This window comes from Triturus cristatus, chromosome 4_2 (genome assembly GCF_964204655.1).
Source record: "Triturus cristatus chromosome 4_2, aTriCri1.1, whole genome shotgun sequence".
Lineage (NCBI taxonomy): Eukaryota > Metazoa > Chordata > Amphibia > Caudata > Salamandridae > Triturus > Triturus cristatus.
Window position 1 is genome coordinate 589,364,215 of NC_140586.1, and position 72,089 is coordinate 589,436,303.

Sequence of the window (72,089 nt, forward strand, 5' to 3'; positions counted from 1 at the left end):
CGGCCTGGGAAAACTCCTTTGGCTGTCGGACCGCACTGTGGACGGAAGGCACGGACTGGGCGCATCTGCCTGAACCGAGAGCTGATGTGAGGTGTCCCGGATTGCCAGTAAGCCGCATGAGCCTGGGGCGCCCTATTCAACACGTGGGGGCCGAACAACGTACACAGAGCATTGTTGCCCCGGCGGACGGATATCTGGGAGGAAGCTGAGCGTTGACCTCTACGATCCTGTGCCCCTGCCTGCTCTGGGAGATAGCGCGAAGGCCTGCGGATGCTTGGGGGGCAGCAAGGCCGATTCTACTGGTTCTGACTCTCTCCCCCCCTCCCTTGTCCTTTATCCGTTTGAAGATCTTCACCTTCAGGGAGTGGGGGGCACCATTTACAGACGGCGAAGGGTGACACCCTATGACCTCTCACGCCTACTGCTATCAGGGCGTTATTATCCCAGAGAGAAAAGTTCCGTGAGGCCCAGGCTGCGCCCAACATAACTCCCGCCGGCCGCCATTTTGAGGCGCGTGTGACCCATCGCCATAAAGGCAGGTGCCTAAGAACCGGCGGCCGGTCTGCAGCCATCACTACGTGTCTCCTGACAAGATTGACCCCTGCTGTTCCTTGCTTGGGGTGGAAGCGTGAGACACAATGGCCACATTGAGGGGACCCAAACCATCCACGCTTCAAAAATTATCAAAGTATGCCAACTCCAAGGCAGCGGACTCTGAGGTGCGACAACTGGATGATGAAACAACACGACAGTCTACTGATTGCGGCCTGACGCTAGCAGACATAATGGAGGCGGTACAGGGGGTCCTCACGGCGCTGGAGCTCAAAATTTACACTGTCTTCATTGACGTCAATTTGATCCGTGCTGACCTCCGGAATATGGGGGAACGAGTCAAGGCAAATGAAGAGTCCATCGCTACGCTCACGACCCCCAACACACGCCCGGAATCGGTGGTCAAGCACTTACAAGCCCAGACGTCTGACCTTGAGGCCCGGCTGGAGGACTATGAAGGGTGCACAAGAAGGAACAACATGCGTATTTTAGGTGTTCCTCAACGGGTGGAGGGGCCGGCTACGGATCTTTTTGTGGAGGACTTAATCAAAACCATCTACAACCTCGATCCCTCTCCAAATATTTCTCCGTCGAACGCGCCCACAGAATACCTGGAGGCCCTCCGAAGCCGGGCGCTCCCCCACGTCCTATCCTGGCGCGCATTTTCAACTTTTGGGATCGAGATGACTTCCTTCAGGCTGTGAGGAATGGACCACCCCTAAAATTTGAGAATTCCAGTATAACCTTTTTTCCAGACTTCACTCATAAGGTACAATTGAAACGTCGCTCCTTCCTGGAAGTCAAACGCGCTCTTAGGGGACACAATTTGAAACATGCCATGCGGCAAAGCTACGGGTGCAGGCAGATGGCAAGTCACTATTTTTCCACTCCCCAGAGGAGACCTGGGACTGGTTGGAGGGGTGAAGGTCGACTCCAGACTGGGACACTGCCTCCCGGGAACACGCACACGACTCCGAACGTCCTCCAGGGAGGCCTGGTTGAACTTATATGGTGCAGGTATCATAGCAACCAGTACATGCTGAGACCCATGTTTCTTGGATTTTGTGAGAGGTTGAGTCCCTGGGTCACACTCCTGAACTGTTATGAACAATAATCGTCTGTTATTCACATAGTGTCATAAGTACATATGTCTTTCAATATGTATGTTTTGCACAATTTTTGTTTATTTGACATTGATTTCTGGGAAGAATAGGAATGTTGGGACATGGTTCATTGTTGTACTCTGGGTTCTAGACTCCCACTTACAGTTGCCAGCTATTTTGATTAATATTCTGGGTAGATATTTTGTCCTTCGGGGGAAGAGGGTCGAATCTTGGAGTACGTTGGTTAGGTAGCGTTTCCCTCTTATTAGGTGTGAGAAAGTGCCATCTTTCTTGCATGGTATGCCCCCACTTTTTGCTGAATTGCTGAATGTACTTTGACTGAGTGTGCCCTGGGCTCCTGCCAATCAGGTGCACAGGGCCTATGTTCCTTACTTAAAACCTGTGCTGAAACCTAAACCCAAATTGGCCAACCCTGGCCACATGTCAGCCCCTGTTAAATGGTACACTAGGTACCCAGGGCCTTGTGACCAGGGAAGGCCCCTAAGGGCTGCAGCATTTATTGTGCCACCCTTAGAGGCCCTGTACCCTGACACAAACACACTGTCCTTGCACTCTGAGTGTCTGGGTACAGAACAAAACAGAGTCTCGACATGGCACACATCCCTGTGTGCCATGCCCACAACACACACTGCCCTGGCATTCATCAGCCACCCCTCTAGCTGTGTGCCCTATGCCAGTGGTGTGGGTACAGGTGCATGAGCCCTGTGCCCCTACAATACCCAGGTCCATTCCTGAGCACTGTAGGTGCAGTGCTGCCATTTAAGAGTATATGGTGCTGGGAGATCGTCAACACGAACTCCACAGCACCATGATGGCTCCACCGAACCTAACCTATAATCAATGTCTTGGCTGAGGGGCTGCCTAGGCTGCCACACAGCAGGCATGTTGCTGAACCCCTGGGTACAGAGCCATCCGCTCTCCTGGGCCTGCAACAATGCACATCCTGGGCGAGGTGCTAGGTCTCCTCCCCCAAGATGGGCAGGGGAAGGTTCAAAGGCATGTCGCCTTTGTGAGCTTCTCCAGGCCACTTGCTGTACTCAGCAACTGGCCCCTACTGGTTCTAAACCCCCACTCTGGCGGGAAGACTGGCCGGAAACTCCAAGGAAGGACAGGGGGTGAGCCAGCCTCTACCAACCCCACCCCTCAGGTGGGGGAGGCGAGGTGAAGCACATCTCCGGGCTCTCGCCATCTTGAAGATGGGGAGCCCTGCCCAATCAGGACTAGGCCACTGCCCCCTCCAACAGGAGAGAAGCAGGATAGGGGGTGTACCCACCCCAGGGCAGGGACCCAGTGGTCCCTGCCCTTTACCTACCTGTAACGCCCCTAAATTTAGTATTTAGGGGCACCCTGAACCTTCCTTCCTTCGATCCAGATTCCGAAACAGCAACTCTCACAAGAGAAAGACACCAAATGCTTTGGCCCCAGCCCTACCGGCCTGTCAACCCTCGAACCTGCTCTTGCTAAACTCCGGCATCTCCAGTGGCCAGCATCCTCACAAACCCCAGAGGACCTGGCTAACTTGTGACTCAAAGCAACTGGGACTCCCACGAGCAGTGGTACTGGTCAAAGCAAGTAACTGACCCCTGGCATCAGCCAGGAACCGCGAACCCTGCACACTCTGCACCCGCCTAGCCTGGCCTGTGCTGGAGTGAACAAAGACCACGAGGACGTCTTCCCGGTGACTCTGACCCCGAATCCAGCACCCAAAGACCCACCTCGACGCTCCTGACGACGCCTGCAGCCTCAGAACCAGGGACCCCTCCAACCGTGACCAGCCGTGGGTAAGATTTCCCGACATCAAAAGGCACCCCTGCACCCGGCGTCCTGCGGCCCCCTGTGCAAATCTCCTGGGTGCCTACCTATCCTCCAACCACCCTACTTACCTCTCAAAGTGGTGGTCACACCTGAAGTATCTTCGTCCCCGAGCTTGCAGCCTTTGTTCGTTTTTTAGCTTCTCGATTGCAATCCATTGAGCGCCCGGCGGCTCAAAAGCACCCTGCACCCAGCCGCCCAAGTGCCCCTGGCAGTGCAATCTCTACTCTACTATACTTCCCCATTTGCCCTGAGCAAGTGACCAGGAGCCCAGCACCCACAGCCGCGTGGCCTGCTAGCCAGCAGCCACCAACCATGGGCCCCCTGCCTCCCGTAGGATAACATTGGGCCTAACTCACTCTGCACCCGGCTGCCCCTGTGCCGCTGAGGGTGTAACAACTATACTGACCTGACCCTGGGAGACCACTGAGTCTATGCTCAGAACCTTAACTCTGCCATTCGAGTACTTACTCAAAAGCTGATAACTTTCTTTTCTTCCATAGGGTAACATTGACTGGTTTCACTTGGAAATTCTTCTAAGTGTGGCTTTCTTAAACTTTAAAATATTCACCTAAAATGAACCGAGTAACGAAAACGAAATTACTCACCTGCTATCAGGAGAGATCCCAGTGCTGGAACTTGGTGCCCAGCACTGACCCTGAAAAGTAATCACAACCATACTTACCGCTAACCCAATTTTCTTCCATAGGACACCATTGACTGTTTTTCTGTGAAATGTCTTCTGTCGATTTTTGCAAACTACAAATATTCTTTAAAAATCACACCAAATGTGAAAACGTAATTACTTACCTGTTTCAGATAAATGTCCCAGTGCTGAACCTATGAGTCCAGCACTAGATTACAAAAGTAACGAGAACATACTTTACCTGCAACTTGAATTTCCTTCCATAGGATAACATTGCCTGGTTTTTGCTGAAAAAGCTTCTAAGTGTCGATTTTGCAAACTTACAAATGTTCGTTAAAAATCACCTGTATAACCAAAACACATGCTTTCAACTGTTTACAGGTGGTGCCCCAGTGCGGGATCCAGGATCCAACACTGAGTTAGAAAAAGTAACAATAACCCCACTTACCTGCTAAGTGAAATTCCTCCCATAGGATAACATTGATGATTCTATGAGAAAAAGTTTTTAAGTGTCAACTTTTAAAATACCAAAATATTGCTTAAAAATCACTACTGTAACCAAAACGCTTTTACTCAACTGTTACAGGAATTGTCCCGGGACTGAATCCAGGATCCAGTCCTGTGGTTAGAAAAGTAATCCTCGAAGTAATTAATTGCTTTTAATTAGAAATTCCAATTGAGGTCAATGTAGTATTGTGTTTGAAATTGTGTTGCCTATTGCAACAACTGTGTCTATTGCATTCAAAAGCCTACTGCATATTGAAAGCATTTATATAAAGCCTCTCATTCAGAGAAAGTATATTTTGAAATCTATTGTTGGTTCTAAAATAAAACAACCATATATTTTTATACAAAACCATTGGCCTAGAGTTCAGTTCTTGAGTGTGTGAGACCATTTGCTGACTGAGTGTGTGCAACAAATGCTTTACACTGTCCTCTGATACTGCCTTACTGCTCGACCAAGCTACAACTTTAGAGAGTAAGGTTATATCTAACTTTAGCCTCTGCCAAACCTCTGGGGACTGTGGACTCTGTGCACACTGTACCTATTATATACAGAGCCACTTTCCTATATTAGGTTCTTAATGGGTATCCAAGCGCTCTGCAAATTGGGGTGGTGAGCAGTTCTGAGTCCACGTTGCAGGGAGGCAGGGTGGGGGGGGGGTTCTGGGTGTTTTACAATGGGGGTTGTTTGTTTCTTGTTTTATGCTTTAAGCAATCTGTCTAGGTCGATTATGCGCATTTATAGGATGGTAGCTGATGCCTATAGAGATTACACCTGTGTGTTTCTGCACTGTGTCTTATTGTGTAAACTAGCTTATAGGGCCGGATGGGAATTGGGGTCCTCGTTTCAAGATTCTAATGGGTGACACTCCTGTCTTCTCCACACCCCTGGGCTGACTTAAATTGAATACCTGGAATGTTAATGGACTGGGCGATCAGATTAAAAGGGGTTTGGTCTTGCAGTATCTGAAGAGACACTCCCCAGACCTTATACTTCTACAAGAGACACACATACCGGGCACAACATATAAGGCGCTGAACCGCTGGTGCTACAAATTACTTGCTCATGCAGAATACACCAGGGGATCCAGAGGGGTGGGAATCCTTGCAAGATCCTCCTTTCCCTTTCATGTAAAGAAAACCACACAAGGCCCTGATGGACATTTTGTTACTGTGTCCGGAGATTGGGAGGGCTGTTCCCTCAATGTGATCTCACTGTACATTCCCCCCAAACTTCACTCTTCCACACTGATCGCTTTGGGCTTGCACCTGCTGAATTTGCCTGAGGGAGACCTTTTATTGGGGGGTGATTGTAACTCCGCTATAGTTGGAGAGATAGACCGTTTGCCATCCCGACGTCCTGAGCCACAGGGGAAATTGCTGTTGGACTTTTTAGAGGCCCTTGGAATGATTGAGGCGTGGCGTACTCTTCACACTTTAGATCGACAATACACCTTCCTCTCCGGGGTCCATGGGAGTCTGTCCTGTATTGATTATCTTTTTTGCCAGGCCTCTCAACTTTCCATGTTTGGTGACATATCTTTCTTACCTAGGGGCATATCCAACCATTCCCCGATCTTAGCACATTACGGTGGGGTTTCGCCCCGCTCACATCGAGAGATGGCCCTTAAAGCATGGTATCTCCGAGTTCCGTACATACGAGATAAGTTGATAAAGGCCACGTCCGATTATTTTGCAGAAAATTATGGCTCTGTAGACTCCGATGTAACTTTGTGGGAGGCGTACAAAACGGTGATTCGTGGGTGTGGGGTGGCAGCTGTGGCAGGCCATCGAAAGGAACAACGTAAACGATTAGAAGATATTGAATTAGAGGTGGCTAACCTCAAACGTTATCTTATCGCCTCGGCCATTCCAGGCACCTCTCATAGGCTTGCAGTGAAGCAGAAGGAATACCATGACATTGCTAGTAAGGCAGCCCGGGCGCATTATCGCTCTACTCAATATAGGGTTTATGAAATAGGAGATAAAGCCAGTAAAATACTGGCATGGTTGGATAGACGAGAGGCGGCCAATCGATGGATTGCTGAGATGGTTGCTCCGGACTGGGAGAGGCGTAGTGACCGGGACGGAATTGCAGAGATTTTTGCTAATTACTTTGAACGTCTCTATGTCCCTAAATCCACTTCAACTCAGGAGGAGGCCGCTGACTTACTTTCCACCCTCCCCCTGCCGCGCTTGGACCCCCAAGACGCGACTGATCTTGATGCACCTCTTGATTCTGAGGAGGAGTCCAAAGCCATAGGGGCATTGCGCTCGGGAAAGGCCATGGGACCTAGTGGCCTCCCAATCGAATTATGCAAAGTTGCCTCGCAAGCCCTAGCTCCATATCTCCTGCAAATGTATAATGAAAGTGTAGATCATGGGGGCCTGCCCGAGACTCAACGCCTGGCTAATATTGTAGTTATACATAAAGAAGGAAAACCCCGTGACCAATGCGGCTCCTATTGACCGATCTCTCTTCTTGACCCGGAGGTCAAAATCCTAGCTAAGCTCTTGGCCCTTCGTCTATCGCCCCACCTACATAAGCTGATCCACCCGGACCAATCCGGTTTTATGGCGACAAAAAACACGGCACTCAATCTCCGTCGCCTCTACAGGGTGCTGAGCAGGGCCTCCACCATATGAGAAGACGCAATAATTGTGTCCTTAGACGCTAAAATGGCGTTCAATATGATGGAATGGCCCTTTCTGTTTGCCGCCTTGGAGAGATACGGATTTGGCTCACGCTTTCTGGCCTGGATACGTTTATTGTATACCAAGCCCTTGGCACGCGTTACATTTAACGGTGGCAGGTCGGTAGTTTTTGAATTGGGGAAAGGTACGAGGCAGGGCTGTCCACTGTCACCGCTGCTCTTCGCGTTAGCATTGGAACCCTTAGTGGTGTGGATTAGAGGGGATCCGTTATTTGTGGACTAAATTGGGCTCCGGATTGGTCAGATAGAATATCCCTATATGCCGATGACATTCTTTTGTATTTAGCCAAACCCTGGTCCTCATTGCATTCAGTGCTCCATAGCCTGGCCCTTTTTCAGAGATACTCTGGCTACATTATCAACTGGGACAAATCCTTGATATACGTCCTTAGTGGGAATCCTCCACGACTTCCCCGAAATTGTACAGCTGATGTAACCACCGAGGGCTTCCGTTACTTGGGTATATATACGTTACGAAGGATCAGGATGCCTTTCACAGGAGGAATCTTCTTCCACCCCTATACCGCCTCTGTGCGGAAGTGCAGCATTGGAAGGGGTTGCCTCTCACCTTACTCGGAAGGGTGGCCCTTTTTAAAATGATGGCACTCCCCAATTTTTTGTACGCCTTGCAAAACACACCCTACTCAGTCTCGCCACAATATTTCTCAACAATTGACTTTGAAGTCAGTTCCCTGTTATGGAATGGCGGCACTCCCCGGATCGCGTTGGACAAACTCCAGGGTAGTTGGTACGACGGCGGTATCGCACATCCTGCACTTAAAATGTATTATTGGGCCTCTCAACTGATGGTCCTCACTCACTGGGCCCATCGCCCTATTGCAGACCCAGCGTACAGAATGGACCACTTTAATATGACAGCGGCTAACTATTTGAGGGCACTTTACGGCGGGCCCAAGCATGTACCTTTGTTCCCACCCACCTCCACCACAGTTTCAATCTGGCATGCAGCTACAACCGCGCTTGGATGGGAGGGTAAAATCACACGTTACCCCATTGCAAGAATCCTGTCACTTGGGGATGTTGTCAAATCAGCCCGGTTTTGATAAATGGGACCTGATTGGTCTCTCTGAAGTCAGAGACATGTAGGTGAAGGGTACAGTGGTTCCATTCGCTGAGCTACAGGCCAAATTCTAGCTCCATGAGGGGGAAACATTTCGTTACCTGCAAGCATGTAGCGCTCTCACCAAGGCTATTCCTAAGGGCTCAAACCTCCCCGCCTCATAGCCTTTGGAAGACAAGCTCCTAGACGACTACCTGCCAGATAAAGCTATTTCCTTAACATATCGTAAGATACTTAACAACCTACCAGAACCACTCGATAAAATTCATATGAAATGGATGGACGATCTAGGGGACATACCGGATGAAGACTAGAGGGAGGCCCTGGCTTCTCCCAAGGAGGTGGCCATCAGGTCCCGGTTTAAACTTATCCAACTAAAATTACTCCACAGAGCTTACTATACTTCCACAACTCTGGTTAAGATTCCTAGGCACCCCACTTTTTCCCCGTGACTGTGGTGCCGTGGGTACTTTTCTGCATCAATGGTGGGACTGTCCGATCCTCCAACACTACTGTAACGAGATTGTATCCCTTATGTCCCAAATATCTCAGAAACCAATAGATCCCACCCCAAGGCTGAGTCTCTTAAACATTTGGGACGCCACAGATCTGAATCGTACCGAACAACTGTGGGTCTCACTGGGTTGTATTGTAGCAAAGAGGAATATTTCCAGAACATGGAAGGGAGGAGTCGTGCTCCGAAGTACAGACTGGGCTGCAGATATGGACTGGTGCATGCAAGCCAAGAGGTTGATATACGAAGGTAGAGGCTGCCCGGGCAAATGGACTACATTGTGGGGCCCATGGAACGAATATAGAGGACTTGTATGTACCCTCTTTGCAGATGATGCTCCCTATAATGTAGATGGAGAATCCCTTTAGAAATCGAAGACTGCAATCTGCCTGTATGTCATTGCTGCTGTCTATTTTATTTATTATTGATCACAAATATGAGGCATTTATTTTCAGTGATGTACCCTTTCTGACGATTGCTTTAATTTATGTTGTTGTTTTTCTTTTTTTAGTTCTAGAAGAAAAAAGATTTTATAAAAAAAAAAAAAGAGTATATGGATTGGCTGCATCACAAAAGAGCCCCCGGTTTTATAGTATTTTTTTTTTTTACATTTCCGTCTGTATTTATCTATCTTTATTTTTTTGTCATTTTATCTATATTTATCCGCATTTATTTTTGGTGCAAGCAAGATGAGACTCTGGAGCTAGTATTTTTCCACATTTATTTAAATAGACAGTGCACATGGTTGTTATAAGTTTAGCTATATTTATATATATACGCCAAATTAAGTGAATACAATACATTTGTGTGCAGATGCTGTGTTACAATATTGAAAACACTATGTCACTAGCCAAGATTATTAAATGTAAACACATTTAGAATTTAGACAAGTGCACCTGTGCACTGTCAGTGACCTGGCCAAAGAGGGCATGAAAGAGCTGACAGCTTTCATGATAATTTAGATATATTGGGTGCCTTGTTGCTCTTATTGCCAGTTCCATGCTCCTCTCTGCAGCATGCTCTGTGGTGCAAGTTGCTGTCCACAGCTGAGCGAGCAAACAACCTCCTTTTAAGCAGCGGGCTCTTATTTCTGACCACCAAGGATCATTAAAGTGTCATGCCAACACCTATGTCCCATCTCCGCCTTTCGCCATGATCTTCCATGTGGATATGGCAGTCTTGAGAGTAAATCATCCGCCTGGTGTGGGAATAAAGTTGCACTCCTCAGAAATTAAGGCCCTGCATTAGTCCTGCCGGGCTCTATTTACCTCACACTTCTGAAACCTGAAATAATGAACAGCACCCACATGAGCTGGCAGCTTTTGAATCACTTTTATTCAACTAATTCCTTCGCTAATGCAAAATACATTTTCCAGAAGGGAGACACAGTCTGCATTGAATAGTCTGTGCCTTAGACGTGTATCATTTGCCTTATTTTACTTTTTACTGCCTAGTAGCATTGAACCTTTTACTGAATTTAGAAGACAACATATTGTTTGTTGAAGACTTTTTCGGTGCATTAGTGCGCTATATCACACAGCGTAACTGAGGCCACGGTGGAAAAAACACAATTTAACTTTCAAAGTGTTTACAGATATGCCCTGGCTGTCACTGGCAAGATGCACCTCGCAGGAATGTTTACATTCTGCTATTGTTTTCTTGCTGTGTTTCTTCATGCCAACCAAAGTCAGGGTGGAAAGTTTCGTTTTATGGCCTGCAAGGATCCGAATGTTAATCCGACCGAATTTCCCTACTGTGTTTATGCTGCCGGTCTTTTAGCCCTTTTCGGGTCACATTCAAAACATTTTTGTTTTTGTTTCTCAAAGTGACTCAGTGACCATTTGGTTAATTACTTATTATTGCCACATGCTTCCAATAAGCAGTTTAAAAAAAAGAAAATAACCGAAGCCACATGTAGGAGAAAGGATTGAAAGGGTTTTTGAATGCTTTGTCACCCTGCCGACCTCACAATCTATCCTGCAATCAACTAATTTCTACTGGTCTTGCACTAGCTACTTAGCGCGTCCCCAGCCTCCATAAAGAACAAACAGTGAAACAAAAGAGCTATGGAGGGCAGGCCAGAGGTCAATAAAAGACCCTCATAGTAAGGAATTTCCCACGCATATCCAAAGATTAATTGGTGTTAATTGGGCAGAGACACACTGAAATCAGGAAGAGCGGCGTGGCGAGGCAACCATTTGGCTGCAGCACCGGTGTGGTCCTATTTTTCCATTTCTATTTATAAATACAGACGGGAAAAAAAATATTCCGTCTGTATTTATGTGTAAAAATCCGTTTAAACGGAAAAACGGGAGCCTTAATCACAAACAACCCCGGAATAAAGGTTCCCAAAGCTGCAGAGGGGCTCTGCTCAAGCATGGGCACCCTCTCACATGAAACCCAGCACCATGCCTTCAGGATTGTTAAGGCCTGCCATAGAGGTGACTGATAGGTTTACCTGTGCAGTGATATGGAGAGATATAGGTAACCTATATCTCAGTAAGGGGTGCATACACCACCTTACTTAGGCTGCAGTAGCAGACCTGTGTTGTCATTTTGGAAGGCTTCACAGGGGTGGCACAATACATGCTGCAACCCCTGGTAGGCCTCTGGGGTACCTATGCCCTGGGTACATAATATACCATATACTAGGGACTTATAACGGTACCCCAGAATCCAATCTGGAGTGTACCTAAAGTACTGATAATCAATTTAGAGAGGAAGCAGCTAGGATGGGGTCCTGGTTAGCAGGGGCCCAGCCAGTCTAAAGTCGAAAAACAGTGAAACATCAGAAAAAGTGGGTAACTGTAAGAAGCAGATCCTACTCTCCTACACAACCCCCCAAACGTAAGGACATTAAACTAACCATGACCAGTTGAGTCTTCATGTTCTAAGTGGAAATATCTGGAGAGTCCATCTGCATTGGCATGGTTACTCCCAGGTCTATGTTCCCCTGTATAGTACATCCCCTGTAAGGAAATGGACCACCTCAAAAGTTTGGGCTTTTCACCCTTCATCTATTTTAGCCATAAGAGGGGCTTATGGTCTGTCTGAACAATGAGGTTTGTGCCAAACAATTATGGCCTCAACTTCTTCAGAGCCCAAACCACAGCAAAGGCCTCCCTCTCGATAGCTGACCAATGTTTCTCTCTGGGGGTCAGCCTTCTGCTAATAAAAGCTACTGGCTGATCCTGACCTTCATCATTCATTTGTGATAACACAGCCCCAACCCCCAACCCAGAGGCATCTGTTTGAACAATTAATTATTTGGAGTAGTTAGGACTTTGCAGAATGGGAACAGTGCACATGGCCTGCTTTAGGTCATCAAATGCCTTTTGACAGCTGACTGTCCACTGAACTTTCTTGGGCATTTTCTTAGAAGTTAAGTCATTCAAAGGGGTCACTATGGATCCATAACCTTTGACAAATCTTCTATAGTACCCAGTCAGGCCCAAGAAAGCTCTGACCTGAGTCTGGGTGGTTGGAGCAACCCAGTCCATTATGGTCTGGATTTTGCTCTGCAATGGTTGAACCTGGCCTTCACCCACAAGGTGGCCCAGGTACGCAACCTGACTCTGCCCTATCTGACACTTAGTGGCCTTGATAGTTAGGCCTGCTTTTTGCAGGGCCTCCAAAACATTTCTCAGATGGACCAGGTGATCCTCCCAGATGGAGCTAAAGACAGCAATATTATCTAGATATGCTGCACTACAGGCTTCCAGGCCTGTAAGGACTTGATTCACCAGCCTTTGAAAAGTGGCAGGTGCATTTTACAGACCAAAGGGCTTCGCCACAAATTGGTAGTGCCCACTAGGGGTAGAAAATGCTGTTTTTGGCTTTGCATCAACAGCTAGTCTGATCTGCCAGTAGCCAGCTGTCAGGTCAAATGTGCTCAGAAACTTGGCTGACGCCAAAGTGTCTTTAAGCTCATCTGCCCTAGGGATTGGATGGGCATCAGTCCAAGTGACTGCATCGAGACCCCTGTAGTTTACACAAAACTTCATCTCTCTCTTGCTGTCAGGAATCAACACACAGCAGCAGCAGCAGGATTTCCAAATTGTATTGTGTGTTGGTCTGCACAGGATAAATACATAAATCATGTTCGCATTCCCCAAGATATTAACACGTTTTGAACCTGCATACTTGTTTTGTTTACTTTGTGCCATGTTTATTTGGCATTCTTTGTTTTCTTTTTGCCCTCTACAATGCGCTTTGACATTGTTGCTAAATTGTGCTTTGAGGTGCATGCATCGTTTCCTTTAAAATGGCATTGCTCCACCGTGAGGTCTTGTTGTTGCTGTTCAGACGCTTGCTAAACGTGCAACAGAATGCTTCCCAAGGTTGCTAGGTAACCATCCATCCGGCAGTGGACATGTGTCTTTACACTGTTGACACGCGCTTGGTAACGCGCTCGACAACGCCCTATCTCGACTATAAATAGCCGCAAGACAAGCATTCCTTGCCTGACTTCGTTTTTCCTGCAGCTGAGGACCGGATCAAGCCGTCGCTTAGCAACAAGGCTTCAGAACTTCAACAGCCGGCTCCAACGCGGGACAATGAACGTTAAGGAAGCTAAGTCCTGTGAATGCTTATGGGATTCTTCTGCTTTAACCAGACATTCTTGTATCTATTTTGAAAGACTCTCGTTTAACAAGACATTTTTTTACTTTATTTTGAAAGACTCTCGTTGCACATTTAATTGTCTTGTTTTAGCGCTTCACGTTGCAAATGATTATTCAGTATATTCCTGCTGACAGAAGATCGACGTCTGGTTAATCTTCAGATTCCTGTCTTGGGCACTTGTGAATGTGACCTGTATTTAAATTGCATATGCTTACTTGGTGCATACTGTGAATGTTTAAATATTAATTTGGGTAAATATGTTTAAAAGATCGTGCTGAATTAACCAGCAGTACTACAGAGCTCTACTATGGACATTTGTGTTATTAATACTGCATTACAAAGAAGTCATTTAGAGGAAAGCCAGAATAGGCACCACACAGGTAGCACTAAGGTGCGATATATTAATACATACATATATATTTGTCAGTAGAAACCTCAAAAGCAAACAAGCAGGTTCTATTTACATGTCACATTTGTTTGTCTTTTGACTCTCCTAGTTTGTACAAAGGTTCTGATTTTATGTTAACCTTTATTGGGACAAGAGACTCTAGAATACATAGCACCATGCATGTGTGACTCTCATACCTTAAAAAACATGTGATTAGCATTTTTAACACACTATACTAGTCAGATTCAATCACAGGTATAATTTGGTTTTCATTGATGGTTTGTCCTTAATTTTATAAAAGACAGATGTAGACGACTCTGTATTTAAGAACCTGGCTGGTCCAGGTAGCAGGGTTGTAGTGTCTCTTCTTTTTTCTGTGTTGTTTGTTTCTCTTCCCAAAACCCTTCCCTTTCAGAGAATTTGCCAGAACCACTGTTACAAATCAGTGAGGCTGGGAAATAGTCTGGACGGGCTAGGGCATAGTCATCGCCTCTGTCAACCTCCTGGATTTCAGGCGAGTGGTTAGACAATTCTAACACTTGCCATCTTTGGTGTGAGGTTTGGGCACTAAGACTACTGGACTAGCCCAAGGGCTATCTGTGTCAGGAATCAGGCATCACGCGCCTGCCTCGACTACAACTCCCAGAAACAACTGCGAGAGAGTGGGAGGAGCCGAGTGAATAAATAACCCTGACGCACACCCGACGTCGTGAGTAATTCGAAATTGACGATCCAGCGTTCCAGAACCCATTTCCTGAAGTTGATGAGAGCCGCGAGGTTAAGCGGTTTCACCGGCCTTGGAGAAGGCACTCTAGTTCCATGGAAATGAGGTTTTGAACCCATTCTTATTGTCAGGCGGCCGTGGGGGACTATTGAGCTTCTGTGCAGGAGGGCGTTTGACGACAGCGCTAGGAGTAGCGCGGACGCCGGAGGCAGGTTGTCTCCACAGATCCCGCAAGTATTCACAGAACGCTTCTTCCGGGTAGGAGTGAGCAATTGACTTTCATGCCTGAATATAACGAGCGCAAGACGCGTTCACACGGAGGGCGTTAGATTTGTCTCGTTATCCTCTGGTGCCTTTTTTTTGTTCAATTTCATAAGGCGGGGGGAACATTGATTACAAACCGAACTGTTTCTTATTCATGGTCCGAAAGCGGTGAGGCAACCGCGACGGACGCCTTAGGAATCTTGCCATTCGAGACTCTTGAAAAGCATTGAATGCCTTTTGAATAGGTATTAGGATCCTAGTTTCGAGCATGGTGCAGAAACCGTGCAGACTTCCTATTAACCCATATCAGGGACTAAAGAGAAAGATTTGCACAAACGACTGCTCCGGTTAGTCTAGAAGGAATTTCCTCTTTGTTACATATTCTCTGGGGGGGGAGAGCTTCTCTTCCTGGTCAAGCCAACCAGCACGAGAAAAACACATGTCTCAGAAATGAAAACCTGAAATAAGGGGAAACTTGTGGTCGCTAGTGTTTCCATTATAACAAAAGTATATCCCAGAAGTACTGGGATACTATATTGAAAATTCAGAATGCTTGTGAGTGGTATGGCTACGGTCCTGAGTTGATAGGGTGCTTGTTTATGGAGGAATAGGGAGGCTCACCCATCAGACCAGTTGGTATCATAGCGAGAATTACTGAGTGTAGCGTTTTTTGACATGCATTGTATTATGTTGTGTTTTGTGTATTAACATTTCTTTACAGGATCTACTTCCTGCTCTTCCCATCCTTCCCTTCCCTCGCTTGATTGCTCCAGCCTTCCGTGCCTTTAGTGCAGGAAGTTGGGGACGTTGAGAGGTGGACCCCCTATGGCATAGCCCGAATCCTGAGGAGTATCTGAACTGGGACCGCTTCGTAACAAGGGGTTCAATGACTCCCAAATCTAACATCTTCTGGACTTCAGTCCTGATACAGTCCCTGACATGGTCAGATTGCCCTTAAATCTTATTTTTAACAGGCAGACTGTTTCCAGTGTCCACTTCATGAGTGCACCAGGTGGTCTGACTTAGAGTCAGAGAAAATATATGTATAAACTTGCTGGGAACTTTTCTGCAGTCAGTATGTTGCTGGACAGTGAGGCTGCCTGCCAAGGCTACACCATCTACTGATCCATCACCAGGGTTCTGAGAGAGCAGGTCAGGGAGTGGATCACTCTCTTCCTCCTGTCCCTCATCAGTAGCCATGAGCAAGCCCATGTCAGCCCTGTCAACATATGGTGTTAGCCTGTTGACATGGAGCACCCTGTGGGGGTTCCTGGGAGTTACAAGGTCTACCAAGTAGGTAACCCCTCCCTTTTGTTCAATTATTATATGGGAGCCACTCCACTTATCTTAGAGAGCTGCTGGGGCCATAGGCTCCAACACCCGTACTTTCTGCCCTGGCTGGTAAACAGTCAGCACAGCCTTTTGGTCATGCCAGGCTTTTTGTAATTCCTGGCTAGCCTCAAGGTTTTTAGTTGCCTTCTTCATGTAGGATCGGAGGCGGACCACTCGCGGGATTCTCCCGATCTTGCACTTACTTTACTTTTAAAAACAAATCTTTTTTTAGAATTGTGCTTTTAAATACTGCTGATTTTACTGTTGTACATTGGGGGGAACAGAGCTGTGTTCAGTGCTCTGAAGCGCGCCTGCATCTTTCACACTTCTGCTCATGCTGAGCGCCAGGTCAGCATTCTAGTTGCTGTACCGAGGCGTTCTCCTCCTCCCTCCTTCGCTTCAAAGGCGCGTGATGACGCGACCACGCAGCGGACGAGCGCAGCGGGCATGCCGCTGGCGCAAATTCGCGCCTAAGGCAAGCCCGTCTGCACCCGTCTGCGCCCGACAGGGCCCTGGGGCCAGAACCCCTGCATCTTCCTCTCCCCGGCATTACCACTACTCATCCTACCAGCTTAGACAGTTTAATAGAACCCCTGACACCCCCTGTATACATTCCACCACACCCAAAAAGTTCCATGGACACTGTCCACATTGCCATCTCACTCTTACGACTGTCTGTTCTAAACCCTCCACTCTCTCTGACCACTTCAGATTTCTCTTATTAAACTGTAGATCCCTCCCTAAACACTCTACGGAGATCTGGATGCTCCTCAAAGACTTAGATCCAGACGTACTATTCCTGACGGAAACCTGGCTGAACACTAGCTCAGAACCTGATATCATTCAAACCCTCCCCCAAGGATTTGCCATTCAAAGAGCAGACCGCTTAATAGGCAGGGGTGGAGGGATAGCAGTTATTTATAAAGACAATTACACCTGCCGTCTGCTTGGTAACCCAGTCTCTGACTTCGAAAACACCCATTTTATCATAGAATTTTCCCCCCTCATTTTTTTCTGGTATCCTTGTCTATCGTCCCCTGGGCCCACTAGGTTCCTTTCACCAATCTATTTTGGAGGTTGCATCTAATCTAGCAAGCTCGGCACCCAATCTGACTGTACTCGGTGATTTCAATCTCCACTTTGATGTGAAATCAGCAGCTAATGCAACTGAGCTCACTAAGGACTTCGCAATGCTTCAACTAACCCCTAGAATCACACTTACCACCCACGTGAAAGGCCACCTTCAAGACCAAGTGTTCTCTAGTTTAGAAGACCTTCAAGGGTCGGATCCTTCTCCTCTTCCTTGGACAGACCATTCATTGATTGACCTCTCCTGGTCCCCGCAACATATCAAACCCCCCATACTATCCTCCTGGACGCTCGGTCGCCGCTGGTCTAAGCTTCCCTTAGAGGAATGGATCCAAGCTCTGGAACAAACTAAACCCAGACCCAATCCTTGCCCTATTACAGCATAACTGGATAGACCAATCATTGGATTTAGTCCTCCCCAAAACAAAACTCAAAAAGACAGAAGGACCCCACAATTCCCCCTGGTTTACCCCCAACCTCCGTGTCCTTAAACAACAATGTAAAATCAAGGAAAGACAATGGAGGAAAGACTTCCTCCCGTCAAAAAAAAACTGAATACAGATTGGCTATTCGCAAATACAAAGCAGAGACTAAAATAGCCCAATCATCTTATTACGATGAAAGGATTCTAGAAGCTCAGAACTCGCCCAGGGAAACCTTCATCATAATTAATAAACTACTCAAATTCCCTGCTCATCGTACAACACTTGACCCCATTGGGCAACGCTGCAATAAATTAGCGCAATTTTTCAATGACAAGGTCAAAGCGATCATCGAATCCCTTCCCCAGAGGAATATTGACCCAGAGTCTGCCCTACCTAACACTATGCCCATTCTTGAATCCTTCCCCCCCTGTCCCTGGAAACTCTTATGTCCCTGTTGGTCTCCATAAAGAGCGGATCTCCCAGGGACTCAGTCCCTCTGAATATTTTAAAACAGACACTCACTACCCTAGCTCCTAACCTACTTCACCTGATCAACACTTCGCTCAGTTCTGAAACGGTCCCCCCGAATTGGACAAAAGCTATGGTCAGGGCCCTTCTTAAAAAACCTAGCCTAGATCCTACCGAACTGGGCAACTACTGCCCAATATCCCTCCTCCCTGAAATTAGCAAAGTGACAGAAAAATGTGTTAATCACATTCTATCTGATTTTCTCGAATCACACAATCTCCTCCACCCTTCTCAAACTGGATTTCGCCCCCACCAGAGCACGGAATCCCCCTTATTAGCAGTCACAGAGGAATGTAAAAAAATCCTTGACTCAGGAGGGGGAACAACCTTTACAACGCAACTTTTACAACGCACTACACTTACAACGCATTTTTTACAACGCACAATCCATTACAACGCATGACATTACAACGCATGACACTACAACGCATTTTTAAAAACTACCTTTACAACGCATTCCATTACAACGCATACTACCATTACAACGCATACCATTACAACGCATAATATAGTAATTTTTACCCCTATACTATCCAACACTTACCCTACTATTGCACCCCCTGGAGTTAGAATAGTAATTTTTACCCCTATACTATCCAACACTTACCCTACTGTTGCACCCCCTGGAGTTAGAATAGTAATTTTTACCCCTATACTATCCAACACTTACCCTACTGTTGCACCCCCTGGAGTTAGAATAGTAATTTTTACCCCTATACTATCCAACACTTTCCCTACTGTTGCACCCCCTGGAGTTAGAATAGTAATTTTTACCCCTATACTATCCAACACTTACCCTACTGTTGCACCCCCTGGAGTTAGAATAGTAATTTTTACCCCTATACTATCCAACACTTACCCTACTGTTGCACCCCCTGGAGTTAGAATAGTAATTTTTACCCCTATACTATCCAACACTTACCCTACTGTTGCACCCCCTGGAGTTAGAATAGTAATTTTTACCCCTATACTATCCAACACTTTCCCTACTGTTGCACCCCCTGGAGTTAGAATAGTAATTTTTACCCCTATACTATCCAACACTTACCCTACTGTTGCACCCCCTGGAGTTAGAATAGTAATTATTACCCCTATACTATCCAACACTTACCCTACTGTTGCACCCCCTGGAGTTAGAATAGTAATTTTTACCCCTATACTATCCAACACTTACCCTACTGTTGCACCCCCTGGAGTTAGAATAGTAATTTTTACCCCTATACTATCTAATACTTACCTTAAATGCAATTTAATATTATGCATTGTAATGGTATGCGTTGTAAAGGTAGTATGCGTTGTAATGGAAATGCGTTGTAAAGGTAGTTTTTAAAAATGCGTTGTAGTGTCCTGCGTTGTAATGTCATGCGTTGTAATGGATTGTGCGTTGTAAAAAATGCGTTGTAAGTGCATGCGTTGTAAAAGTGTGCGTTGTAACGACATACATCCCTCAGGAGGCTTCACAGCCATTATTCTCCTCGACCTAAGCGCGGCATTCGACACCGTGAACCACTCAACCCTTATCCAGCGCCTGAGAAAAGTCGGTGTTACGGGCACCGCTCTTCAATGACCACGCTTCTTCCTAGAAGGAAGAACTTTCCAGGACTTCGAGGAGAATACTCTTTTCAAACCAGCTTTCTTAGCCAGCGGGGTCCCACAGGGCTCCTCGCTTAGCCCGACACTTTTCAATGTATATATGTCCCCCTTGGCTGCCATCGTAGCCCCCTCAGGAATCCGCATAGTGACCTATGCGGATGACACACAACTAGTGGTCGCCCTTAATCTCCTGGATCCCAACGCTAATAGGCTCCATTCTTGCTTAGAAGAAATTTCCAAATGGATGGACTTATCCCAGCTCAAACTAAACGGGGAAAAACTGAGATTATGGTATTAGGTAACCCACGCTGCTTTCAGTCCCACCTTATGTGGCCTCCCATTATGGGCCCTCCTCCCTCCCCCAAAACCGAGATCAAGTGTCTGGGTATTTGGCTGGACCAGGACCTGAGCTTTAGGACTCAGGCCAGGAAGACAGCAGCCACTTGCTTTAGGTTGCTCAGAATGGCTCGTAAAATTCTTCCGCTCCTGCCCTCCCCAGCAGAAAAGGTCATGATACAATCCCTCATTCTTTCAAGGCTGGACTATGGGAACGCTCTTTATCTGGGCTCCCCCGCATCTGTTATCTCCAAACTTCAATTAGTCCAGAACTGCGCAGCCAGATTACTTACAGGATCCTCTAATAGACAATCGGCCAAGCCCTCAATCCGCTCCCTCCACTGGCTCCCTGTTCTGGAACGCATCAAGTTCAAAACTCTGTGTATTGCGCATAAAACTCTGATAGGGACAGGCCCCCCCATTAACTCAACCCTTATCAGTTTCTACAAATCCAATAGGGAACTTAGATCGGACAATCTACATCTCGCAAAGGTCCCAAGAATAAAAAGGTCCAGAAGCGGTGGGCGGCTCTTCTCCTATAATGCCCCCAAACTCTGGAACTCCCTCCCACTCCAACTTCACACAAACTCCAATCACATAGCCTTCCGCAAACATCTAAAGACCCTGCTATTTCCAATGGTCCGTACCTGTCCCTGATCAATCTATAGCGCTGGGACACCCCCGGGTAGCCATGCGCTCTACAAATGTCCTTTCATTCATTCATTCATGTACTCAGCCATCCTGGAGCAGAGATTAAGTACATAGTCCACAATATCCTGTTTAGGGGGTTTGAGAGGTAACTCCCATCCCTCCTTCACTAGTCACAATGGACCCTAACTGGATGTCCAAACAGAAGCTCAAATGTAACCAACCCCCTTCTGTGGAACTTCTCTGTAGGCAAAGAAAAGGCAGGGCAAAAGTATGTCTCATCTGCGCCTAAGCTTTTCTGAGAGACCTTTGATCATGCCCTTTAGGGTTTTGTTGAACCTTTCAACTAACCCATTGCATTGTGGGTGATAAGTGGTGGTAAATTTGTAATTTACTCCACACTCCTTCCACATAGCAGTTAAGTAACTAGACATAAAGTCTGCATCTCTGTCTGATACTACCTCCTTATGGAAACCCACTATGGAAAAGATTTCAAGTAGAGCCCTTGCCACCACAGGAGCTGTAGTGGTCCTAAGGGGAATGGCTTCTGGGTACCTAGTAGCATGGTCCACCACCACCAGTATAAACCTGTGCCCAGATGCTGTCTGAGGATCCATGGGACCAACTATGTCAATCTCAACCCTGTCAAAGGAAACCCCCACCACGGGTAGTGGTATCAGGGGGGCCTTTGTTGTACCACCTGCCTTACCACTGGCTTGACAGGTGATACAGGAGCGACAAAACTCCTTGGTGTCTTCAGACATGTGTGGCCAATGAAAGTGAGGGGCAATTCTGTCCCAAGTCTGGTTTTGGCCTAGGTGTCCTGCTTAGGGAATATCATGGGCTAGTGTTACTAGGAAGCCCTTGAACTTCAGAGGTATAACCAACCTCCTGGAGGCACCAGGCTTTGGGTCTCTACAGTCTGAGTACAGGAGTCCATCATCCCAATATATTTTATGGGTTCCACTAGCATTGCCAGAAGCCTCATCAGCAGCTTGCTTTCTGAGGGGTTCAAGAGAAGGGCAGCTCAGCTGCTCCTGGCTCGGATCTGCCCTGGAAGGGCCCCCTGTCCCCAATAACTCAACCTGATCAGGTTCAAGCTCCTCTGGGACAGTTCCTTCTTCAGGACTGAGATCATCTCCCTCAAGAGACTGATCAGCTTCCTGAGTCAGGGGGGAAGACACTGCCTTACCCCTGCTGCTCCTTTTCTTGGGAGGCACCTGGTCAATTCTTCCAGGATCCAGGGCCTGTTTAGTTTTTGACATTTTTGACTGTGACCTGGTCACAATAAACACATGTGCAGAGATTCCCAACATTTCTGCATGAGTCCTGAGCTCCACTTCAGCCCAAGCTGACGTTTCCAAATCATTGCCAAGCAAGTATTCAACAGGGAGGTCTGCACTTACCACAACTTTCTTAAGGCCAGTTACCCCTCCCCAGGAGAAATTAACAACTGCCAAGGAATGGTCTGTCCTGACATTGCTAGCATTGGTCACTTGATATATCTCACCAAGTATGATCTGCTCAGGAGCCACAAGATCTTTTGTCACCATTGTGACACTTGCTCTTTTCCATTAATCAAGGGCTATTGTCTGTATTTGCCCAGATTACTGCGACTCACAAGGGAGAACATATCCATGCCTCCATCACAGATCAGTACAGCCTGAGTTGGAACTCTGACTAGGCCAGAGTCCACCACAGAACCCAGGGTTAACCCTACTACACCCTTATTCTGAGTACCACCACTTGGAGCTGAACTAGGGGGAACAGTTACCTTAGGGGCAATGGTGGCTGGAGTTGAGTCTTTGGACTTGGCACAATCACTTGTCCAATGGGTTTTCTGTTTACAGATTTTACACCAAGATTTCTTTTGGCCTTATCAGAGTTTTGGAATCCTGCTTCTTGGAGTCACCACCTTGGTTCTGAACCTTCTGCCTCACCCTGGTTCTGGCCCATTTGTCTGCCTTCTGACCAAATTCTTGGGGAGAGGTCAGATCAGAGTCCACCAGGTACTGATGCAACAGCTGATTTTGACAATTATTAAGGATCTGCTCCCTCATAATCAAATTGTACAATCTTTCAAAGTCACACACTTTACTGCCAAGTAACCAGTCCTCCAGAGCCTTAGTAGCACAATCTACAAAGTCAACCCAGTCTTCAGTCTGTGCCTTTTGGGTATCTCTGAACTTCAACATGTACTGTTCAGTGGTTAGGCCAAAACCATCTATCAGTGCACTCTTCGAGACTTTGTAATTGTCAGCATCCTCTTCTCTAACAGTGAGGAGCTAGTCTCTACCTTTGTCTGCAAAGGAGAGCCACAAGATTGCTGCCCACTGCTCCCGAGGGACCCTCTGTACTTTACGGGCCCTTACAAGTGCAGTTATCTATTTGTGGATTTCATCCCCACTCTGGTAGGGAGGGACAATCTTGTTCAGGTTCCTATGGTCATGAGTATGTTCTCTACCTCTAGGGACACTGTTGCTGCCACCATGGGGCTCTAGCCCCATTCTTTGTGAAGCTCTCTGGAGCTCCAGGGATTTCTTATCTAATGCCAACTGCTCTCTCTTGATCCTAAGCTTAGCTTTCTCAAACTCAAGCAGTCTGCATTTTCTCTCATAAGAGGACTCCCTTCTCTGAGAAGTGGAGGTCCTATGAGAGACAGAGGTCCCTACAGATGTACCAGAATGATTAGACTCCAGAGAAGGAGATCTTGATCTTCTTGGCACACCACCAACCCTTCCAGCTGGGGTATAGAGAGGCCACTGAGGCCTTCTCCCTCACCTCCAGGATGGATTGGATTTTCCAGGTTAGAATGATCTTGATCCTCCTGGTCAGCTTCAGATTCTAGGTCATAGGCGTTGTCACCTCTTGGCCTTTCCTCTTCTGCTTCCCCACCTGACCTGCATTCCTCATCAGACCCTGGGGTATTTCTGAGATCATCTAACAGCAGAGCCTCCATGAGGCATTGAGTGTTTGCAGTCCTCCCTATCTTCAACTTCCTAGCTGTATACATATTTCGCAATTCTACGAATGTGAGATGGTCATACTTGGATGACAAGGAGCCACTGGCTTCAGGTCTTGAAGACATACTAGTGTAGTGAGGTGTTGCACCTACCTAACCTAGTGGGAGCCACTAGACTCTCTTGTGTTGCAGAAAAAGGGTGTGCTGATCCCTTTGCTAACCCAACTCCAAGTTCGGTAGAACTTACTTTATTCTAGACTTGATTTATATGTACCTATGTACCTATAGTGGTTTTCAGTTAGTGACTCAAAGAGATTATTTGGTAAAGCAATAGCAAGCTTGAATCCAACCGCTGCACACCAATGTGAGAAGTTGGCCTGGTATATGCTATCCAGTAGTTATAGTGGGCACCTTGTACTAGTCCAAACAACCCTTATTGATGATAGGTTTAAAGACAACCTTTATTGAAAGATATCCTAGTGGTAGCTATGGAGAGCAGCCTTCAGGCTAAGTCTTGAAGGAGTGTAAAGCAGCTTGGTTTACCAGATTACAACCTCTTGAATCACTAAATGAAAGGAGAACCACACAAGGTATATATAAAATATATGTATTTTATTTCTAAACACTCACTACTATTTTCTTTATGAGATTAGAGTCCAAGATACACAATAATACAGTTCTAAAACGACAATAAATATCACAATATACAATGGGCCCCAGGGGGGACAGAACCATATACTAAGAAAGTGGTATAAGAACCACGACTTGACTAGACACAGTGCCTAGAGCACGTTAAATTGCTGTGACACCAAGGAACCACTCAAGGTAGTGACACAGGAGACCCAAGGGGGACGCGTGCAGTGTGAGAACACAGGCGCGAGTCCCATACTATTCTATGGGAAAGTTGCGGTTGGAATTTTAGAAGTTAAGGACACTTAGGAGAGGACTTTGAGCAAACCCCTTTAGACTTAGGGGGTTCTAGGGCCAACACCCACGGGAGCGCCGGAGTACTCGAGTTACCTCACCCAGGGAAGCCGGGTGAACAGGTGTCAAATGTTGTCGGGAATCGTCGTTGATTACTATGGCGATCTGCTGCAAAGTGCTGCTGTCGCGAAGAAGAAGAGTGTCTGGTGTGATCCAAGCCTGGATCGAAGATCAGAGGAACCTGAAAGCAGAGGGGAGAGAGTCTGGGTCACTTGCCAGTGACTAGGGGCACGATAGACGAATGCCCACCGATGTCGGGTGTTTCAGGTGCAAAGAGGTGAAGCTTGACTCTGCAGCTACGAGGACCAGGAGATGTTGACGACAATCAGGAGCTGGATTCAAGTTGACCCATGAAGGATGTCGAGTGCTGCAGTGTCGGTGCTCAGATTGAACCCAACAAGCCTTAGCAACAGCAACCCACGCAGGAAGAGAAAAGATGCTTTGGTGCGGACCAGCAAGGTCCTGAGGACTACCCAAGCAATGGAGAGTCAGGGCAAGTCTGGAGCAACCAGGTAAACCCAATTAAAGTTAGAGTTGCCTTCACAGGGACCTATCAGTCGACCGACCAGGGATCGCAAAGGGACCTCGATAGGAATCACACAATACCAGCCCACGGGACATTCGGTGAGTGTAGGCCAGTAATCGTTAGTGGAGACACTGCTCGGGGTGTGGACTACAAGTAACCCAAAGCACAGCCTCAAGGATCGACGAGAAGTATATGCACTTGCAAATGTGCACAGTGTCCAGGGGTTCTGGTTCCATGGTCCCCACGAATGCTACGGGACTCAGCTTTGCTGGGAGCTCGGGTCGGCCTCTGAGAAGATGCAAACCGGTCAGCTGCGTCTTAGGTGCCTGCCTTGCAGGGCAGTAACTCCTTTACTCCAAGGGAGATTCTTCAGTCATCTAGCGCCTTGTAAATCGTCGAAGTTCCAGGATTATGTATCAGAGTTTCATCCAGGTAAATCTAAAGTCCTGTAGCCAGGGGTTCCTATCTTATACCCAAGGAAGGGGTGGGAAAAACTCTAGGGACCCACCTATGGGAGGGTCAGTAAAGAGGGGTGGCTACACCTATTTTCTTTGTCCAGTTTCGTGCCAGAGCAGGGGCTGATAGCCCCTGCAACCGGTTTGAGCTGGACTATGCACAGGGACCCCAACTGTGCACCCAGTGCAGACATCAAAGCACTGTTGGAGTGCACCCACCCAGCCCCATTACACTAAAGCCTGTCTGGGAGTTGGTTACACCTCCCTGTGACAGGAAACCTATTGTCCAGGCCTCTCCTGCCAGAGGTTCGTCCAGCAGCAGGAGGGCAGACTCGTGTCTGTGGCTGGCAGCATCCATTTTGTGATGCCAGGGTCTGTTAAGCTGGTACCGGGTATACCGGTACTGTCATGTTTCTCCCTCTAGAAGGGTGAGATCATACTCCCACACCAGTTACTGGTGTGGGGGTATGATTCCAAGGTGTTTGACACCAAACACAACATGTTTCCATGCAGCCATTCCAAAGTTAGCATTTACCACCAGGTTAGAATGCACTTAAGAATATATGGTTTGGCTGCATCACAAACCAACCCGGAATAAAGGTTCCGAAAGCTGCAGAGAGGGTCTGCTCAAGCATGGGCACCCTCTCACATGAAACCCAGCACCCTGCCTTCAGGATTGTTAAGGCCTGCCATAGGGGTGACTGATAGGTTTACATGTGCAGTGATATGGAGAGATATAGGTAACCTATATCTCAGTAAGGGGTGCATACACCACCTTACCCAGGCTGCAGTAGCAGACCCGTGGTGTCATTTTGGAAGGCTTCCCAGGGGTGGCACAATACATGCTGCAGCCTCTGGTAGGCCTCAGGGATACCTATGCCCTGGGTACATAGTATACCATATACTAGGGACGTATAAGGGTACCCCAGAATCTAATCTGGAGTATACCTAAAATACTGGTAATCAATTTAGAGAGGAAGCAGCTAGGCTGGTGTCCTGGTTAGACCACCCCACTTACCTGGTCCCCAAACATAAGTTTGTTGTCCATAATCACCCCCAGGTTCTTGGCTTTCAGCGTGGAGGATGGGGGCTTGCCCATTTCTTTGGGCCACCAGTCTGGCGTCCAGAGGTTGGGGTTATTCCCAAATAGAATCACCTCTGTTTTGCCAGCATTAAGCTTCAGGCAGTTCGCTGTCATCCAGTCAGTTACAGCTTTCATACAGTCGTGACATCTTGCGGCTGTTTCGGCTTCTTTACCCCGCTGAAGGGACAACACAATTTGTGTGTCGTCCGCGTACGATGTTAATTGGAGCCTGAAAGATCTTATAAGGGCCGTCAGCGGGCTAACATATATATTAAAAAGCATGGGGCTAAGGGAGGAAGGCTTTGACCTATCCCTTCCCGGATCCACTGTTTGCATTCTGTCAGACAGAAACTATTTCAATAGATTCCAGGCCTAACCCTGGACCCCTGCCCTCGATAGTCGGTCCATCAGAAACTTCATGATGGACCGTATCGAAAGCTGCTGACAGATCCAACATAATCAGGATCGCCGAGCCTCCCTAGTCCACAGCTTCTCAAACCTCCTCCGTGGCTTTAATCAGCGCAAGTTCTGTACTATGTCCAGCGTCGAAACCATACTGTGATGGATCCAGCGCGTTGTTGTTCTTAAAAAACTTGCTCAGTTGTGCATTAATAGCCTTCTCCATTATTTTTGCCAGCAATGGAAGGCGGGAGATGGGTCTGTAATTATTCAGATCACTAGGATCCAAATTTGTTTTTTTAATCAGCGGAAGTATTGAGGCTGTTTTCCATGCTATAGGATAATGGCCTGACTCCATGATGAGATAAAAAAAAGCCGTCAAAATAGAGACAATGACCTCTGTGGTATTTTTGATTACCGATACCGGACAAGGGTCCAGAGGGGATCCGGATCGAGACCCCATCAGCAGGTTAGTTACCTCCTTGATTTGAAAATGTGTAAAACTCTCTAATATGGGTGCAGTATTGAAGGCCTCGAGCTTTGGCCCGACTGCCAACTCACCCATCAAGCCTTGTTGATTGCTAAAGGAAGAAAAAAATAACTTCCACCTTATTTAGAAAAAAGGAGGCTAATGCATCACAGAGTGCTGGGATACTGTGTGTATTAGGTTTAGCAGGGTTCGTGAGATTGGTTATAGTTCTGAAGAGTTCTCTAGAAGAGGATTTAGCCTCATTGATCTGTCCGCGAAATATGCTTTTTTAGCTTCTTGGAGTCGTTTTTTTATAGTTGGTAAGGCTTACTTTATACGCTTCCTTATTAGCGGTGCTTTTTCTCCAGACCCGCTCCAATCTCTTACAGTCCGTTTTATGCTTCTGCAAGCTGTCGGAGAACCATGGGGCTGAGGGAAGTGCTCGCTTGGGAGTGTGCAATTTTAACAGAGCCAGTTTGTTGCACATGGCCTCAATCCAACTCACATAGGCCGTCGTGGCCTTCTCCACATTAACGGGAAGACTCGGGGCAGTTTCTTTCAAGACCTTCCCTAAGTCATCGCTATCAATATTTTTCCAAGCCTGTATCACTATCTTCTCCTTGGGCTTTGATTGGGATAGGTTACGAGGAGTCCGAGAAATAGTAAAGATGATGGCTGCATGATCTGACCAGGGGAGAGGCAGAATCTCTGACATGGAGAGGCTAGCATAATTAGTAAACATTCCTTCTAAGGTATGCCCGGCCACATGTGTAAGGCCTTCTACCCGCTGCTCGAGATCCCCTCCCATCATAATTTGTGCCAGTCTTAAAGTATCCAGATCAGAAGGATCTTCAAGATGAAAATTGAAGTCCCTCAGAACTGTAAATGAATTGCCACACAGCCTCTCCTCTAAAAGAGAGCCAATTGAATCAAGAAATCCACCTCTGGGACCTGGGGGATGATATATGAGCATCGCTTTGAAAGTGTCCTGAGGGGATAACCGCAAACTAACTGACAAAGCTTCACATGCTAAGTTGGATGCGATTGTGAATGAGGGCTCTAGTTTCTTATGATAGATAACTGCCAGCCATCCACCCCTCCTTAGTGGTCTGTCTAACGTATGGCAGAGAAAATCCGGGGGTGAGGCTTTGACAATATCTGGACTTGAGGCGTTATCCGTCCAGGACTCTGTTATGAACGCCATCATAATGTTATGCTCCTCGATAAAAGGAGTGCATTCCAAGCTGTGTCTGATCAGTGGCCTGGCATTCAGAAGTAAACATTTAATATAAGCAACATTTCCCTGTTTGCCTAGACCCTTTGTCTGATCGGCAGCATAGGTACTAGGAAGCGCCAAAATTTGGGGAAGCGACCGATGGCAGTTCAATCAAAGGTCCGCCAAATCTTCTGGCTTAGAGCTAGGCAGAAATCTAGGGCATCGCGTCTTACCCCCTCCTGGGTCCAGCCTCTTGAGGGTGTTGCTGATATACATCAGAAGGTCTGGCTTGAAAGGTCCAGGGGGACTGGCCCTGAGTCCGGGCCGAGCGCGGTCGGACACAGACGGGCTTGTCGTAGGTGGTCGCGTTAGCCTTAGTGGAAGCGGCAAGAACTAGCCCGCTAACCTCCAGTGGCCACCGCTCTCCCTGCCCCCCATCCCAACAATAGCGCTGGGCAGCGTCAGCGGTCAACCGAGGTGCGGAGATCGGGCTGGCAAGTAGGTGCAAATAAGCACATTCCCTAGCCTGTTCCTGCACTCCCACCAGGACATTTACTCTGGGTACCCTCCCCCAACTGTTGAGACCTAGCTATTCTGACTGATGCCCGGTGGAGCTACCCCGATAGCTATTGGGGAGATGGGCTGTGGATTCCCTCCTCGGCAGTCTTCTACCCAGCCGGTCTTTGGGAAGACTCTCCTTCATCTCTCCTGACCTTATCTCCCCCTCATACTACTGCTGGAGCAGGATTTTCTAATAAAAATCTATAGGGTTTTTAAGCTCTGGTTTGTCTATTTGTCATAGTTAACAATATTAATTATTAATTACTAATTATTTGTTTTGTGTAAGTGTTTTTACTTATCAACATGTATGTTTTAACAAGAGAGAACTACACGTGGGAACGCGTATGTGTTGCCTATTAACAATGTGCATGTTTTATTAAATAAACGTTGCTGAGTGCTGTTTATTTTAAAGCACGAAACGCTTTTGAATTAATGCTTTTCTGTGTTGCAAAAGCTAGATAATTACATACACATAAGGGTATTAGTGGGGTTAACACTGTTTAATCATTATGCTGTGGTAACGTTGTTTTTGTCTCTTTTAATTAAGATGGTCCATTTTGGCCTAACCAAACATGTCCGCCGTTTGCAGCCTGGCCTCGAGTAAGAAATTTGTGATGAGAGGGCCTTGCTGAATATGATCACGAGACATTTGATCACAGTCCTTGCCTGGTTAAAACTTTCCGTGAGGACAGCAGCAGTTCTGGGCAGGTTTCCAGATGTATTGGACAGCCTTGGAGGACAAAGGAGCTGTTAAGAAAGAACTCTGAGCATTGTGTCATCGCTGAGGAAATGTGGTTGCTAAAGGATACTTTTTTATTTTTGGTTCCTGTTCTGTCTTTTTATTTTTTGTGATTTCCTGAGCGGAGATTTTCCAAATGTAGCGATGCTACATCCTTTCCTGCTCGCTCTGCTCAGCGGTTCGGCGGATGTGTAAAACATTTAATGTTTCTTTAATATTGCAAGTTTCATTATAAATATACTAGACTAGAGAGGGTCCGTGTCATTGCATTTGGGATTTTGAGGCCCAAACCTGCGTTGGTGAAGATCGATGCTGAGAGGACGGTGACTTGGGAGATTTCTACCTGATGACCCATTCTGACATTTAGCTAGAATAGGTAATTATGAGAAAATGATATATTCTGATTAATTTCTTTGACTAATTTTAGATAAAGAATCATAATTTTAAATACGGTGTTGGTGATTATTTCTTGTCAATTATTGAGTACTCTATTTGATTATTGATGTATGGATTGTTTAGATTATGACAATTGCAATAGCTAGGTCTTATCGACCTCGGTGTAGATGTGGGGTTTAGGAGTTTTCTTTCCACAGGTTCAGTGCTGGTGGAGTATTTGAGTGTATGTTAGTGAAATGAGCCCTAGTGTATGGTGAGTGTATGTGCGTGTAACTGTGAAATTACTCTATCCGTGGAAGTAGGGAAATTTTGTACACCCCAATCTGCATCACTACCCCCTACCCGTTTCCACTCTACTTATCTCCTTTCCTGTTCCTGACCTTTGCCCTCAACCACTTGGTTCTGAGTTACCATCCTTTTTCACATATGGACATTCCTCTGTGATTTCTCCCTCGTCTGCTGAGACCTAGCTACCTGACCGATGCCCAATGGAGCTACCTTGAGAGCTAAAGGAGAGACTGGCTGTGGATTCCCTCCTCGGCCGTCACCTACCCAGTCGATCATTGGGCAGACCTTCCCTTCTTCTCTCATACCGTCTTCCCCCTCTTCCTCTCCCTTCTTACTCCCCCTCTCCCCCTATCCGCTCTATTTGTCTCCCCTTCTCGCTCTTTAATGTGTATGTAACGTGTAATTATTATCATTGTTGTAACATTGTTGAACCTTATGTAAAGCGCTCTGATACCTACAGGTCTAGCCAGTGCTATATAAAACTCATTAAATAAACCCGATTCCAGGCAGACGGCGCTGCGCGGTCGCATCAGCATGCGTTTTTATAGTGGAACCGGCAAGAACTAGCCCGCTAACCTCCAATGGCTGCCGCTCTCCCTGCCCCCCATCCCAGCTATAGCGCTGGGCAGCGTCAGTGGTCAACCGAGGTGCGGAGATCGGGCTGGCAAGTAGGTGCAAATAAGCAAATTCAATAAAAACAAAAGTGATCTTTTAAAAAAACTCTACACAGTTAAAAGATGCAATCTAGCAGCGGTCCTGGTGGGTATTGAACACAACCCGATTCCAGGCAGGAAAGGAGTTTTCATACATTTGTGCAACCCTTTGGCTGCACAAGGGTGGGAAATCAGAGATGTGCGAAGCTTAACACTCCTGGAAATTGCTGGTTGTTATAAAGCCTGCACGCTTTGTTAAATAATCGCACGTAAAATGTAATTTAGCAAACAAACTCCGAACCCCATGGAGTTGAGTGCAATAAACAGAATATCAGTCTTTACTTCGGCAACAACAGTTACCCTTTCCGGTGAGTTGCACTCGCTGGTTGGAATTACGCTGTTTTCTCACAAACATCCCACGCTCAGACACCACCTTGCTGTAGTAGTGCCAACGCGTTTCGGCTTGGCGCCCTTCGTCATAGGCAAATCTCACCGAGAACGGCAAGCTGTGACCACAAGAATGTTCCCTTCTTTTATTCTCAAATTCCACACAAGTGATTAAAAATAGCAAAGTATCATGGGTCTTGTAGTCTAATTTTCATTACCCACGTGGGTCGCTGCCGTTCTGAGGAAAATAAAATAATCAAAGGCAAGTTGTAAAAATGTCCCGCACTGTTATGCTTGCAATTCACACAAAATCCATCCAGCTCTACTTGTGAACTGCCCCAATAAGCAGCTTGAGGACCCTCCAAAGTCTTCAGGCGGTGCAAGCTCGTGACCTGGGCAGGCCACTCTGATGTCATTTGAGATGTCATCAGTTTAGTCACTGACCATGTCATGAGTGATGTAATATGTGTCGTCATCAGCAATGCATTGCAGGGGCGTGCGTTATAGTTAGCCGAACTAACTATAACTGGGGAATTTCTCTGGTATTGTACGAGTGAAATGTCCAATTAACTATAACTTTCCCTAAAACCTATGGTTTTTTCAGTGAATTTCTAAGGTTTTTTAAATGCTAATTTCTAACTCTAATGTGCCTGAAACCTATGTTTTTTCCAGTGAATTTCAAAGGTTTTGTAAATGCTAATTTCTAACTATAACATGTCTGAAACCTATGGTTTTTTAAGTGAATTTCAAAGGTTTTTTAAATGCTAGTTTCTAACTATGCCTACAGAGGTAGGACATGTGAAGAAAGAAGAAAAAACGCACAGAAAGAAGCAAAAGAAATGCGGAACGGAGTGTTTCAGAGCCAGAGAGGTGCTGGGTGAGTGAGGGCTCAGACTGCTTTGGAGCCAGAGAGGTGCTGGGAGGGTGATGGCTCGGAGTGCTACAGAGCCAGAGAGGTGCTGGGTGGGTGAGGGCTCAGAGTGCTGCCGTGCTACTGTGCTGCTGAGAGGTGGTGAGGGCTTGGAGGGCTGCAGAGAGGTGCTGAGGGGTGAGGGCTCGGAGTGCTGCAGAGAGGTGCTGAGGGGTGAGGGCTCGGAGTGCTGCAGAGAGGTGCTGGTTGGGTGAGGGCTTGGAGTGCTGCTGAGCCAGAGAGGTGCTGGGTGGGTGAGGGCTCGGAGTGCTGCAGCGCCAGAGAGGTGCTGAGAGGTGAGGGCTCAGAGTGCTGCAGAGAGGTGCTGAGAGGTGAGGGCTCAGAGTGATGCAGAGCGGTGCTGAGTTGGTGAGAGCTCAGAGTGCTGCGATGCCAGAGAGGTGCTGGGTGGGTGAGGGCTCGGAGTGCTGCTGACCCAGAGAGGTGCTGGGGGGTGAGGGCTCAGAGTGCTTCGGAGCCAGAGAGGTGCTGGGTGGGTAAGGGCTCGGAGTGCTGCAGTGCCAGAGAGGTGCTGAGGGGTGAGGGCTCGGAGTGCTGCACAGAGTTGATGAGGGGTGAGGGCTCGGATTGCTGCAGAGAGGTGCTGAGGGGTGAGGGCTCAGAGTGTGCAAAGAGGTGCTGGGTGGGTGAGGGCTCGGAGTGCTGCAGAGAGGTGCTGGGTGGGTGAGGGCTCGGAGTGCTGCAGAGCTGGGGCCACTGTGCCTGTATTGAGGTCTGAGATGATGAATTCTTGGAGACTGGCACATATACTATTTGTCTAATGGCTGCGCAATTAAATCCCCTGTAAATGACCCACGCCTCATTTCTTCCTAATCTATGGAATTTTGATTAAATTCGTCAGCTCTAATTGAAAAATACTGCTCTTTAATGTCTGCATTGCAGTTCATTGCTGGAGTGCTTTTGATGAAACGGCCCCTGACCCGCAGAAGTCAGGCTGGCTTTAACTTTTAACGCACACGGTTTTCCCCAATTGACTCATAGAGAAGGGGTGAAAACGTAAACAATGCAGAACACAAGCTTCACATGACCTGAGCTGTCACAAACCAGGGCAGTCATTGTGTCCAAGATCACACAGAGTGCCTTAGTTCATGCCCTTTGTGTGCCGCGTTTGTGACACAAAACTGCAAGTGTCTACATATTTAGACAAGCCTTCTTTCCTAGTCACGTTTGAAATACAACATACATAGAGTGTACGATGCCCGCATGGGCTTGTAGTGTATGTGTGTGCACTGAATAAAATAATTTATATATTCGTTCCGTAGATGCCATTATTATGCACAGCATACTGAAGAGTAAGCGATATTTACATGCTATTCACGCTATAGATATAATCTAATGGTAACTGCGTGTGCTGAGAGGCGATTCAGGCTGTACGTTGTGGCAAAAATAAATGTATAGTTTATGCATATAAATGTAAAGACCATCAGCATCACCAGACCGTTTAATGTCACACAAATCAGGGCAGTCAGTGTGTCCAAGATCACTTAGAGTGCCTTAGATTACTCCCTTTGCGTGCCGTGTTTGTGGCACGAAACTGCAAGTGTCTACATATTTAAACAAGCCTTCTTTCCTAGTCAAGTTTGAAATGCAACATACATAGAGTGTGCGATGCCCGCATGTGCTTGTAGTGTATGTGTGTGCACTTAACAAAATAATTAATATATTCGTTCCATAGATGGCATCTTTATACACAACATACTAAAGAGTAAGCAATATTTACATGCTATTCACGCTATAGATATGATCTGATGGTAATTGCGTGTGCTGAGAGGCGATTCAGGCTGCACGTTGTGGCAAAAATGAACGTATAGTTTATGCGTATAAATGTAGACCATCTGCATCAGCAGACCGTGTAATGTCACTTGCTCGTCACACTTCGGTTGGCCGATGACCAGCACCTCACGGGCAAGGAGGGAGCACAGATATGAGACGGCCCCTGACCCGCAAAATTCATGCTGGCTTCGACTTTTAACGCACACGGTTTTCCCCGATTGACTCACAGAGAAGGGGTGAAAACGTAAACAATGCAGAACAAAAGCTTCACATGACCGGAGCTGTCACAAACCAGGGTAGTCATTGTGTCCAAGATCACACAGAGTGCCTTAGTTCACGCCCTTTGTGTGCCGTGCTTGTGACACGAAACTGCAAGTGTCTACATATTTAGACAAGTCTTCTTTCCTAGTCACATTTGACATGCAACATACATAGAGTGTGCGACGCTCGCATGTGCTTGTAGACTATGTGTGTGCACTGAACAAAATATTTATTATATTCGTTCCATAGATGGCATCTTTATACACAACATACTAAACAGTAAGCGATATTAAAATGCTATTCACACTATAGATATGATCTGATGGTAATTGCGTGTGCTGAGGGATGACTACAAACAAGCAAACGCTTTTCAGAGGGACGCCTTCCTCAGTACTGAGGAAGGCGTCCAGCTGAAACGAGTTTGTTTGTTTGTTAACTGTGCAATTGAATCCATACCAGGATTACCCTGTGAGTGGCAGTGATTTGTTCTGGGAGCGTGAAACGTTGTCTACGAGTCTGCCCATGTACACGGGGCAACCACTAGCGAGTGCAGGAGCACTGGCAGGCTTCGGAGCTGAGAATATATATATATATATATATTATCTACTGGCGGTCGCCAGTAGATAGTTATAGTTAGGACCGTGTTTCCATAGGAAATCCGCAACATTCCATTTGGAATAACTTTGGCGCCGGTTGACGAATCCTCGCAAAATTTTCAAAATAAGTGGGGCGCTCCGCTCTGCTCCTACCCTGAAGGTCTCAGGGGGATTCGTCAAGCGGGGGCTGAGAAAATAGGGGGGTCCCAAAACGCGTTTTCCCCATGCAATTTTCCATAGGGACCTTTAGTCCAAGGTACAGCCCGAACGGCTGAACAGAATTACTTGAAATTTGGCAGAGAGGTAGTCCTCAGCTCAGGGATGTGCCTTTTGCATATATGGAGTCAATCTGTTCAGTGGTTCCTGAGAAAATTGCAGTTAAAAGCACATACATATCTATAGCCGCGCACCGTGCGCGCACCGTGCGAGCACGGTGCGCGCACCGTGCGAGCACCCTAACGTGCGCGAGCGTAATTCTGATTGGTGGTTACATGTTAGTCAATGTTCGAATCGGTCGAAATCAGGAAGTGTCGGCTGCCATTTTGTTTGTTTTCAGTGCGAAAGTGAAAAAGGAAGGTGGCGAACGTGAAAAGGGGGCAGGGTAGAGAGTTCCTGACCCCTAGCCTTTGTCAGGGGGTCCCTGAAGGACCCCGAAGGCATTTTAATTTTTTTTTTTAAAAATCGCGGGGGTTTGCGCACCGTGCGCGCACGGTGAAAAACCCCCCCAAAAAAATACATAGTCTATTGTAAAATAAATATATAAAAAAAATAATAATACATACATAACTTAGCATTTAAAAAACCGTACAAATTTACTGAAAAAACCATAGGTTTCATACACGTTATAGTTAGGAATTAGCATTTAAAAAACCTTGCAAATTCACTTAAAAAACCATAGGTTTCACACATGTTATAGTTAGGTGGATATTTCACTCGAAAAAAACCAATGAAATTCCCCGGTTATAGTTAGTTCAGATAACTATAACTCGCGCGGCCGCCACTCTATCACAAGGATGATGTCATCAGTGATGTCATGAGTGATGCTACTGACCATGTAATGAGTGATGTAATATGTGACGTCATCAGCAGTGGACTGCGGTTGCGCGAGTTATAGTTATCTGAACTAACTATAACGGGGGAATTTCTATGGTTTTATACGAGTGAAATGTCCAACTAACAAACCTATGGTTTTTTGAAGTGAATATATATATATATATATATATATTCAGTTTCACAAGCACCCAAATGCACTGAAAAAAACATAGGTTTCAGGGTTGTTATAGTTAGTTGGACATTTCACTCATAGAAAACCATAGAAATTCCCCTGTTATAGTTAGTTGAGCTAACTATAACTCGCGTCCCCGCAATGCACTGCTGATGACGTCACATATTACATCCAGTGCTTAATTTGTGCTGGTGCTTTCCGGTGCTTAGCACCGGCACTTATTTATCAGGGCCGGGTTTACAATAACACCATTTGTCTGCAACTATGCAAGTCACTCATATGGCAATGTGAATATGGCGTAGACTTGGCTGTATATAAAATAAATTACCTCACTGGTTGGCACGCGCATCGCATATGATCATTACTGTCTCTGATCCAGACTGTCCGAGTCCGACTCATAATTTATTTGTTCCAATATGTCTGAACAGATCAGTCCACATCACATGATTCAGTCATGACGTGCATTTCGATTCGAATTGGCTTTAGGCGGCCCTTAGTTCAGTGTTGTTGCTGGAAGGTGGGAGTCCGGGACACTGATTGGGCAGGGGGCTGGATTTAGTTCTGCGGGGGTAGGGCTCTGCGTCAGGCAGCGTGTGCGTAGGTTTTTTTTCAAAATGCCACACCCGGCCCACCGCACGTACCTCGCGTCATCAGTGGTTCAGGCAGACGACTTTGATTGCAGGCAGCAGCAGGCCTAGGCCGTCCGGCCTATCGAATATAGGCAGACAGTACCAGTGCTGCCCCCTGCCGCCCATCACTACCACCAACCGTAAGTACTGTAGCAGCCATTACCAAATGCTGCTTTTTTTTTTATTGAGTGAAGTCCGGGGTTAAGTTAAAGGCCTTTACTGGCCCCTGCCTTTCTTGCAGCCTTTTCCTAGCCCGGGTCACGCAGCGGCTTTGTACTTACTTGCACGCAGTCAGGTGCCCCGTGCCCGCGTCGGAGGCATGATTGCTCATGGCAGGCCTTGGACTCGCATGAAGTAAACTGTGAAGTGAACCACGAGTGATGACTCCGAGTCCAAAGCCTGCCTTGAGCAATCATGCCTCTAGGTCTGCATGCACATTACGTTCTGAATATATCCTAAACCTCCCCAGCACGTAGATTGGTACTGTCTATGTTAACTACTCCCTACACCCAATAGCATGAGGAGCAAGGCAGCAAGGCGGCCATACATAGCTATACCCAGAAAGCCGAGCTCGCTTTTTGTCTGCATTTGGCCAGTGGGTTCTGTCACCCACGAGCTTTCCCCAGTCACCTAATGTGCAAGTACAAATTCAAATTCAAATTCAAATTTATTTATTATGATTTGGCTCTCAAGGAGGGCCACATAAGCATGTACAAACAAAACAACACAATCATCAGAAATACAAAAATTATAAAAAACATAGTATTCAAACCATAATAGGTACACTACAAACCAACAATCCCACATGGCCGAGCCGGCACAATTTTCCAGAGAATTTAATAAATAGCTAAAATTCCTTTAAAAAAGTTAAAAACATAAGCACAAAACATTTCATTTGGTGGGCAATAAAGTGCATGAAGAAAATCTTGTAAAGTGACAATGCTGAGGCGAAGACAAATTACTTTAAGCCATCGCTTGCGCAAGCTTCGTAACATAGGACAAATCAAAAGTACATGCATACAGTCCTGATTATTTAATTTACATAGATTGCACAACGGTGAAGTGCCATGCCATTTAGACAACAACACGTTAAGAGGGATTAAGTCATAACGTAATAAAAACCAAAACCTACGAATCCCATGTGGCAGGTTCCACTGGGCATATGGTTGGGGCTGTTTCAACCTATAGGAGGAGACCAGCAGCTCCACATTCCTTTTATCTCCAACTGTTTTTTTGTCGGATTGAAAACAATACTCCCACGAGGCCTCCCTGAGGACCTGCTTTAACTGCGTGGGAGAATAGGAGAAAAGAGCGCTTTCATCCAGTCTAAGGATTTTCACAGCCCTTCTAAAATTGGTAACAAGTTTAGAGAACTCCTTAAAATTGCCCAAAAGTTCATTTTTGAGTAAAACTCGCAGGGTTCCTTCTCTCGCTCTGGCTAAGTTGGCTACCCACCTTATCAAGGCGCACAGCCCCTGAACCCAGGCACTCCTGAGTCCGAAATCCAGCCTACAAGCAGCCAGTGAACAGGCGTTATTAAAATTCGAGAGGGATCTTAGGAGTTTTCCCTCAGTCTTATGGCAAAAGTCCCAATATTTTATCTCAATTATTTCTATACCGTACAAGATGGTTGCGGGGATTTTAGCTCTAAATACTTCTAGAAGACTAGAAAAATGTCTTTTCCCCGTTGCCAGGTATAGGGACTTTAACCCATTGCCTTGGGCAAGAGCTTTGCAGGAGCAATGCTCTATATGAGAATTCTCGCTCATATTGGCTGAGAATATTTTCCCTAAAAACGTATAACAAGTTACGACCTCCAATCTAAGCCCTCCGATGGCCCAACCAAAATTTGTAGAGCGACATTTCTTCCTACCAGCAATACACATCACTTTACTTTTATTAATATTGATCTTCATATGATGCTCCCCAGCAAAGTCCTGAAGAGCCTGAAGCCTATTAGCCAGACCCACGGGAGTTAAATCGAGCAATAACACATCATCGGCATACATCAGACAGGCTATTGGCACCCCTCCTATCAACGGTGCAATCCCCTCACTACGGGACACAGCTGCAGGGAGGTCAGTTGTGTATAGGGAAAACAACAGGGGCGCCAATAAGCAGCCCTGTTTAAGGCCATTCTGAGCTGGTATTTTAGCCGACAGCCCCCTTTCACCCCCCATTAAGACCCTGCACCAGGTCTCAGTGTGCAGAGCCCGTACCAATTCCAGTAGGGGAGTAGGGACACCCATCCTCATCAATTTTCTCCACAGCGTACCCCGATCCACTTTATCGAACGCTGTGGAGAAGTCAATGAAGGCGGCGTGTACAATGCCAATGTCAACTGTAGCGAGACGACCCATGGTAGGGGTCCCCATTGAACGAGGCCTCGCAACTATGTTTTACTGCTACAAAGCCCGGGGGTAGGGGCCCCAGCCTCGCAGCCATGACCGAACGCTGGGAGGCCTGTTTTTTTGTTTGCATATTTATTATAGCGCAAACTCGACCCGAAGGTATTGGAGCGCTTTACATGAGCACCGGTGACGTTACACATTCAGGCACGGGGAGATTAAGTGATTTGCCAAGAATCAAAGGATGTGGATGCCAGCTCGAGGCTGGAACTCTGGTTTCCAGCACCAAAGTCGGCAGTTTAGCACCTCGTCACCTACGTCTTCTAATAAGTTAGTGCTTTGAGCCTCACACAGCCAACTCGGCGACGTCCAGGGTAGGGATCCTCTCTAAGGCCTCACAGCCATTATCTAGCTCTGAAGCCCAAGGGAGCAGACTCTGGGGAAGTATGTCCTCTTCGCGGGACCCAGACCCGGTAGTTTTAACCCAGTGCTGCCAGGTCCAGGGAAGGGAGGGAATGTGAATGGAAGGAAAGGAGCCATGGTTGTGTGCTGCAAGGCTCAGGGGAGAGGGATTTCCTCCCTGCTCCTCTAAGTGGTGGTTTTGCGCTGTGAGGCACACGACCCCCTTACCCTGGGCCTCACAGCCATGGGTTAGCACTTCAATGCTCAGGGGATGAAAGCCCCTTCCCCGAGTCACCCTGCTATAACAAAGCATTGTCAAGCCTAGTTGAGCCCCCCTGTCTTGGTTTAGGATGTGGGTGGAGCCAATAGAGTAAGTGGGTGGAGCTAGTGGAGGAAGTGGGTGGAGCCGGGGTAAAGTAGGTGTGGCCTCTGACAATCATTTGAGCGCCTGGACTTCAAATTTTACAAATTAAGCACTGATTACATCATTCATGACATGGTCAGTGACATCACTGATGACATCTCAAATGAAATCACTGATGACATCATCCAGTGAATGTGTGTTTCTATAAAATGTAAATATGTTTTATATATATAATATTATAAGAGTCAGGATGGATGATTAAGTAGGTGTGTGACTGACTGTATAAGTGAGTAATTCATTGTGTCTTGCTTAATTCATGTGTTAGCGACTGATACAGACATTCACACAGTTTAGGTTGTCAGTTGGTGTGTAAGCAGTTCCATGGTTTGGTTAGCAACTAAATGAGGATCTATATGAGCTATTGATTGCTTGTCTGCGTACCTGTACAGGTGCCTGAGTGTCTGTGTAGGTGGGTGGATAATTCACTGGGTATATGTATTCAAGTCTGTATCTGTGAAGGGCTGTATGGCTTGGTGAGTGTGTGTATGAGTGTCTTGGTGAGTAAATGGATGCCTCAGTGGTATATGTGTGAGTAACTCCATTTGTGAAAGGCAGTATATATGAGTGTTGGACTGTATAAACGACTATATGTGAGAGTGAGTGATTGTGACAGTGCCTGAATGGATCAGTGTGTGCTTGTATTAGTTATTGTATTAGAGTATAAGTATGTGTTAGTATATGTTTAAATAAGTGACGTAGTATGTGTATAACTGTACAGGTGAGTAAATTAAAGTGTGATTGATTATTTCCATTACTGACTAGGTGTGTGAATAACTCTATGAATGAGAGGCGGTGTGTGAGTGTCTGTATAGATATGTGACTGGATATGATAATGCTGTATTGATGGCTGACTGTATGTATGGGTGAATGAATGGATGTGTGTAGACCTACAAATTAGAGTGTGGATATGAACTAACTGCTATTGGTGTGTTGATGGTTTCAAAAATTATAGTCTGTATTTTAGAGTGGGTGTATCAAGTGTTATATTAGAGTCTGATACGGTGCATCAGATTTTGATTTGGATCATATCATCAGTGATGTCATTTGAGATGTCATCAGTGATGTCACTGACCATGTCATGAATGATGTAATATGTGACGTCATCAGCAGTGCATTGCGGGGAGCGAGTTATCGTTAGCTCAACTAACTATAACAGGGGAATTTCTATGGTTTTCTATGAGTGAAATGTCCAACTAACTATAACATCCCTGAAACCTATGGCTTTTCAGTGAATTTCAAAGGTTTTTTAAATGCTAATTCCTAACTATAACGTGCCTGAAATCTATGGTTTTTTCTGTGAATTTCAAAGGTTTTTTAAATGCTAATTTCTGACTATAACGTACCTGAAACCTATGTTTTTTTCTGTGAATTTCAAAGGTTTTTTAAATGCTAATTTCTAATTATAATGTTCATTAAACTTATCTTTTTTTTCTGTGTGTTTTAATTATCAATCCATTCTCAACTTGGTGAAAACTGCAAACCTCACCACTCTTCCATCGATACCTTACGCCAACAAAATCGCCATAAACGAGAGCCACTACTAACGCTAATGAAATGCAAAGTAAGCGTTCCCGCGCAAAAAAAACACGAAAATACCACTTTTCCATATTTTCAATGACCAGCCAAATCTGCAATGTGATCCAAAAAGCAGGCGATAATATTAGTTAGCAGTAACAAATTAACATCAACCTTTAACTGGTGTAAGGAGGTCGACTATCTACTCCGTGAATTGGACCCAACTCACAGCCACATCTAAAGACCAACACGTGATTGAGCTACTGATCATGCAGGTCCGACACGCAACAAGACCACAACACCCAGCGCCACCACCACCAGAACCTCCCCCCTGCACCATCCCCCCTACTACCACCAAGGCAACGCAAAACAGGACAACGGACCTTCCCAAAACACCATGCCCCTCAGCCAGACAATAGCTGAATGTTGGGAGATGTGGCAACCAACTATATATGAAGGAGGCAAGTCACCCTTCAACAATAAAGCACACAATGCCAAGTGTAACGCTGATGTGCTGCACAGACCTCACTACGCAAAGCAAAAACCTCTCCATGTGGAGATATACTGTTGATACTTGTAGTGTAGTGCACAGTGGATGCAACCATGTTTCCTCAGGCAGTGGGGAAGATCTCGGTCATGTAGCTGTGTTGTCCCCCCCCGGAAGCGGAAGCGGAGTGGGCTGCTCCAACGTACGCCACTCCAGCGTAGCAGTATGAATAAATAGGCCAGGCTTGAAGGAAGACCAGCGAGTCTGTCACAGCAGCAGCCCTCACCCTGGCACGTGGCTGCCGCCATAACTGCAGGCCTCCTAGACACAGGCCTACTGTGAACCCAGCGGCACAGCACCGCAGACTTATGTCTGTACCGACTACTGCCTTCGATCTACACTGCGGACAGCAGCGCTCACAATTCAGATGCAGTGGCGATTGCAGATGTCGCAGTCCAGTTCGCTAGACACTTTGCTTCCAGTGCGGCCTGCCCAGACCACGCATCATCGCACAGTGCGCACACGCTGTGTGCTTCAGGTGCTACTAACTCACTGCACCATAAATCATCGCCACGTAGCTGTGCACCCATCCTGACCGCTGCCTCCGCCCTACACTGGGGTTACACGGTTCACAATTCAGGATTAGTAGCGACGCAAATTGTGTAAGACAGTATAATGGGTTAAGAAGATCACATGCTCCTAATCTGTGCAGCTCAAGTCAACATCACCTGCCTGTGGGCCTTTGCTGATGGCTGCCTCTGGCCTACACTGTGGAAGACCGGCGACACGTGGTGCCAACTAACCCTGTTCAACACAAGCCGATCCCACAAGTGTAACTGTGTCCTGAGTCCTCAATGGCAGCGACCACAGCACCAGACTCCCTTCGATTACCGAGGGGAAATTCCACATGGAAGACCGGCAACACGTGGTGCCACTGATCCTGTACTATGCAAGGTTTGTTTGGGTCACCAACATACGCACGTGGCTGTGGACCCTAGCTCACTGCTACCTCTGCCCTACACTATGGGCGACCGGCGACAAATGGTACCACTAACCGTCTTCAACACAAGCCGATCCCACATGTGTAACTGTGTCCTGAGTCCTGAATGGCAGTCACCCCAAGTCCGTGGCAGCGACCACAGCACCACACTCCCTTCGGTCAGTGAGGCATATTTCCATATGCAACGGCGGCGACACATGGTGCCAATAACTCACAGTCCTACACCCTACATATTATCCTTTTAGTATCCTCGCTTCAAGATGGTTTTTTTTAATATCAGTTATAGCTTTACTACAATGACCAAATTAATTTTTAAATGCAAACTAACATGGAATAGTAGTCTACACTACAGGCAGTACAGCTTGCAATTCCAATTTTAAATGCTAATTTCTAACAAGATTGTACTCAGATAATACAACACTTCATCAATGTATTCTATACTTATTTCATCATACGCCTACACTGCACTCAGTAGGGCTCACAATGAAAATTATTTCTTCATTTCATTAACTACAGAGTCCACTAGGCAAGTAACTATTACAGGCCTCAAATCTACATAATATCCTTTTAGTATCCTTTCTTCTTGAACATTTTTTATATCAGTTATAGCTTTAGTACAATGACCAAATTCATTTTTAAGTACAAATGAACAGTCTGCAGTCTACACTGTGGGCAGCAGACCTCACAATTTGAATTTTGGACACGTGGTGCCAATTAACACTGTCCAACACAAGCCGATCCCACATGTGTAACTGTGTCCTGAGTCCTGAATGGCAGTGACCCCAAGTCTGTGGCAGCGACCACAGCAGCATACTCTTTGATCAGTTAGACATATTTCCATATGCAAATCCAAAATGGTCGCACACTGCTGACCTACCTGCGTGTTACCCCAAAGAACTGTGGTCCCTGTAGTCAGCGTCGGCGAGTACACCTATGCTCGTGTCGTGAGTGCAAGTGTGAATAGCGTGTGCCATCCCTGGACACGTGTTTCGAGGTTGTTGCCTCTCGTCAGCAGGGAGTAGGAAAGAGTGCAGGGTTGCTGTGTAGGCTGCTAAAATCATTATCAGGTATGTACCTCTCGTGGCATAGGTGTACCCGCCGCTGTCACTACATTCTCCAGAATCCTATGGGGCTATTTGCTAGTATGACGAGCGGTGTGCGACCCACTTCGCATTTTGTATTTAAAGCTCCCTGAGCTATGGGTTGACGAGCCCGGATCCCGCACCCGCGCGCCGTGAGAGGTACTATACCTGATAATTTTTGGCAGTCTACAGCACCCCGCATACGTACCTGCTCCCTGCTGACGAGAGGCAATTACCTCGAAACACGTGTCCAGGGATGGCATTTTAAACTTTTTACTCGTGGCATAGGTGTACCCGCCGCTGTCACTACATTCTCCAGAATCCTATGGGGCTATTTGCTAGTATGACGAGCGGTGTGCGACCCACTTCGCATTTTGTATTTCCATATGCAAGGCTGGCGACACGTAGTCCCACTAACCCTCTTTAACACAAGCCGATCCCACATGTGTAACTCTGTCCTGAGTCCTGAATGGCAGTGACCCCAAGTCTGTGGCAATTACCACAGCACCAGACTCCCTCTCATCAGTGAGGTATACTCCCATATGCAAGGACAACAGCACGTGGTGCCACTAACCCTGTTCAACACAAACCGATCCCACATGTGTAACTGTGTCCTGAGTCCTGAACGTCAGTGACCCGAACTTTGTAACAGCGACCACAGCACCACACTCCCTTCGATTAGTGAGGGGTATTTGCATATGGAAGGCCAGCAACATGTGGTGCCACTGAATCTCCACTACGCAGGCCAGTGGGGCCACCAGCGTATGCATGTGGCTGTGGGCCCTTGCTCACTGCTACCTCTGGCCTACACTACGGTCAGCACGCCTCACAATTCAGATAGAGTCCTGATTCCACATGATGCAGTCCAGTAGCCAAGGCACATTGTTTCCAGTGCGGCCCATCCAGACCAAGCCTCATCACTGGCTCATACAGTCTCATTACTTCTGCTGCCACTAACCCTCTTTAACATAAGCCGATCCCACATGTGTAACTGTGTCCTGAATGGCAGTGACCCCAAGTCCGTGGCACTGATCACAGCACCACACTCCCTTCGATCAGTGACGCATATTTCGATATGCAAGACCGACGACATGTAGTCCCACTAACCCTCTTTAACACATGCCGATCCCACATGTGTAACTGTGTCCTGAGTCCTGAATGGTAGTGACCCCAACTTCGTGGCAGCGACCACAGCACCAGACTCCCTTCAGTCTTATTTGTTGTTCTTTTCTTTAAATAATTTTTTTTATATGTAAATCTATACATGACTAAGATTCTTCTTTGTCTAACCGCACAGGGACACTTCCAGGCCCAAGAAGGTTGTTGGGGGTATGATGGTAATGTGGGAAGAGGGTGCGTTACCTGCTGATGTGGGGAGAGGCAGCGTCAAAGGGGTATCTATCACAGAAAGAACTCTGATATGTTTTCACAAATGCCTTGGACAAATGCCAGCTGATGGACTGAATCACAAAATGGTTAATCAATGCTTATGTAGTGTGAGTTATAAAAAGTTTGCACCCAGGCTCGCAGAGGGCCAGCTGCGGCCCGTCCGCTCGACTCACAGACGTAGTACTACGAGCCATCCGCGTTATTGTAGCTATCCCTGCCCTGTTCCATCGTACGCCACGCCACTGAGATTACGTTCCGACGTTGGCCCCACATAGCTACCTGTCGCAGGTGTACTCACTCCCTCAGGGCAGGCTTGCACACACACCACACCCATCCGGCACATGCGCCACAGGCCATGTGACCACGCAAATATAATAGATCGTCAACGTCACATCCTTTATTGCCGGTGCTGACTAGATGGCAGACGCTCCACGTGTCTCAACCATAAAGAGTCTTTGAAAAGTTGCGCAGAAGGTTAGTCGCACCCTGATCTGTATAGCCATCAGGGGCCTACCACCCCCTTCAGATGCACAGGGTTAGTGCCACCCGAAGCTCACATGGCCATCAGTGGCCTACCACCACGTGGCACGAACTTAACTTCCACAGGCTTAGCAGCCCCAAAAGCTGATGTGGTCTTCGCCATTGATGACTCAGGACTCAGCGACATGTGTGCGATCCGCCAAGCACCTGATGTGGTCTCCGCCATTCATTACTCAGGACTCAGAGACATATCTGGGATGACTTTTGACGGGCACAGGGAGTGCCCACTGCTGCACACTCCGGTGGCACCAGGTAATTATTTGCTCATGGATGCGCAGAGGCGGCAATGTCTGTCTCTCTCTCTCTCTCTTTCTCTCTCGCTCTCTCTTCCTTCTTTTCCTTCAATCTCTCTAACTCTCTTTCTTCCTTCTCCCTTTCTCACTCCCTTTCTTTCTTTCCCTCTCTTTTTCTCTCTGACTTTTTTTTCCCTTCTCTGTTTCTCTGTGCCTCTCTCCTTTGATATGCCCGTTACACACGTCCTTATTTTGTGCGTTATTTTTCAGGCTCTGTCGTCGACATCCATGGTCCCCACAGGAGTGTTCCGCCTTCTTGCTTTCTATATTTTTGTTACATTTTGTTTATTAGTTTTTCATTTATATATATATGTTAATAAAAAAAAATTTTGCAAATAGTTTTTCGTTTATCGTTATAAAAAATAAATGAATAACGTTTTTGGTTGTTCTCTTCACTGCTGTGTGACTCTTTCTTGTTCTTATTACTGTTATTTGATGGAGTCCACCATGGTGTTAAATTTTGGGGCACTTATCGTGGGAATACTGGTGATGTCTGCAGTTTACACCAACTTCTGAATAGTGTGTTAGATTTATCTCAACTTTACTTCCTTTAAAGTGCTGATAATGAAATGCAGACTAGCCGTTCCCGTACAAAAAGACATGAGGTGCACCTTTGTGCTTTATTCTAAATACTAAAATCCTGTATTGAATTGCACTGAGGTAGTGGCTGCACTTACAGTGTACACACAAAATCAATTAAGAACTCTCATTGTATTTATATTGATTGGGAATAGTGCGTCAAGTGCTGGATCTTGATGAGATACACTGCTCAGTTCGTATATTGTTCTGCATACGAAAAAAATCTCATCACAACTTTCACACCAACTGCAATGTGAAACAAATTCCAGCGATGAGCCACGTTAGCCCCAGGTATTTTACACCTGCTTTTTGCTGGTGTTAAGCAGGACTACCTGCACCATGAAATGGAACACAGCCAAGCGCCACACCAGAACCGCAAGACTCATCGCAACAACTCCAAGACCGCCAACGCCCCCCAAACCCGCATCTGAGCAAGTGTGTCCCTGTGGTCATTGTCTTAGCATGATAGGCACGAGCCCTGCAACATCACAGTGTGCTGTCACCTCAGCGTTGGCAGTGAGCCTGGACATGTAGCTACGCACACATCCTCCTGCATGCACAACCGGCATGTGCTGGTCCGGAGTACACAGGTCAGCGCAGGGGTATGCCTATCCGGCCAGAGGAACAGGGTGTCTTGGACATGTCTGTGTACAGGAAGTGCGGTAAGTCTGTGTTCTGGTGTGGCCTGCCACAAAGGCCGCAGCACTCAATGTTGTAAAGTGCCATGCACCACCTCCAAACGGCACTGTGATGGTGTCATTTGAATGTAGCAGGACATGTGCGAATAGGCATTACAATGGTGTGCCATATGAGTGCACGAGATACAACAGCGCACTGTAGAAAAGTGTGGGAGGTCGTGGGAGGGAGAAGCAGCTGTTTGGCAATATAACACACAGCGAACTTATCCATGTGCCACGTGCTGGGCTTCTCATCCATGATAACCACGGTCGCAGACATCCCACAACACCAACGACTGGCCTTTGTACACATCCTGTATGAATGCAGCGTGGTTTTCACTTCTATGCTCGTTCAGTGGTGTGATGGCGGGTTGTGTGACTTGTGCTCCTTGTTGGTGTGTTTCATTTTTGCCATTGTTTGTCTATACTTGTGCTGTACTTAATTGTGCATGTGTGCCATTCTGCCCATCTCTCCCCTGTCCCCCCACTCCTTGCTTCTTCCTCTTCCTCTTCCTGGTGCTGTTGTGTCTATAGTTTTGTTGCTCCACACATAAACACATGTAAAGAACAAATTCGATTAGTTCCTTGATTCCTTTAGGTTTCAAAACTTCTCTCTATTGGTTTCTTTTTAATTTTTCATATAAACCATTTTTTCAATATTCAACAACACATCGAAGGCAGAAGTGCACTGTATTCTATCAACACACTTTCTAGAACATTCTACAACGCATGCAGGTTAAAAGTTCATAATTGTTTTTAAACTTAAATATATTTTTTTGCAACATTTTCTCGAACATTTAACGGCACATGCAGGTTAAAAGTTCACAATTGTTTTAAGTTCGAACAGTGCCTTCCAAATGCAAGTAGCAGCTGTGGTTCAGTTGAGCAAATGTTATCCTATGATATGTATAGGGTATGATTGAAACTGCTTTTTCTTAACCAATCACAAAAATGCTTTTCCACAAAATGAATGTGCACCCTACTTTAAAAAAAGAATGCTTTTCAACTCCCAATCACGTATCGTTTTGTACGGCAAAAAAAAGTACTTCCCCATCTTTAAACATATCTCTTATTCTACCAAGGAACTGCATGAGCTACAGACATCTTTCCATACCTTCCAACCATACCTTCAAAATGCTAGTGTGGATCGTAGGACATAGCTATATTTTCAGGTGCAAGAGGTATGCAGAACACAGACGTATTGACTTAGACCTAGGTTTACAAAATGTGGACTTTAAATGGTTTACACAGAGAAGATTGAAGTTGCACCAATTGCTACCTTTGGTTAAAACCTCTTTGCATCTTCCACACACTGACCTCATGATTGTGCATTGTGGTTGAAATGACCTAGGCACTTTGACTGGGATAGGTTTGGAAATGCTTATGAAGGACACCTTTGCACACCTCAGCTCAGCACCATGTGACTCTGGGCAATAGCTCACTTAATAGCTCACATAATTTCCACGCCGGCCTCGCGGGCCTTCAGACCCATGGGGGTGAGTAGTTTGCACTTTACAAATACCGTATTGATTTGATACGTGCAAATTTACCTTCGCACTCCCTGTATAACACCCCCTAAGCACCATACACAAGTTCCAATGTTCAAAACAAAAGTTCCTCCGAGTAGGTATAACTACATGCTGACACTACTTGACAGATGTGGCACAGCGGCCAGAGCACATGACTTCACAGCATATGACACACAGTTTGGACTCACGCTTTCATCCCTGACTCCGGCAGCACCTCAGCTTAGCACTATGAGACTCTAGACAATACTTCACATATTTTCCATAGCCCAGGACTTTCAAACCAGTAGGAGTCAGTAGTTCGTCCTAGTAGGTATAAACACATGCTGACACTACTTCCACAGGTGTGCTGTAGCGGCCAGGGCACATGACTTCACACCATAAGACACACAGTTTAGGCTCACGCTTTCATATCCAACTCCCGCAGCAGCTCACCTTAGCAGCATCAGACTACGCAATACCTCACTTAATTTCCGGACCCAACACTTTCAGACCGGTAGGTATGAGTAATTCGCGTCGCACCCCCTCTATAGCACACCCTAAACACCCCACAGAGGTTACAGTGCTCCTACCCTCCTCTTTACCACATTTTTGCCCCTTTTCCCCCTTACTCACTTCAACGGAATCACAAAATGGCAGCCAACACTTCCTAATTGCAAATGCTCGCAGCGCTCGCAGCCAATTAGCAGCAAGCTCGTGCTCGTAACACCTCAGCCAATCAGATGGCAGAAATCCCAAATATCGATATCTGTAAATTTCGATATTTCTCAAAAACTACTGAACGGATTTACACCAAATAAACAAAAGTGTGCTTTCTAGACCAAGACCCTTCTCCCTGCCAAATTTGGGGTAATTCCGTTCACCCGTTCGACCTGTAGCCTTGTCTAAAGTTTCCGACGGAAATTAACATTGAAAAAACACGTTTTGGGACCCCCCTTTTTTCTCGGCCCCCCTTGACGAATCACCCCCAAACTTCCAACATAGGAGCTGATCTCCACAAAGAATTAGTTTTGAAAATTTCACGAAGATTCATCAATCGGCGCCAAAGTTATTGCGAATAGAATGTTGCCATTTTTCTATAGTAACTAGGTCCTATTTTTCTATAGTAACTAGGTCCTAACTATAACTACCCACTGGCGACCGCCAGTAGGTTATATATATATATATATATATATATATATATACACAAACATATTTATTTAAAAAAACACCTCTCAATACTCCAATATGAAAGAGAGCAGGCACTCAGAGTCAGGGGAATAAAACCATTTAATGAATCACATTCCCTGATTAAAGGAAGATGCATTTCGGCAGTACCGCTGCCTTTATCAATCAAAATCAAATCCCATCTGCAAGGGAGATGCAAATAAATATTTTACAATAACCCTGTGAGTGCTCCGTACCTTTTTCAAAAGTATTTTACTTGAGTTCCCACCCTCGTGCAATGGAGAGAGCACCCTTTCTGACTTCAGCAGTTGTCTGTGAGAACTGGAGAAACTGCCAGAACCACCGCTGACAGATTTTCCCATCGACCATATGAGGTCAGAAGTTATTCAAACTCGAGGATGACCATCAATATGTCCAACACCTATGGGCATATCATTGCGAGTCATCCAGTGGCTCAGGCAAGGGGATGGAAGACAGCGACTTGGTATTTATGCGGGACATTAACAAATGGAGGAACTGTGCAACTGTGAGATCGGCGATGGTTAAAAGGTTCTGGGGCAGTCACATGAATGGGCCCATTGGGGGACAAAGAAGTTACTCGGACATTCAATTTTTGACAACAATTGTGCAATGATTGATGACACCCAGCACTGGATCGGCATGTTGGCCGTAATATTTGAGTTCGTAAAGATTTGTACAGCTCTCCCACTCGCCAGACAACAGCCAATCATAATGCAGGTCATAGCATTTAAACCAACCAAGTGCTGTGTTGCATGCGAAGTGTAATCCCGGCATTGAAGAAGGCATTCAGCCTAAACGGATCTGCAAGAGAGATGCAAATAAATATTTTACAATAACTCCGTGAGTGCTCCATACATTTTTCAAAAGTATTTTACAGGAGTCTCCACCCTTGTGCAACGGAGAGAGCACCCATCCAGAGTTCGGCGATTGTCGGTGAGAACTGGCGAAATTAATAATACATATGTACGGTTTTGCACCATCTCATGATACTAAGAGAGGCTACGGGGGAACGATTCCCGACCGATATGGCACTGTTGTTGGGGTATTAAATGGACTAGCATTCTAACCGGAGCCCTATTGAGGGTAGAAAAGATAATTGATGCAATGAAGGCGACAGAACCCACTGAGGGGAAATACAGTATCCAGCATGCTCCTGGGCACTAAGCCACACCCACTACGGGCGGGGAGAATAATAAAAGGCATGCTGGTTGTCCCGATTACTTCTATGCAGCCGCCCCTGAAGAAAAGTTATAAATTTTGAAACGCGTTGGGCACTGAGACATTTTAAATCTGGTGCGAATCAGCTGGCCGCCAGGTTAACAAACTTCCAGCAGCAGTTGAGTGCATCCGAACTTGCTTGGGCAATTTGTTGGTGAATCTATACACGGCAGCCCTGCCGCGCCGGTTTTGCACCATCTCATGATACTAAGAGAGGCTACGGGGAAACGATTCCCGACCGATATGGCACTGTTGTTGGGGCATTAAATGGACCAGCATTCGAACCAGAGCCCTACTGAGGGTAGAAAAGATAATTGATGCAATGAAGGCGACGGAACCCACTGAGGGGAAATACAGTATCCAGCATACTCCTGGGCACTAAGCCACACCCACTACGGGCGGGGAGAATAATAAAAGGCATTCTGGTTGTCCCGATTACTTCTATGCAGCCACCCCTGAAGAAGAAGTTATAAACTTTGAAATGCTTTGGGCACTGAGACATTTTAAATCTCATTTTATATATATTACCTACTGCGGTCGCCAGTAGGTAGTTATAGTTAGGACCTATTATCCATAGGAAAATCGTAACATTCTATTCCCAATAACTTTAGCGCCGTTTGACAAATCTTCGCAAAACTTTCAAAACTAATGGCCTATTCCGGTCAGCTCCTATCCTGAAAGTTTGGGGGTGATTCGTCAAGCGGGGGCTGAGAAAAAAGGGGGGTCTCAAAACGCGTTTTCCCCATGTAATTTCCCTTAGGAAATTTTAGACACGGCTACAGCCCAAACTGCTGAATGGAATTACACCAAATTTTGCAAAAAGGTATCCCTTGGTTCAGAAAGCGCCCTTTTTTTTAAATGGTGTCAATCCGTTCAGTAGTTCCTGAGGAATTCAAAAAATAGTGGTGAAAAAATTATTTTCCCATAGGAAACTTTAGACACTGTTATAGCAAAAATTGCTGAACGAAATTACACCAAATTTGGCAAAAAGGTACTGCTTGGCTCAGAAAGCGACCTTTTGAAAAATGGTGTAAATCCGTTCTGTAGTTTTTGAGAAATTAAGAAATAAAGATAATGATATCTAGAGGCACGGAGGATCTGCGCACCCTGCGCGCACCCTCCCAATCACGAGCTTCATGTTAATTGGCTGTCAACACTCCAAACCAGGAAGTGTTGGCAGCCATTTTGTGCCTTGTTAGAACAGAGGCAGAAGAAAACTGAAAAACAAATGTGGAAATCAGGAAAAGGGTAGAAACACCCTGACCCCCTAGGTGTGCTTGGGGGGTCCCACAAGGACCCCCAGGGCAAAAAAAAGATAATTTAAAAAAAAAATCATCCGAATGCATGCTGGGTCGCGGATCCAGCCGCAAAAATGGGTAAGTCCCGGGGAGCATGTGTAAATAGTGTTTGTGGGGGCACAGGGGGACCCCTGCAGCCCCGGGGACCGCCATCCCCTGGGGCTTCTTTTTTGTTAAAAAAAAATGTGTGGGGGGGCTCCAGCCCCCTCACATGCCCCAGGCCCCAGGGACCACCACCTCCCCAGGGCACTAAGATGCAAATATGGGGATCCTGTAAGGACCCCCGAGCCCCCGGGGACCTCCACCTCCCTGGGGCTTTCTTCAGATTTGGAGGGGGCCCCGTGGCCACCCTCCTGGAGCCTGTAGTGGCCCTGGGGACTGCCACCCCCAAGGGGTGCCACTGTTGTTTGCAATGACAGGTCGGGAGCCGCGACCTGTCATTGCAAACTGCTTTGCTTCATTGCAGCGAGAGCAGGGAAACCTGCTCTCGCTTCAATGAAGCAAAGCAGATTACTTTTCGTCATGGGAAGCTGCATGTTAGCAGCTTCCCATGTGGAAAAGCAATGCCAGCTCCCGTAGGATGCTGGGATCCGGCGGGACTGTGGGGGCATTGGGGCTCCCCCCACGGTCCCCAACGTGTTATATGGGCCCCGGGGGATGGGGTCCCCGGGTGAATAGAAATTAATGGTAAGAGCCACGTTTATTTTACGGGATAATACAGAGTTGCGTACCTAGCGTGGCGCCCAGCGCGGCCCCTAGTGTGCACACGAAGGGTACGCGACTCCTAGCGCGAAAAGCTATACCGGCTCCCGAAGGTCGAGGGGAGCGGGTGGGACCGTGGGGGCATTGAGGCTCCCCCCATGGTCCCCAACATGTTATATGGGCCCCGGGTGATGGGGTCCCCGGGGTGAATAGAAATTAATGGTAAGAGCCATGGTTTTTTTTCCAGGAAAATACGGAGTCGCGTACCTAGTAAGGCGCGCAGCGCATCCCCTAGTGTGCATGCGAGAGGTACGCAATTCCAATCTGCGCTGGGTGCGCGACTCCAAGGAAAAATATTTAAAACATTTTTATTAAAAACCTAGGTTATATGTTAGGATATTTGGTGGCTCTAAAAAGAGCCCTTGTGTTTATTGGGAGATTGTTGTAGCTAATTGTAAGTGCCAATGCAGAGTCTTAAGTTGCTGACAAAGACTCTGTTTCCCTCATCTGTGAAATGTACACCATCTCTTCTGTATATGCCATCGATATTTAAACGCAGATTGTTGTTGTATATGGACCCCATACTATGGTCCCCGAGATAAGCAGAAACAGCTTTATTGACATTTTTTCTTGCTTTCTCAATCTGTGGACAAAATTGATTGGACCTGTTCCATTTCTGTCTTTGGCATATGTTAGAGTACACAAAGGCAGTTTGGGGGGAAAGCAATATCAATTCTGCATATGTGTCCTTCATTAGCATTTCCACAGAGCTAACCCAGTCAATGTGCCTAGGTCATTGCCACCACAGTGCACAATCATGAGGTCAGGTGGTTGGAGATGCAAAAAGGATTTAACCAATGACATCAATTGGTGCCACTTTAATCCTCTTTCTCCAATCCATTTAATGTCCACATTTTGCAAAGCTAGGTCTTTGTCAATACCTCTGCTTTCAGCATACCTTTTGCACCAGAAAATATAGCTGTGTCCAATAATCCACACAGAAAGCATCTTCAAGGGATTTCTGTAGGTAATCAGACAATGTCAGCAGCTGAGGTAGGCAGATGGAAGAATAAAATGGTGGACAAGATGCTGTGTTTAAGAAAGTAGAGCTTTGATTGGCTGTTTAAGAACACTCTACATTCAAATATAGGGTGCATTTTACTTTGTTTACAAAGCATGTTTCTTATTGGTTATTAACATATGCTGGAAGGGTACAGCATAAAGGATAAGGTCAGAAGTTGCAAAGCCAACCACACCTGCTATTTTCATTTGCAACATTGTATGGTGAACTTGTGACCTGGCAGCTAAGTTGAATGTTGCATGACCTGTTGCTATGGAAACTGACATTAAGGACAAGGGGTGACGAAGTCAGTTGAGAAGTATTATTCTCTGTGACCAATGGAAAATCGTTTTTCAATTTGAAAAACACTGGGAAGCAATGCCATTTGTTGCTTATGTCTAAATGTGTTGAAAAATTGAGGGAAAGTTTGCCAATACTGGTTCAACCTTGCAGAGTCTGTTGATCTACATTCTCTGTGTGAAAAAGAAAATCGGGACTGAGTGTGTGAGATTTTACATTCAACAGATTTTTTTAAATGGGAGAGTTACATATTTTTGAGGTTAATTTAAAAAAGATTTGCCATTTTCATTAAACAGTGTTGTTTGAAATATATTATCAAATGCAGAGCTGTATATTGGGATTATTTTTATTGTATATGGTTTGTTTAAAAAACAGTATGTACAGTAATATATATGTTTACGTGTGTTGGAAGATATAGTTGAATGAAGGCTCTTATTTGCTAATAATTGGTTAAATATGTACTAAGAAGGTGTATTTTCTAAAATATTTATATAAGGTGTAGTTTATTAGGCATGATTATTTCTTCTGTGTAAAAAGGTATAGTTTAAAACTATTGCATTATTATAGATAGTGTGGTAAAATGAGGTACAAATATGCTGTTTGTAAAATGATCATATAATCTATTAATAATTATGCTGTTGTTAGTTGGTACAGTTTGTGCAGTTTAAAAAATCCTTATAAAAAGAGTGTTCTTTATTACTCTTCTTCATTAAGTCTGTTGAGAGGTACAGTTTGAAGAAGTTGCTTATTTGTAGATTTAAAGGACAATATGTAGCTGCAAAGAAAGTCAGTACATTTTATTCTTTCTGGTATATAGTAGTTGGTATATCATGAGTCAGGTATTTGTTTATATTATATTTATATTTGTATGAATTAATGAGAGGTATCTGATACATTAGAGAATTGCACACGTGGTGAAAATGTGATTTTATAAGTGTATGACAAGTGATTTTGTGGTACTATAATGTCTAATTTCGTAGTTAGTATATAAGTAAATGTGCACAATCTATGCGGCACCTTTACCTCCAGCACACTAGTGATTCACTCCTGTAAAAATCCATACAGTAGCCATGTAGATAAGCAATCACACTGTCAGTCCCTGTCCACTGCGCCTATCATCCTGACAGCACTATGTCTGTATCTACTCTCTGTGCTGAAACACAAGCACTTGAAAACTCACTCTCCTGTCAATTACCAGCACTGTCACTATCTAGTCACTGTCCATACACCTGTAGAATGCCTCAGGCATTAAGACACATAGTGCTACAGTGAAATGTGCGCAATGTATACAGGTCTGTAACCCCCAGCAGACTTCTGATTCACCCTTTCAATAACCAGGTAGTATTTATGCAGTGCCCCAATCAGCCTATCAGTCTCTGTCCACTCCTGAAATTATCCTGACAGAAGCATGTCCTTATCTAATCGCTGTGCCAACACACAAGCACTTTAAAACTCACTCTCCGGTCAACTACCAGCACTCTCATTATCTAGTCAGTCTCCATACACCTGTAGAATGCCTCAGGCGTTAAGACACATAGTGGTACAGTGAAATGTGTGCAATGTATGCAGGCCCCTAACCCCCAGCAGAGTACTGATTCACCCTTGCAATAAGCCAGGTAGTATTCATGCAGTGCCCCAATCAGACTGTCACTCTCCGTTCACTCCTGGAGTCATCATGACAGAAGCATGTCGATTCTCTGTGCCAACACACAAGCACTTATAAACTCTCCCTGCAGTCAACTACCAGCAGTGTAAATATCCAGTCACTATCCATGCACTTGTAGAGTGACTCAGGCATTAAGATAAGCAGTGCTGCAGTGAAATGTACAATCTATGTAGGCCTCTAACCACAAGCAGACTACTAAATCACCCTTGCAATAAGACAGGTAGTATTCATGTAGTGCCCCAATCAGCCTGTCATTCTCTGTCCACTCCTGCAATCATCTTAACAGAACTATGTCTTTATGTAATCACTGTACCAAAACCTAGGGATTTATAAATTCAGCATTCTCTTTTGTTGCAGTACTCTAATCATTCAGTCAGTATTTAGGTACTTATGCAATGACCCTGGTAGTAATACATCAATATTACAAACACCTAACCAGTATTCATGCAGTCCTCTAAACACATAAACACTACTTATTTTGTCCTTCATTTTTCAAACTACTACCTCTGTATTGCAGAAAATGGGCTGTGATTTCTAAACAAAGCATATAAATATTTTTTATAGAAGATATTTGTTTAATAATACAATAAATTATTTTATAGATTTATTTTAATAATATTTTTTTTTTCAAAACAGATAGTGTTCATCATCATTACAAAAAATGTCACCATGACTAAAAAAACAGAAAGAAGGAAACAACAAAAAAGGAGTATTATTTGAAGAAAACACAACAGCAACATTTAGATGAAGAACAACATGTGGGGAAAAAAAAGAAATCTTGCGGTAAGAGAACCAAAGAATTTATTAAAAGACTTTCACAGCCTAGAAACAGTGTGCACAATGTGGAAAGTAGAAAAAATGCCTCAAGAAGAAGGAACAATAACAAGAAAAAAGGAGAAATTAATGGGAAATTAAGTTTTCAAGAAAACATATATGGCAAAAGGAGAAAGAATCAATTCACTGAAATAGGAAAAAGAATGTTTTATAATAGAGTTATCTTTAATTTGTTGAAAGATGTGAGGAAATATATCAGCATTTTATAAAAAGAAGAAACAGATTGAAACTATTTTTGAAAAGGATTTTGAACTGAAAAGGAAATTATTCATTTTAGTATTAAATAGAATTCGATCATTAGATAAGCCAATATCTTTTATGAAGGCCAAAAGTAAAAGGAAGAGATTAATTAACAGAAGTAACTTTTGTTATGTTTTTTTGGGTGAATGAAAACACAGTTCAAGTTCAAGTTCTAATGAAGAGAGTTATTTTCAAACCAATACATTGTTGCATGCAGTTGATACCAGTGGTCGTGCTTATGAGGTTAAATACGGTTGCCCAATTGAAAAAGAAACAATGGTTCCTAGAAATGTAGAGGAACTGGTAGCTGATGAAGTTCTAGGGAGACGTACTAAAGCCCCAGTGTATACTTGGGATTGTAGTAGCATATACAGTATACGTCAGGAATCATTTGATATTTTTCGGAATTTCTTACGAGTTTATAGTAAAACAAAGTCTTAAACAAAAGATTAAGATGTTGCAAGGTCTAGATCCTTGCAGAGTGAGAAAAAATACTGGTTTGCAAGGTCATTCTCTGGCTTGTCTTTCTAGAAAAGTATGTCAAAGTGTTTTTCATCATTTTAGAATGTTAGCAGTGCATCATTCTCAAATGCGGAAGTTAGTCAGAAGATTGCATTACGCAAAAAGTCCAGCAATATTTTTAAATGAATTAAACAGTGCACTTGTGCATGGGTCAGTATCAGATGTAAAAAAAGTTTGTGATGAAATAGAGTTTTGTTACTTTGGTCCTGAAGAAGAGAGTAGACAAAGTGAGACATTGATAGAAGTAGGCATTGAAGAAAACGTGGAAAAGATTACTACAGAGAAATTTGAAGAAAAGTTTAAGGTCATTTTGTGTGAAAGGCCAAATTATACATGTATTTGTTGTCAACAAACTCACTATAAGAATCAGACTAGAACTGTTGATCTGTATTTAAAAAGTGGAAGAGAAAATAATGATAAGTGGAATGAATTTGCAACTTATTTGTTGGTAGAGGATTGCTTTGATTTTGGTACTAATCAACGTATTTGTAAATATTGTTATAACAAATTAGAGGATAATAAAATGCCAGGAAGAGCTGTGCATAATGATCTGGAGTTGCTAGATATTCCTCAAGAACTGATGGATTTAAACACATATGAGTGTATCCTGATTAAATCTGTGCACCCATTTCAGGCTATTGTTCATATGGAGCCTAAAATAGGTAAATTGCCTCCCATAGATTTACAGAGAGGATTACAAGGAAGAGTTGTATATTTACCTAGAGAATGAAGAAAGTGAACCATTAATTATTATAGTGAATGGTGTTCCTACTAAGAGTAAGAAAATCTGGCAGGAATTAGTGGATGTCAGGAAAGTGCAAAAGGCAACATTGTATCTTATAAATAACAATGATTTGTACAAGAATGTGTATGTTGAAGAAGAAGAAATACTTTTAGGAGATGATAGCGAAATGTCAAGTGGTCAGATTGAGAAAGTGGACATGTCGAAAACTGAAGAAATTTATTAATATGATAGTGTACATCCTTTACATTCTAAAGAAATGTTGGGGAATACTATTGAATTATTCCAAATGCATAAAATGAAGGGGAATCCCTTAAGTGTTTGGGAAAAGACTTTGGAAGCTCGTTGTTTTCCCCAGCTGTTCCCAACTGGAAAAGGTGGACGAAATGACGAACGATCAATACAGATTCCTGCATCAGAATATCGGACAACAAGATTGTATGCAGAAGATCCTAGATTTCAACAATGTATCCCATATATATTTCATCTTTTGTTTGAGAGTGACTTGTCTGGACTCATATGCTGTCAACCATATATTAAAAACAGGAGTACATCTTCAAAATGTTTCTGCAAAGGAATTTATGGAAAAAGTACATCAGAGAGATGATCATTTGGAATCTCAACTGATTAATTTGATGGCATGTCAGCGTGGTACTAACGAGTATTGGTATCGTCGTTATGGAGAACTTAAATGCATGCTAAGGAATTTAGGAACTCCAACGTGGTTTCTTACCCTAAGCGGTGCTGAATACGCATGGGATGATTTACTTCAATTTCTTCGAGAAGCAAATTCAAACATTCAAAACATTGAATTCAAGACTCCTGGAGAATTGTATTCTTTGGATCCTGTTAATGTCTGCAGATATTTCAATCATAGGTTTGAAGCTATGATATCTATTATCTGCAACAAAAAGAATCCTCCTATTGGAGAAGTAATTGATTTTTTTGGGAGAAAGGAGTATCAAGCTAGAGTTGCTCCTCATATACATAAGCTTATATGGATCAATGATGCACCCAAATTTGGAACTGATTCAGATGACACTGTTTTATCTTTTATTGAAGATTATGTTACATGTGCTATACCTAAAAGAACAGAAGAAAACACCTTAAGGCAACAAGTGTTACGATTCCAAAGTCATCGATGTGGGAAATACTGTCGACGGAAATACAAGTCGAAGGAAAAGTTTTATACCAAATGTCGTTTTGGATTTCCTCGTCCAGTAATATCCAAAGGAAGAGTGAACAGTTTCATGTCAGCGGTGAGACATACCATCACTAGAAAATCTCCAAAAACTACATACAATTTGAGAAGAAGTGAAGACTCAAAGTATATAAATGATTATAATCCAGTTATTCTGTCAATGTGGAATGCTAATATGGATATTCAGTATGTTGCGGATAATTCCATTGCTTTGACTCGGTATGCAACATCATACATAACAAAATCAGAAAAGACGGAGTTGAAAGAAATGTGGGAAGAAATTTCCCACGAGAAGAGTCTCAGTAAGAAATTGCACAGCTTTAGTTTGAAGATGCTGTCACATCGAGAAATTGGATCGTACGAATGTTCGGATCGGTTATCATCTGCAAGTTTATATTCAAATTCAAGAGGAATTATTTGGGTTAGTCTAGGTCTTGCTGCAACGTGAAATCGAGGACTTAAACCTATCCAGGAAATTAAATATTTAGCATTAAATGAACCGGAAAACACAGATATAGTCAAAACAAACATGTTGGATACATACTATCTAAATAGAAGTCCTCATCGTGAGAACACATGTCTCTATGAATTACTGCAATATTACAGTTTTAAGAGAAATACTACAGTGAATATAAATGAAGGAAAATTTGCAGTGATTGGTTCAGAAGGATGTTTGATGAAACATATTAAAGGAAATTTGATTAATCTTAGGAAACTGACCTGTGATACTTCTGATAAAAGAGAATTTTACTATTTGGCACTTTTACAACTCTTCAAACCTTGGCGTACGGAACTGGAATTACTTGGAGATTTTGAGTGCTATGAAGATTCTTTCAATGCATGTAAAGATAGCATTGAATGTACAGTTTTTACAAATTATCTCAAAATGTTGAATGAAGAAATTGATCAAGAAGCTACTATTGCAGCTGAGATTGCTAGAGACAGTTCTCAAGATAGTCAAAGTTCTGCTCCACTGAGTCAGGATCCTCTAGGACAACCAATTCTTGAAAATGAAGCAACCATCACCATGAGTGAAGTGGAAACAGCAATGCATCAAGCTCAAGAAGATTTGATGGACTTGGGAATCTTGGAAGAATAACTAAATGTTGAACAGAAAGAAATTTACCAGCAAGTGAAAGAACAGATCAACCATGGTTTTCTTCATGAAAAGAAGGAATGTACATGCACATCATTTCAACCTATCCGAATGTATGTCAGATGTCAAGCTGGTACAGGAAAAAGTTTCTTAATTAAAGTTTTGACCAATTATCTACAGAAAACAACGGACTCAGATTTGTCTTGTGTTGTAACTGCTGCAACTGGATTGGCAGCACACAACATTAAAGGAATTACATTGCATTGTTTACTTATGCTACCTGTAGAGCATGAAAATAAATTGGAATATCACAAGCTATCTGGAGAAGCTTGTTATGAAGTTTCAAGAGTGCTAAAGAAAATGAAACTTCTAATTATTGATGAGGTGAGCATGGTCTCAAACTTAATGCTTGCCTTTGTGCATTTAAGAATGCAGCAAATTTTAAAAACAGAATACGATGTGTTATTTGGAGGAAAACGTGTCATAGTTTTTGGTGATCTACTTCAACTCACTCCTGTAAAAGGACAACCAATATTTAAAACACTTCAGCATGAAGACACCAGAAAGTCTTTGGGAAGCATTGGAAAAGTTAACATTTGGTCATATTTTGAATACAAAGAACTTACTAAAAATATGAGACAGGCAAATGATATAGATTATGGAACTGTTCTTCACGATATAAGAATTGGAGTATTGACATAACATGGCAAACAAGCTTTAGAAAGTCTGCTACTTACTACCTTGTTTGCAAATGAAAATATAGTTCCTGAAAAAATATCAATCTGTAATCTGCCTAATGCCGACTCTACGAGAGTGTTCTACATTCAATGAAGAACTTTTAAAGCTTGAAAACGAACAAATAATAAAAATGGAAGCCATTGACAAAATAGAGCATGAAGGAGTTACTATTATTTTAACAGAAAAATTACAAACAAAATTGGATTCTTTAGAAAAATCTATATCTAAAACTGCTGGTTTAGAAAAAAAATGATATGTATGTGTAAATTGTCGGGTCATTTTACAGCATAATTTTAATGTGGAAAAAGGTTTAGTAAATGGAGCAGTGGGAAAAGTGGTTGAATTTGTGAATTATCAAAAAAGAGATGGGATTGAATCTTTAAAAATCAAATTTGATCAGATTGAAGAAGTAAAGCAAATTGGTTGTTGTTCTGCTCGTTTTTTGCTAGTTAAAGATTTGTATGTTCGTAGGAAACAGTTTCCTCCTTCCTTGGCATATGCAGTGACTATTCATAAGTCTCAAGGTTTAAGTGTAGACAGTGCTTTGGTAAACATTGGGAGTACCGTATTTAAAGAGGGTATGGCATATTTTGCTTTGTCACGAGTCAGAACTTTATCTGGATTGTATTTGATTAATTTTGATGAGAGAAAGATTAGTGCAGATTCAAATTGTGTAAGAGAGTATAATCGGTTAAGAAGACTATATGCTCCTAATTTAGGTGAATATCCTGTATATGAAAAGCGTGTAGTTCGAGAAAAACGGTTTTGTTCTCTGTTGCATTCTATTTTTGACAAATTGAAAACTGATAAAAGTAAAATCCAAAGTGTTTCTGATATTCGGAATCTTCTGGATATATGTAATGGTTGTACGCAATTTACACAGAATGTGCAACAAGATGCTCAGGAATTTCTAATGTATATGCTTGCAGTATTGGAATTTCTAAGGAATAGAAATTGATAATTTATTTGGACTTCGTTATAAATGTAAACATCAATGTGAAAATTGTATATTTACCTCTACCACTAACATACACACTGAGAGATTCATATATTTAACAATACCCAATTGTAAAGCAGTATCTTTCAACAAATTATTAAAGCAGCAAATCAAAACATGAAGTGTAGCCAATGCAAATCAGAAATGTTATCAACATTATTTATAGAAAGATCTGGACAATATATAATTCTAATGATACAACGTTTTACAGCTGATGGAAGAAAATTGGAAACTTTAATAAAAAAAATTGTAGCAAGTCATCTATCAATATCAGGAAGAACTTGTGTAGCAGTCGCAATTATTTTCCACGATGGACCTTCAACAACATCTGGACATTACACAGTCTATTTAAAATGCAATAAAGGATGGACATATCGTAATGATGCTCATTTGGTTCTTAAATATCATTTGCCTAAGGAATTACCAAATTCATACCTAACATATTTTTAAAGCCAAAATTCTAACAACATAATTCGGCCTATTGGGAATATGTTAATATGTATTAATACCAATACTTTTGACAATTTCAGTATGAAGGATTTTAGTAATATCATTTGGCCTACAAGAAAGATATTAATAAAAATTAAGCAGTTTTTTAGAGATATTCTGTCAGCAAATATTTTAAATGACATCATTTAGAGTATATGGAAATTATAACGAATTGTTGATTGAGTTATTGTTTATCTTCTTTGATATTATATTGAGAAAATTCTGTTAGAAAGAAGCATTTTATATATAGGAGAGTTGCATTATATACTATGTTATTCAGGATGTTATTTATATGCAATGTGGAGAGATAGTTGACTATGTTTAAAATATTTTTGACACAGATTTGTTTTTTTTAAAAACAATCTTATTGATTGTTGTTTTTTTGCCCGCTGTTATGTGATGAGTAACATTGAAATCACTATTAATAGTGAAATTCAATATATTCTGAGAACAGCAAAAAAGGCAAACTAAATAATTTATATAATGGTAAAATTATGTTGTGTTGTAAAAATTATAAGATTATATATTATAACTTTATTATTTCTTCTCTTTTACAGATCCTTATTCTAAACACGCACAATGACTCAGTTATTAAGATACGAAGTGGTCCAGTCAAATATGCACAATCTATGCAGGCCTCTAACCCCCAGCAGAGTAGTGATTCACCCTTGCAATAAGCCAGGTAGTATTCATGCAGTGCCCCAATTAGATTGCCAGTCTCTGTCCACTCCTGCAATCATACTGTCAGAAGGATGTCCTTATCTAATCTCTGTGCCAACACAGAAGCACTTAAAACGTCTCCCTGCACTCAGCTACCAGCAGTGTAAGTCTCCAGCCACTATGCATGAACTTGTAGAATGACTCAGGTATTAAGACACGCAGTGCTACAATCAAATATGCACAATCTATGCAGGCCTCTAACCCCCAGCAGAGTACTGATTCACCCTTGCTATAAGCCAGGTAGTATTCATGCAGTGTCCCAATCAGCCTATTAGACTCTGTCCACTCCTGCAATCATCCTGACAGAATCATGTCCTTATCTAATCTCTTTGCCAACACACAAACACTTAAAAACGTACTTTCCTGTCAACTACCAGCACTCTCACTATCTAGTCACTGCATACACATGTAGAATGCCTCAGGCATTAAGACACTTACTGCTACAGTGAACTGTGTGCAATCTATGCAGGCCTGTAACTCCCAGCAGACTACTGATTGACCCTTTCAAAAAGCCAAGTAGTATTTATGTAGTGCCCCAATCAGACTGTCATTCTCTGTCCACTCCAGCAATAATGCACACAGAATCATGTCTTTATCTAATCTCTGTGCCAACACAGAAGCACTTAAAAACTCACCTTCCTGTCAACTACCAGCACTCTCATTATCTACTCAGTATCCATACATCTGTAGAATGCCTCAGGCATTAAGACACATAGTGCTACAGTGAAATGTGCGCAATGTATGCAGGCCTCTAACCCCCAGCGGATTACTGATTCACCCTTGCTATAAGCCAGGTAGTATTCATGCAGTGCCCCAATTAGATTGTCAGTCTCTGTCCAGTCCTGCAATCATACTGTCAGAAGGATGTCCTTATCTAATCTCTGTGCCAACAAAGACGCACTTATAAAGTCTCCCAGCAGTCAACTACCAGCAGTGTAAGTATCCAGCCACTATACATGCATTTGTAGAATGACTCAGGCATTAATACACGCAGTGCTACAATCAAATGTGCACAATCTATGCAGGCCTCTAACCCCCAGCAGAGTACTGATTCACCCTTGCTATAAGCCAGGTAGTATTCAAGTACTGCCCCAATCAGACTATCAGTCTCTGTCCTGCAATTATCCTGACAGAACCATATCTTTCTTTAATCTCTGTGCCAACATACAACAACTTATAAACTTACCCTACTGTTAACTACTAGCACTCTAACTATACAGTCTAGGTATCCTCATGTCTATTCCATATACTTCTCCATCACTTATCCACCACTATACATATCCTTTTACTCTGTCAGTACCAACAGTATCTTCTTATCCTATCACTCCGCCAATACCTCAGCATTCATAAATTGACCATGTATTATACTTGCAGAACTGTAATCATTCCAGTTACTAATAATGTATTTATAGAGTGGCTTAGCTACTAATACAAGTACACCTTGTTTTTTTGTCTTTCAATGCATGCTGCATTCCACAGCACACATTGAAAGACAAAAATGCCTTTAGTGATTATTTTTGCGCAGAAAGGTGTCCCTTCCTACACAAAAACAATCTCTCCATAACACAAACATCCTTGCACCATGATGTAAGGGTGCCTGCAGGAGCACTTGGCAGCTGTTTGTGCGCCAGTGCAGGAAGAAGCACAGAGTTGTGACATATTTATGTAAATATGTCACATCCCTGTGCTTCGGAAGTGCAGCAGCGTGGTGCAGCTAAAGAGCTTGCAGTGTCATGCTGCAGTACTTCCTTATAGATCTGCACTTATACATACACCATACACTACTAATGCATTCTTTCACTCAATCATGCTCAACAGATATATTCAACCAAACTTTCACACATTACCATGCAATTATAGTTATTTCTTTAACCAGATAAGGTAGTTCTGATAAGAACTTTTTTCTTCTTTTTTCTTTTATATTTTTTCTTTATTTTTTTTCACAGTTTTGTATTTTTTTGGTATTTTTTCAAAAAATGAACTAAAAAAGAATGAATAAAACAGGAAACTTTTGGAATTATGTAGCATCCAATAAAAAAAAAGAAAATTAACAATGATGATTCTGTTGCGCAGCACAAACTGCATTTACTGACTGCTCACCAAAGCATAATAGTTTCTTGCACTTCACACAATGTTGTTCAAGAAACGCAAATTCTGGCCTAATGTCCGATGCAGGTCTTGCTGAGGATGCTCCAGATGTAGATGCTGCAGCAGATGAGAGGTTCATAGCTACTTGCCTCAATTCCTCCTGAGCCAGGTTCAGAGGATGTATGGTCCATAGATGTTTATACATTGAGGCAGTGCCACAAGAATACTTCTTGTCACTACCTCTAGACAGGACTCGGTCACAAATTCTGCATGTGACCTTTGTTGCATTCACTTTCTGTCCTGGTGGATATGTGAAGAATTTTCATACAACAGAGACCGGCCTCTGTGGACATGGACGTGGTGCCTCTTCCAAAAATTCTTCTTCAGAAGAAACTTCCTCCTCCTGCTGCTGCTGTCGAGAAGCCATTTTTTTTTAAAAACAAGCAAAAAAGGGTTCTTGAAGGAAAAGAGATGTCTCTCTAAACAGGCTCCAACAAGAATGATTGAAATGGGTGGGGTCCTACAATAGTTACAGAGGGAAATGTTATGAACCAATCCGCGCACCCTGCGCTTACGAAGCACGCACCCTACACGACTTCGCGAAAATATATTTAAAAGTAATATAACTTTATTACAAATAGAAATATATTATTTTTATGAATAACTTAGATAATCTCTAGCCCTAATATGTATATTAAAGACACATACATATCATTTTAGAACATAAAAAATTTAGCGGGAGTCGCATACCCAGCACGCCCCACATATGACGTCACGCGGGGCCCGCCACCGCGCAAGCATCGCGTACCCTAATGTGCATGTGCCACAAATTATCGGGAGCAGGAGTTGCGCATCAGTTGCATATCTATCGCGCACAACACGTAATATTATACGTATATCACGTAACTGGAAAACACGCGCCCGTCGCACATACACGGATTCTTCACAACTTTTCCAATATGGCGGCTGTAATACGCACCCTCGTCATGTTAGGTATGCTTAGGGTGCGCGACTCCAAAATTCTTTTTAAAAAGAAAATAATATCAATATATTAAAATAAAAAAATATAAAAAAATAATGACAGTATATTTGAGTTTTAATTTAAAAAAAAATGTTAAACAATTTTCAGAAAAGTATATAATATTGTTTAATAAATAATATTATTTACAAATTAACAGTTTAACAAATCTTCAAATTCTGTATAAAGAACATAGGTATAACTACTTTTATAATTACAAATTAGCATTTAAAAAACCTTAGAAATTCACTGAACAAACCATATGTTTCAGACACGTTATAGTTAGGAATTAGCATTTAAAAAACCTTCGAAATTCACTGAAAAAAAACATTGGTTTCAGGGAAAGTTATAGTTAGTTGGACATTTCACTCGTATAAAACCATAGAAATTCCCCCGTTATATTTAGTTCAGCTAACTATAACTCGCGCCTCCGCAATGCACTGCTGATGACGTCACATATTACATCACTCATGACATGGTCAGTGACATCACTGATGACATCACAGATGACATCTCAAATAACATCACTGATGACATCATCCAGTGACTGTGTGTTTCTGTAAAGTTTAAATATGTTTAATATATATAGGGAAAGGCGTATTGAAGAATGAGTGAGTGTATAAGTGTCTGAATGGATAATTTAGTAGGTGAGTGACTGACTCTATAAGTGAGTGAATTAACTTATCTTAGTAAATGCATGGGTTAGTGAGTAAACTGTGTGAATGTCTGTATCCGTCTGTCTGTTGGTGTGTAAGCGGCTGCATGGGTTGGCGAATAGCTACATGAGTGTCTATAGGGGTTATTGATTGGTTGTCTGAGTATCTGTATGGGTGCCTGAGTGTTTGTGGGGGTGGGGTGTGTGTGACTGTGCATAGATGTGTGAGTGGGTGATTCACTGTGTGCATGGTTTCAAAGTGCATCTGTGAATGACTGTATGGGTGGGTGAGTGTGTGTATAAGTGTGTTAGTGAGTGAATGTATATCTCAGTTGTATATGTGTTAGTAACTACATATGTGAAAGGCAGTATATATGTGTGTTGGAGTATATAAGTGGCTATAAGTGAGTGTGTGTTATTGTGAGAGTGGCTGTATAGATGAGTCTGTGCTTGTATCAGTGATTGTATAGGAGTGTAAGTATGTGCTAGTATTTGTATGAGTAAGTGAGCTGGTGTGTGTATAAGTGAGTAAATGACAGTGTGATTATTTATTTGCATGACTGACTAGGTGTGTGAGTACCTCTACGGATGAGTGGCGGTGTGTGAGTTTCTATATAGGTGTATGAGTGCATATGATAGTCCTGTACTGAGTGACCATAAGTATGAGTGACTGTACGGGTGAGTGGATGTGTGTGTAAAGCTAAGAATCAGTGAGTGGGTATGTAGTTATTGGTGTTGAAGTGTGTATGGTTTTGAGCAGTCTGTAATTTAGAGTGGGTGTATCAAAGGCTATATTAGGGTGTGAGAAGATGCATCAATTTTTCACATGAATGATGTAATCAGTGATGTCATCAGTGATGTCATTTGAGATGTCATCATTGATGTCATCAGTGATGTCACTGACCATGTCATGAATGATGTAATATGTGACGTCATCAGCAGTGCATTGCGGGGGCGCGAGTTATAGTTAGCTGAACTAAATATAACGGGGGAATTTCTATGGTTTTATACGAGTGAAATGTCCAAATAACTATAACTTTCCCTGAAACCTATGGTTTTTTCAGTGAATTTCTAAGGCTTTTTAAATGCTAATTCCTAACTATAACATGTCTGAAACCTATGTTTTTTTTGTGAATATAGATATATATATATACATTGACGATATTTTTGTTGTTTGGGATGGTCCATTATCTGAAGCAAATGAATTTGTAAAAAGTATCAACATTAATGAGATTAATTTGAGTTTTACGGCAACAATTGATAATCATACCATCAACTTTTTCTTTTTAAATGTAGAGGTCTTTGTGAAAAATAAGAAACTGGAAACAAAAGCTTTTAGGAAAAAAACAGCAGGCAACTCGGTGTTGTATTCTATGAGTTTCCACGCAAGACATCTGATAAACAGTATCCCCTATGGGGAAATGTTAAGAATCAAACGTATTTGCAGCAATCTAATTGATTTACAAAAAGCAGTCAGAAAGCAAAAAGAGATTCTTAGCAAGAGGATACAACATTTAAACAATAGATGCAGCAATAGCCAAAACCATGAGACTAGAGCGGGAGACTCTTCTAATAACCAAGCCAAATAAATCAGAAAAAGACAAGGAAGCACACCAATTACGTTTGATTACTACATATAATCTTCAACATAAAACAATCAGAAATATTGTACAACGCAATTGGCCGATAGTGCTAGACGATTCGGCTATAGGAAGGCTCTTACATTAAACATTAGGTGTAACATACAGGAAGGCACCCTCCATGAGTAGTAGTCTAGTGACTAGTAGCCCTGAGGTGGTAGAAACCCAGAATTGGCTTACGCAAAGAAAAGGGTTTGTCACATGCAAAAATTGCAAAGTGTGCCTATATGGCATAAACAGGAAAACATATAAGACACCCTTCAGTAACAGGAAAGTGGAAATAAGTCGAGCATTACACTGTAAAACGGACTATGCTGTGTACATTCTTGAATGCACATGCAATCTTAGATATCTGGGCAGCGCAAAACTCCCAGCGAACAAAAGAATTTTACAGCACCTCAGACAAATAACCAATAAAGACCCTATCTATCCAGTCGCAAGACATTTCCAAAAACACATAATAGCGACCCAAAATACTTGTCTTACTATCTCATAGATACAGTGCCAAAAAACAGAAAAGGTGGGGATAGAGCGGGCATATTGCGCAAATTGGAAACTAGATACATTATCAATTTCAATAGCAAGATGCCTGGAGGTCTCAATACCACAGAAGATCTTTATACTTGCATTTGAACTGTCCCCCCCACCCTCTTACTAGCATTTTATTGGATTTTGGTGCAATTTACTGTAAGAGCTTAATGGCTTCATTCATTACAAACTACCTTTAACACAGGAAACATGTGCCATTGCTCATTTAGAGGGATAGTGAGATGGAGTAACTCAATTTCAAAACAATCCTCAAGCCAACCCATATGTATCCTAATCAGATATATCAGATGTCAAAAAATAAATAGTAAATTGTGGTAGTGCAATCTTGTAACCACAGGCTACCACCAGACCTTAACCAAAACAACTATGGTTTTTTAATCATTTATTTATCATCACTTTTACACTTTAGGGCAAGTTTTATTACTTGCTTTTTCCATTTTAGGTCACTTAATAGGTCCACAACTCAAATGTGAGTTTACACAATCAAGCACCCTTTTGCACTTTACAATTAATAACCGCACCAAAATATAGTATAACAACCAGCTTGGACAGGAGTGACAACTGACCAAGCTACAAAACCAATGTTTAAATAACTGCTATTTGCATTCATGCAAGTATTGATGAAATGTCATTTTATATACAATGATTTTAGCACTTAAATAATATACAAGACATTTTATCATGTTTTATTATTCAATTGGTCATATACAGTTTTTATGTACCTATTTATTGACTTAAATTATGTATTAATTAATTTTTGGAGTCAAAAGTGTTTTAAAATCATCAAGCACCTTATTTATATATTTATTTATACATCTTGAATATTTATATGCAAATGTTTAGTCAAACAGAAGGAATGTAAAGATTTACTAGGTTTCACGATCAGTATGTCTTCACTGTCTGTTGGGCTAAAATTGTTGCTGCTGTTTTTTGCACCAAGCACTGTCACTTTAAAGATGATAAAATGGTGGTTGAAGCCAAAGAGCGTTGTCATGTGATCAAGGTCCAGGAAGGACCAAAATGCGTCATGGCTGACTAAAGAAATAAACTTCTGCACAGAAACGCTCCTCCGCCCATACACATTTGATACAGGTATTTTTAATTACACTATAGATGATTTTGATTTTTGTTTCATTTTAATTGAGTTTTAATTCTTACTTAATTTAATTTACCATAATTTTATATTACACCTAAGCTCTACCCATCCCTAAACTTAAAAACTCCTTACTGCCACTAAACACTACTCAATACTGAACACTAAAAAACCCTATCTCTACACATACCCATCGATGAACCCTAAAAATCCATTACTATCCTTAAACTCTACCCATCGCTGAACACTAAAAACTCCTTACTACCCCTAAACTCTATCCATCCCTGAACCATAATAACTCTTTACTATCCATACACACTACCTATTCATGAACTCTAACAT